This window comes from Osmia lignaria, unplaced genomic scaffold (genome assembly GCF_051020975.1).
Source record: "Osmia lignaria lignaria isolate PbOS001 unplaced genomic scaffold, iyOsmLign1 scaffold0002, whole genome shotgun sequence".
Classification (NCBI taxonomy): domain Eukaryota; kingdom Metazoa; phylum Arthropoda; class Insecta; order Hymenoptera; family Megachilidae; genus Osmia; species Osmia lignaria.
Genome location: NW_027478159.1, coordinates 26,874,539 through 26,946,627, shown reverse-complemented (window position 1 = coordinate 26,946,627; position 72,089 = coordinate 26,874,539).

Sequence of the window (72,089 nt, the reverse complement as noted above, 5' to 3'; positions counted from 1 at the left end):
GATAAATCTGCAAATATCTCGGAAACGACGCGAGCTATTGCAAAATGTTAAGAGACCTTTTTTGTAGAGAATTGAGTTTCCTACAATTTATGTTCTATGATATTTTTTGATCAGAAGCGTAGTTTTCGAGATATATCGAGATATTTAAAAGTTCCGAATCCGCACCAACATAATAGAGATACAGAAACATCGTGGCCCCTTTCTTTGGGATAACTCTGCACTATTGCGAGCTGCAAATGCCACTTCGAGCTTAGCTGTGCAGAAGAAGAACAACAAGAAGAAGAAATATCTCGAAATATGTCCGTCAGACCCCTTCCCTTGAGATGAATCTGCAAATATCTCGGAAACGATGCGAGCTATGGCAAAATGTTAAGAGACCTTTTTTGTAGAGAATTAAGTTTCCTACTTTTTATGTTCTATGATATTTTTTGATCAGATGCGTAGTTCTCGAGATATATCAAGATATTTAAAAGTTCCGAAGCCGCACCAACATAATAGAGATACAGAAACACCGTGGCCCCTTTCTTTGAGATAACTCTGCACTAGTGCGAGCCGCAAATGCCACTTCCAGCTTAGCTGTGCAGAAGAAGAACAACAAGAAGAAGAAATATCTCGAAATATGTCCGTCAGGCCCCTTCCCTTGAGATAAATATGCAAATATCTCGGAAACGAAGCGAGCTATGGCAAAATGTTAAGAGACCTTTTTTGTAGAGAATTAAGTTTCCTACTTTTTATGTTCTATGATATTTTTTGATGAGATGCGTAGTTCTCGAGATATATCAAGATATTTAAAAGTTCTGAAGCCGCACCAACATAATAGAGATACAGAAACACCGTGGCCCCTTTCTTTGAGATAACTCTGCACTATTGCGAGCTGCAAATGCCACTTCCAGCTTAGCTGTGCAGAGGAAGAACAACAAGAAGAAGAAATATCTCGAAATATGTCCGTCAGGCCCCTTACCTTGAGATAAATCTGCAAATATCTCGGAAACGAAGCGAGCTATGGCAAAATGTTAAGAGACCTTTTTTGTAGAGAATTAAGTTTCCTACTTTTTATCTTCTATGATATTTTCTGATCAGATGCGTAGTTCTCGAGATATATCAAGATATTTAAAAGTTCCGAAGCCGCACCAACATAATAGAGATACAGAAACACCGTGGCCCCTTTCTTTCAGATAACTATGCACTATTGCGAGCTGCAAATGCCACTTCCAGCTTAGCTGTGCAGTGGAAGAACAACAAGAAGAAGAAATATCTCGAAATATGTCCGTCAGGCCAGTTCCTTTGAGCTGAATCTGCAAATATCTCGGACACGAAGCGAGCTATGGCAAAATGTTAAGAGACGTTTTTTGTAGAGAATTATGTTTCCTACAATTTACGTTCTATGATATTTTTGGATCAGAAGCGTAGTTCTCGAGATATATCAAGATATTTAAAAGTTCCGAAGCCGCACCAACATAATAGGGATACAGAAACACCGTGGCCCCGTTCTTTGAGATAACTCTGCACTAGTGCGAGCCGCAAATGCCACTTCCAGCTTAGCTGTGCAGAAGAAGAACAACAAGAAGAAGAATTATCTCGAAATATGTCCGTCAGGCCCCTTCCCTTGAGATAAATATGCAAATATCTCGGAAACGAAGCGAGCTATGGCAAAATGTTAAGCGACCTTTTTTGTAGAGAATTAAGTTTCCTACTTTTTATCTTCTATGATATTTTCTGATCAGATGCGTAGTTCTCGAGATATATCAAGATATTTAAAAGTTCCGAAGCCGCACCAACATAATAGAGATACAGAAACACCGTGGCCCCTTTCTTTCAGATAACTATGCACTATTGCGAGCTGCAAATGCCACTTCCAGCTTAGCTGTGCAGTGGAAGAACAACAAGAAGAAGAAATATCTCGAAATATGTCCGTCAGGCCAGTTCCTTTGAGCTGAATCTGCAAATATCTCGGACACGAAGCGAGCTATGGCAAAATGTTAAGAGACGTTTTTTGTAGAGAATTATGTTTCCTACAATTTACGTTCTATGATATTTTTGGATCAGAAGCGTAGTTCTCGAGATATATCAAGATATTTAAAAGTTCCGAAGCCGCACCAACATAATAGAGATACAGAAACACTGTGGCCCCTTTCGTTGAGATATCTCTGCACTAGTGCGAGCCGCAAATGCCACTTCCAGCTTAGCTGTGCAGAAGAAGAACAACAAGAAGAAGAAATATCTCGAAATATGTCCGTCAGGCCCCTTCCCTTGAGATAAATCTGCAAATATCTCGGAAACGAAGCGAGCTATGGCAAAATGTTAAGAGACCTTTTTTGTAGAGAATTAAGTTTCCTACTTTTGATGTTCTATGATATTTTTTGATCAGATGCGTAGTTCTCGAGATATATCAAGATATTTAAAAGTTCCGAAGCCGCACCAACATAATAGAGATACAGAAACACCGTGGCCCATTTCTTTGAGATAACTCTGCACTATTGCGAGCTGCAAATGCCACTTCCAGCTTAGCTGTGCAGAGGAAGAACAACAAGAAGAAGAAATATCTCGAAATATGTCCGTCAGGCCCCTTCCCTTGAGATAAATCTGCAAATATCTCGGAAACGAAGCGAGCTATGGCAAAATGTTGAGAGACCTTTTTTGTAGAGAATTAGGTTTCCTACTTTTTATGTTCTATGATATTTTTTGATCAGATGCGTAGTTCTCGAGATATATCAAGATATTTAAAAGTTCCGAAGCCGCACCAACATAATAGAGATACAGAAACACCGTGGCCCCTTTCTTTGAGATAACTCTGCACTATTGCGAGCTGTAAATGCCACTTCCAGCTTAGCTGTGCAGAAGAAGAACAACAAGAAGAAGAAATATCTCGAAATATGTCCGTCAGGCCCCTTCCCTTGAGATATATCTGCAAATATCTCGGAAACGAAGCGTGCTATGGCAAAATGTTAAGAGACCTTTTTTGTAGAGAATTATGTTTCCTACAATTTATGTTCTATGATATTTTTTGATCAGAAGCGTAGTTTTCGAGATATATCGAGATATTTAAAAGTTCCGAAGCCGCACCAACATAATAGAGATACAGAAACACCGTGGCCCATTTCGGTGAGATAACTCTGCACTAGTGCGAGCTGCAAATGCCACTTCCAGCTTAGCTGTGCAGAAGAAGAACAACAAGAAGAAGAAATATCTCGAAATATGTCCGTCAGGCCCCTTCCCTTGAGATAAATCTGCAAATATCTCGGAAACGAAGCGAGCTATGGCAAAATGTTAAGAGACCTTTTTTGTAGAGAATTATGTTTCCTACAATTTATGTTCTATGATATTTTTTGATCAGAAGCGTAGTTTTCGAGATATATCGAGATATTTAAAAGTTCCGAAGCCGCACCAACATAATAGAGATACAGAAACACCGTGGCCCATTTCGGTGAGATAACTCTGCACTAGTGCGAGCTGCAAATGCCACTTCCAGCTTAGCTGTGCAGAAGAAGAACAACAAGAAGAAGAAATATCTCGAAATATGTCCGTCAGGCCCCTTCCCTTGAGATAAATCTGCAAATATCTCGGAAACGAAGCGAGCTATGGCAAAATGTTAAGAGACCTTTTTTGTAGAGAATTAAGTTTCCTACTTTTTATGTTCTATGATATTTTTTGATCAGATGCGTAGTTCGCGAGATATATCAAGATATTTAAAAGTTCCGAAGCCGCACCAACATAATAGAGATACAGAAACACCGTGGCCCCTTTCTTTGAGATAACTCTGCACTATTGCGAGCTGCAAATGCCACTTCCAGCTTAGCTGTGCAGACGAAGAACAACAAGAAGAAGAAATATCTCGAAATATGTCCGTCAGGCCAGTTCCTTTGAGCTGAATCTGCAAATATCTCGGAAACGAAGCGAGCTATGGCAAAATGTTAAGAGACGTTTTTTGTAGAGAATTATGTTTCCTACAATTTATGTTCTATGATATTTTTTGATCAGAAGCGTAGTTTTCGAGATATATCGAGATATTTAAAAGTTCCGAAGACGCACCAACATAATAGAGATACAGAAACACCGTGGCCCCTTTCTTTGAGATAGCTGTGCACCAGTGCGAGCCGCAAATGCCACTTCCAGCTTAGCTGTGCAGAAGAAGAACAACAAGAAGAAGAAATATCTCGAAATATGTCCGTCAGGCCCCTTCCCTTGAGATATATCTGCAAATATCTCGGAAACGAAGCGAGCTATGGCAAAATGTTAAGAGACCTTTTTTGTAGAGAATTAAGTTTCCTACTTTTCATGTTCTATGGTATTTTTTGATCAGATGCGTAGTTCTCGAGATATATCAAGATATTTAAAAGTTCCGAAGCCGCACCAACATGATAGAGATACAGAAACACAGTGGCCTCTTTCTTTGAGATAACTCTGCACTATTGCGAGCTGTAAATGCCACTTCCAGCTTAGCTGTGCAGAAGAAGAACAACAAGAAGAATAAATATCTCGAAATATGTCCGTCAGGCCCCTTCCCTTGAGATATATCTGCAAATATCTCGGAAACGAAGCGAGCTATGGCAAAATGTTAAGACACCTTTTTTGTAGAGAATTATGTTTCCTACAATTTAGGTTCTATGATATTTTTTGATCAGAAGCGTAGTTTTCGAGATATATCGAGATATTTAAAAGTTCCGAAGCCGCACCAACATAATAGAGATACAGAAACACCGTGGCCCCTTTCTTTGAGGTAACTCTGCACTATTGCGAGCTGCAAATGCCACTTCCAGCTTAGCTGTGCAGATGAAGAACAACAAGAAGAAGAAATATCTCGAAATATGTCCGTCAGGCCCCTTCACTTGAGATAAATCTGCAAATATCTCGGAAACGAAGCGAGCTATGGCAAAATGTTAAGAGACCTTTTTTGTAGAGAATTATGTTTCCTACAATTTATGTTCTATGATATTTTTTGATCAGAAGCGTAGTTTTCGAGATATATCGAGATATTTAAAAGTTCCGAAGCCGCACCAACATAATAGAGATACAGAAACACCGTGGCCCATTTCGGTGAGATAACTCTGCACTAGTGCGAGCTGCAAATGCCACTTCCAGCTTAGCTGTGCAGAAGAAGAACAACAAGAAGAAGAAATATCTCGAAATATGTCCGTCAGGCCCCTTCCCTTGAGATAAATCTGCAAATATCTCGGAAACGAAGCGAGCTATGGCAAAATGTTAAGAGACCTTTTTTGTAGAGAATTATGTTTCCTACAATTTATGTTCTATGATATTTTTTGATCAGAAGCGTAGTTTGCGAGATATATCGAGATATTTAAAAGTTCCGAAGCCGCACCAACATAATAGAGATACAGAAACACCGTGGCCCATTTCGGTGAGATAACTCTGCACTAGTGCGAGCTGCAAATGCCACTTCCAGCTTAGCTGTGCAGAAGAAGAACAACAAGAAGAAGAAATATCTCGAAATATGTCCGTCAGGCCCCTTCCCTTGAGATAAATCTGCAAATATCTCGGAAACGAAGCGAGCTATGGCAAAATGTTAAGAGACCTTTTTTGTAGAGAATTAAGTTTCCTACTTTTTATGTTCTATGATATTTTTTGATCAGATGCGTAGTTCTCGAGATATATCAAGATATTTAAAAGTTCCGAAGCCGCACCAACATAATAGAGATACAGAAACACCGTGGCCCCTTTCTTTGAGATAACTCTGCACTATTGCGAGCTGCAAATGCCACTTCCAGCTTAGCTGTGCAGACGAAGAACAACAAGAAGAAGAAATATCTCGAAATATGTCCGTCAGGCCAGTTCCTTTGAGCTGAATCTGCAAATATCTCGGAAACGAAGCGAGCTATGGCAAAATGTTAAGAGACGTTTTTTGTAGAGAATTATGTTTCCTACAATTTATGTTCTATGATATTTTTTGATCAGAAGCGTAGTTTTCGAGATATATCGAGATATTTAAAAGTTCCGAAGACGCACCAACATAATAGAGATACAGAAACACCGTGGCCCCTTTCTTTGAGATAGCTGTGCACCAGTGCGAGCCGCAAATGCCACTTCCAGCTTAGCTGTGCAGAAGAAGAACAACAAGAAGAAGAAATATCTCGAAATATGTCCGTCAGGCCCCTTCCCTTGAGATATATCTGCAAATATCTCGGAAACGAAGCGAGCTATGGCAAAATGTTAAGAGACCTTTTTTGTAGAGAATTAAGTTTCCTACTTTTCATGTTCTATGGTATTTTTTGATCAGATGCGTAGTTCTCGAGATATATCAAGATATTTAAAAGTTCCGAAGCCGCACCAACATGATAGAGATACAGAAACACAGTGGCCTCTTTCTTTGAGATAACTCTGCACTATTGCGAGCTGTAAATGCCACTTCCAGCTTAGCTGTGCAGAAGAAGAACAACAAGAAGAATAAATATCTCGAAATATGTCCGTCAGGCCCCTTCCCTTGAGATATATCTGCAAATATCTCGGAAACGAAGCGAGCTATGGCAAAATGTTAAGACACCTTTTTTGTAGAGAATTATGTTTCCTACAATTTAGGTTCTATGATATTTTTTGATCAGAAGCGTAGTTTTCGAGATATATCGAGATATTTAAAAGTTCCGAAGCCGCACCAACATAATAGAGATACAGAAACACCGTGGCCCCTTTCTTTGAGATAACTCTGCACTATTGCGAGCTGCAAATGCCACTTCCAGCTTAGCTGTGCAGATGAAGAACAACAAGAAGAAGAAATATCTCGAAATATGTCCGTCAGGCCCCTTCACTTGAGATAAATCTGCAAATATCTCGGAAACGAAGCGAGCTATGGCAAAATGTTAAGAGACCTTTTTTGTAGAGAATTATGTTTCCTACAATTTATGTTCTATGATATTTTTTGATCAGAAGCGTAGTTTTCGAGATATATCGAGATATTTAAAAGTTCCGAAGCCGCACCAACATAATAGAGATACAGAAACACCGTGGCCCATTTCGGTGAGATAACTCTGCACTAGTGCGAGCTGCAAATGCCACTTCCAGCTTAGCTGTGCAGAAGAAGAACAACAAGAAGAAGAAATATCTCGAAATATGTCCGTCAGGCCCCTTCCCTTGAGATAAATCTGCAAATATCTCGGAAACGAAGCGAGCTATGGCAAAATGTTAAGAGACCTTTTTTGTAGAGAATTATGTTTCCTACAATTTATGTTCTATGATATTTTTTGATCAGAAGCGTAGTTTTCGAGATATATCGAGATATTTAAAAGTTCCGAAGCCGCACCAACATAATAGAGATACAGAAACACCGTGGCCCATTTCGGTGAGATAACTCTGCACTAGTGCGAGCTGCAAATGCCACTTCCAGCTTAGCTGTGCAGAAGAAGAACAACAAGAAGAAGAAATATCTCGAAATATGTCCGTCAGGCCCCTTCCCTTGAGATAAATCTGCAAATATCTCGGAAACGAAGCGAGCTATGGCAAAATGTTAAGAGACCTTTTTTGTAGAGAATTAAGTTTCCTACTTTTTATGTTCTATGATATTTTTTGATCAGATGCGTAGTTCTCGAGATATATCAAGATATTTAAAAGTTCCGAAGCCGCACCAACATAATAGAGATACAGAAACACCGTGGCCCCTTTCTTTGAGATAACTCTGCACTATTGCGAGCTGCAAATGCCACTTCCAGCTTAGCTGTGCAGACGAAGAACAACAAGAAGAAGAAATATCTCGAAATATGTCCGTCAGGCCAGTTCCTTTGAGCTGAATCTGCAAATATCTCGGAAACGAAGCGAGCTATGGCAAAATGTTAAGAGACGTTTTTTGTAGAGAATTATGTTTCCTACAATTTATGTTCTATGATATTTTTTGATCAGAAGCGTAGTTTTCGAGATATATCGAGATATTTAAAAGTTCCGAAGACGCACCAACATAATAGAGATACAGAAACACCGTGGCCCCTTTCTTTGAGATAGCTGTGCACCAGTGCGAGCCGCAAATGCCACTTCCAGCTTAGCTGTGCAGAAGAAGAACAACAAGAAGAAGAAATATCTCGAAATATGTCCGTCAGGCCCCTTCCCTTGAGATATATCTGCAAATATCTCGGAAACGAAGCGAGCTATGGCAAAATGTTAAGAGACCTTTTTTGTAGAGAATTAAGTTTCCTACTTTTCATGTTCTATGGTATTTTTTGATCAGATGCGTAGTTCTCGAGATATATCAAGATATTTAAAAGTTCCGAAGCCGCACCAACATGATAGAGATATAGAAACACAGTGGCCTCTTTCTTTGAGATAACTCTGCACTATTGCGAGCTGTAAATGCCACTTCCAGCTTAGCTGTGCAGAAGAAGAACAACAAGAAGAATAAATATCTCGAAATATGTCCGTCAGGCCCCTTCCCTTGAGATATATCTGCAAATATCTCGGAAACGAAGCGAGCTATGGCAAAATGTTAAGACACCTTTTTTGTAGAGAATTATGTTTCCTACAATTTAGGTTCTATGATATTTTTTGATCAGAAGCGTAGTTTTCGAGATATATCGAGATATTTAAAAGTTCCGAAGCCGCACCAACATAATAGAGATACAGAAACACCGTGGCCCCTTTCTTTGAGATAACTCTGCACTAGTGCGAGCCGCAAATGCCACTTCCAGCTTAGCTGTGCAGAAGAAGAACAACAAGAAGAAGAAATATCTCGAAATATGTCCGTCAGGCCCCTTCCCTTGAGATAAATCTGCAAATATCTCGGAAACGAAGCGAGCTATGGCAAAATGTTAAGAGACCTTTTTTGTAGAGAATTAAGTTTGCTACTTTTTATGTTCTATGATATTTTTTGATCAGAAGCGTAGTTTTCGAGATATATCGAGATATTTAAAAGTTCCGAAGCCGCACCAACATAATAGAGATACAGAAACACCGTGGCCCCTTTCTTTGAGATAACTCTGCACTAGTGCGAGCCGCAAATGCCACTTCCAGCTTAGCTGTGCAGAAGAAGAACAACAAGAAGAAGAAATATCTCGAAATATGTCCGTCAGGCCCCTTCCCTTGAGATGAATCTGCAAATATCTCGGAAACGAAGCGAGCTATGGCAAAATGTTGAGAGACCTTTTTTGTAGAGAATTAAGTTTCCTACTTTTTATCTTCTATGATATTTTTTGATCAGATGCGTAGTTCTCGAGATATATCAAGATATTTAAAAGTTCCGAAGCCGCACCAACATAATAGAGATACAGAAACACCGTGGCCCCTTTCTTTGGGATAACTCTGCACTATTGCGAGCTGCAAATGCCACTTCCAGCTTAGCTGTGCAGAACAAGAACAACAAGAAGAAGAAATATCTCGAAATATGTCCGTCAGGCCTCTTCCCTTGAGATAAATCTGCAAATATCTCGGAAACGAAGCGAGCTATGGCAAAATGTTGAGAGACCTTTTTTGTAGAGAATTAAGTTTCCTACTTTTTATGTTCGATGATATTTTTTGATCAGATGCGTAGTTCTCGAGATATATCAAGATATTTAAAAGTTCCGAAGCTGCACCAACATAATAGAGGTACAGAAACACCGTGGCCCCTTTCTTTGAGATAACTCTGCACTATTGCGAGCTGCAAATGCCACTTCCAGCTTAGCTGTGCAGAAGAAGAACAACAAGAAGAAGAAATATCTCGAAATATGTCCGTCAGGCCGCTTCCCTTGAGATATATCTGCAAATATCTCGGAAACGAAGCGAGCTATGGCAAAATGTTAAGAGACCTTTTTTGTAGAGAATTATGCTTCCTACAATTTATGTTCTATGATATTTTTTGATCAGAAGCGTAGTTTTCGAGATATATCGAGATATTTAAAAGTTCCGAAGCCGCACCAACATAATAGAGATACAGAAACACCGTGGCCCCTTTCGTTGAGATAACTCTGCACTAGTGCGAGCCGCAAATGCCACTTCCAGCTTAGCTGTGCAGAGGAAGAACAACAAGAAGAAGAAATATCTCGAAATATGTCCGTCAGGCCAGTTCCTTTGAGCTGAATCTGCAAATATCTCGGAAACGAAGCGATCTATGGCAAAATGTTAAGAGACGTTTTTTGTAGAGAATTATGTTTCCTACAATTTATGTTCTATGATATTTTTTGATCAGAAGCGTAGTTTTCGAGATATATCGAGATATTTAAAAGTTCCGAAGCCGCACCAACATAATAGGGATACAGAAACACCGTGGCCCCTTTCTTTGAGATAACTCTGCACTAGTGCGAGCCGCAAATGCCACTTCCAGCTTAGCTGTGCAGAAGAAGAACAACAAGAAGAAGAAATATCTCGAAATATGTCCGTCAGGCCCCTTCCCTTGAGATAAATCTGCAAATATCTCGGAAACGAAGCGAGCTATGGCAAAATGTTAAGAGACCTTTTTTGTAGAGAATTAAGTTTCCTACTTTTTATGTTCTATGATATTTTTTGATCAGATGCGTAGTTCTCGAGATATATCAAGATATTTAAAAGTTCCGAACCCGCACCAACATAATAGAGATACAGAAACACCGTGGCCCCTTTCTTTGAGATAACTCTGCACTATTGCGAGCTGGAAATGCCACTTCCAGTTTAGCTGTGCAGAAGAAGAACAACAAGAAGAAGAAATATCTCGAAATATGTCCGTTAGGCCCCTTCCCTTGAGATAAATCTGCAAATATCTCGGAAACGAAGCGAGCTATGGCAAAATGTTAAGAGACCTTTTTGTAGAGAATTAAGTTTCCTACTTTTTATGTTCGATGATATTTTTTGATCAGATGCGTAGTTCTCGAGATATATCAAGATATTTAAAAGTTCCGAAGCTGCACCAACATAATAGAGGTACAGAAACACCGTGGCCTCTTTCTTTGAGATAACTCTGCACTATTGCGAGCTGCAAATGCCGCTTCGAGCTTAGCTTTGCAGAAGAAGAACAACAAGAAGAAGAAATATCTCGAAATATGTCCGTCAGACCCCTTCCCTTGAGATGAATCTGCAAATATCTCGGAAACGAAGCGAGCTATGGCAAAATGTTAAGAGACCTTTTTTGTAGAGAATTAAGTTTCCTACTTTTTATCTTCTATGATATTTTTTGATCAGATGCGTAGTTCTCGAGATATATCAAGATATTTAAAAGTTCCGAAGCCGCACCAACATAATAGAGATACAGAAACACCGTGGCCCCTTTCTTTGGGATAACTCTGCACTATTGCGAGCTGCAAATGCCACTTCCAGCTTAGCTGTGCAGAACAAGAACAACAAGAAGAAGAAATATCTCGAAATATGTCCGTCAGGCCTCTTCCCTTGAGATAAATCTGCAAATATCTCGGAAACGAAGCGAGCTATGGCAAAATGTTGAGAGACCTTTTTTGTAGAGAATTAAGTTTCCTACTTTTTATGTTCGATGATATTTTTTGATCAGATGCGTAGTTCTCGAGATATATCAAGATATTTAAAAGTTCCGAAGCTGCACCAACATAATAGAGGTACAGAAACACCGTGGCCCCTTTCTTTGAGATAACTCTGCACTATTGCGAGCTGCAAATGCCACTTCCAGCTTAGCTGTGCAGAAGAAGAACAACAAGAAGAAGAAATATCTCGAAATATGTCCGTCAGGCCGCTTCCCTTGAGATATATCTGCAAATATCTCGGAAACGAAGCGAGCTATGGCAAAATGTTAAGAGACCTTTTTTGTAGAGAATTATGCTTCCTACAATTTATGTTCTATGATATTTTTTGATCAGAAGCGTAGTTTTCGAGATATATCGAGATATTTAAAAGTTCCGAAGCCGCACCAACATAATAGAGATACAGAAACACCGTGGCCCCTTTCGTTGAGATAACTCTGCACTAGTGCGAGCCGCAAATGCCACTTCCAGCTTAGCTGTGCAGAGGAAGAACAACAAGAAGAAGAAATATCTCGAAATATGTCCGTCAGGCCAGTTCCTTTGAGCTGAATCTGCAAATATCTCGGAAACGAAGCGATCTATGGCAAAATGTTAAGAGACGTTTTTTGTAGAGAATTATGTTTCCTACAATTTATGTTCTATGATATTTTTTGATCAGAAGCGTAGTTTTCGAGATATATCGAGATATTTAAAAGTTCCGAAGCCGCACCAACATAATAGGGATACAGAAACACCGTGGCCCCTTTCTTTGAGATAACTCTGCACTAGTGCGAGCCGCAAATGCCACTTCCAGCTTAGCTGTGCAGAAGAAGAACAACAAGAAGAAGAAATATCTCGAAATATGTCCGTCAGGCCCCTTCCCTTGAGATAAATCTGCAAATATCTCGGAAACGAAGCGAGCTATGGCAAAATGTTAAGAGACCTTTTTTGTAGAGAATTAAGTTTCCTACTTTTTATGTTCTATGATATTTTTTGATCAGATGCGTAGTTCTCGAGATATATCAAGATATTTAAAAGTTCCGAACCCGCACCAACATAATAGAGATACAGAAACACCGTGGCCCCTTTCTTTGAGATAACTCTGCACTATTGCGAGCTGCAAATGCCACTTCCAGCTTAGCTGTGCAGAGGAAGAACAACAAGAAGAAGAAATATCTCGAAATATGTCCGTCAGGCCAGTTCCTTTGAGCTGAATCTGCAAATATCTCGGAAACGAAGCGAGCTATGGCAAAATGTTAAGAGACGTTTTTTATAGAGAATTATGTTTCCTACAATTTATGTTCTATGATATTTTTTGATCAGAAGCGTAGTTTTCGAGATATATCGAGATATTTAAAAGTTCCGAAGCCGCACCAACATAATAGAGATACAGAAACACCGTGGCCCCTTTCGTTGAGATAACTCTGCACTATTGCGAGCTGCAAATGCCACTTCCAGCTTAGCTGTGCAGAGGAAGAACAACAAGAAGAAGAAATATCTCGAAATATGTCCGTCAGGCCAGTTCCTTTGAGCTGAATCTGCAAATATCTCGGAAACGAAGCGATCTATGGCAAAATGTTAAGAGACGTTTTTTGTAGAGAATTATGTTTCCTACAATTTATGTTCTATGATATTTTTTGATCAGAAGCGTAGTTTTCGAGATATATCGAGATATTTAAAAGTTCCGAAGCCGCACCAACATAATAGGGATACAGAAACACCGTGGCCCCTTTCTTTGAGATAACTCTGCACTAGTGCGAGCTGTAAATGCCACTTCGAGCTTAGCTGTGCAAAAGAAGAATAACAAGAAGAAGAAATATCTCGAAATATGTCCGTCAGGCCCCTTCCCTTGAGATATATCTGCAAATATCTCGGAAACGAAGCGAGCTATGGCAAAATGTTAAGAGACCTTTTTTGTAGAGAATTATGTTTCCTACAATTTAGGTTCTATGATATTTTTTGATCAGAAGCGTAGTTTTCGAGATGTATCGAGATATTTAAAAGTTCCGAAGCCGCACCAACATAATAGAGATACAGAAACACAGTGGCCCCTTTCTTTGAGATAACTCTGCACTAGTGCGAGCCGCAAATGCCACTTCCAGCTTAGCTGTGCAGAAGAAGAACAACAAGAAGAAGAAATATCTCGAAATATGTCCGTCAGGCCCCTTCCCTTGAGATATATCTGCAAATATCTCGGAAACGAAGCGAGCTATTGCAAAATGTTAAGAGACGTTTTTTATAGAGAATTATGTTTCCTACAATTTATGTTCTATGATATTTTTTGATCAGAAGCGTAGTTTTCGAGATATATCGAGATATTTAAAAGTTCCGAAGCCGCACCAACATAATAGGGATACAGAAACACCGTGGCCCCTTTCTTTGAGATAACTCTGCACTATTGCGAGCTGTAAATGCCACTTCCAGCTTAGCTGTGCAGAAGAAGAACAACAAGAAGAAGAAATATCTCGAAATATGTCCGTCAGGCCACTTCCCTTGAGATAAATCTGCAAATATCTCGGAAACGAAGCGAGCTATGGCAAAATGTTAAGAGACCTTTTTTGTAGAGAATTAAGTTTCCTACTTTTTATGTTCGATGATATTTTTTGATCAGATGCGTAGTTCTCGAGATATATCAAGATATTTAAAAGTTCCGAAGCCGCACCAACATAATAGGGATACAGAAACACCGTGGCCCCTTTCTTTGAGATAACTCTGCACTATTGCGAGCTGCAAATGCCACTTCCAGCTTAGCTGTGCAGAAGAAGAACAACAAGAAGAAGAAATATCTCGAAATATGTCCGTCAGACCCCTTCTCTTGAGATGAATCTGCAAATATCTCGGAAACGAAGCGAGCTATGGCAAAATGTTAAGAGACCTTTTTTGTAGAGAATAATGTTTCCTACAATTTACGCTCTATGATATTTTTTGATCAGAAGCGTAGTTTTCGAGATATATCGAGATATTTAAAAGTTCCGAAGCCGCACCAACATAATAGAGATACAGAAACACCGTGGCCCCTTTCTTTGAGATAACTCTGCACTAGTGCGAGCCGCAAATGCCACTTCCAGCTTAGCTGTGCAGAAGAAGAACAACAAGAAGAAGAAATATCTCGAAATATGTCCGTCAGGCCCCTTCCCTTGAGATAAACCTGCAAATATCTCGGAAACGAAGCGAGCTATGGCAAAATGTTAAGAGACCTTTTTTGTAGAGAATTAAGTTTCCTACTTTTTATGTTCTATGATATTTTTTGATCAGATGCGTAGTTCTCGAGATATATCAAGATATTTAAAAGTTCCGAACCCGCACCAACATAATAGAGATACAGAAACACCGTGGCCCCTTTCTTTGAGATAACTCTGCACTATTGCGAGCTGCAAATGCCACTTCCAGCTTAGCTGTGCAGAGGAAGAACAACAAGAAGAAGAAATATCTCGAAATATGTCCGTCAGGCCAGTTCCTTTGAGCTGAATCTGCAAATATCTCGGAAACGAAGCGAGTTATGGCAAAATGTTAAGAGACGTTTTTTATAGAGAATTATGTTTCCTACAATTTATGTTCTATGATATTTTTTGATCAGAAGCGTGGTTTTCGAGATATATCGAGATATTTAAAAGTTCCGAAGCCGCACCAACATAATAGGGATACAGAAACACCGTGGCCCCTTTCTTTGAGATAACTCTGCACTATTGCGAGCTGTAAATGCCACTTCGAGCTTAGCTGTGCAGAAGAAGAATAACAAGAAGAAGAAATATCTCGAAATATGTCCGTCAGGCCCCTTCCCTTGAGATATATCTGCAAATATCTCGGAAACGAAGCGAGCTATGGCAAAATGTTAAGAGACCTTTTTTGTAGAGAATTATGTTTCCTACAATTTAGGTTCTATGATATTTTTTGATCAGAAGCGTAGTTTTCGAGATGTATCGAGATATTTAAAAGTTCCGAAGCCGCACCAACATAATAGAGATACAGAAACACAGTGGCCCCTTTCTTTGAGATAACTCTGCACTAGTGCGAGCCGCAAATGCCACTTCCAGCTTAGCTGTGCAGAAGAAGAACAAGAAGAAGAAGAAATATCTCGAAATATGTCCGTCAGGCCCCTTCCCTTGAGATATATCTGCAAATATCTCGGAAACGAAGCGAGCTATGGCAAAATGTTAAGAGACCTTTTTTGTAGAGAATTATGTTTCCTACAATTTATGTTCTATGATATTTTTTGATCAGAAGCGTAGTTTTCGAGATATATCGAGATATTTAAAAGTTCCGAAGCCGCACCAACATAATAGAGATACAGAAACACCGTGGCCCCTTTCTTTGAGATAACTCTGCACTAGTGCGAGCCGCAAATGCCACTTCCAGCTTAGCTGTGCAGAAGAAGAACAACAAGAAGAAGAAATATCTCGAAATATGTCCGTCAGGCCCCTTCCCTTGAGATAAATCTGCAAATATCTCGGAAACGAAGCGAGCTATGGCAAAATGTTAAGAGACCTTTTTTGTAGAGAATTAAGTTTCCTACTTTTTATGTTCTATGATATTTTTTGATCAGATGCGTAGTTCTCGAGATATATCAAGATATTTAAAAGTTCCGAACCCGCACCAACATAATAGAGATACAGAAACACCGTGGCCCCTTTCTTTGAGATAACTCTGCACTATTGCGAGCTGCAAATGCCACTTCCAGCTTAGCTGTGCAGAGGAAGAACAACAAGAAGAAGAAATATCTCGAAATATGTCGGTCAGGCCAGTTCCTTTGAGCTGAATCTGCAAATATCTCGGAAACGAAGCGAGCTATGGCAAAATGTTAAGAGACGTTTTTTATAGAGAATTATGTTTCGTACAATTTATGTTCTATGATATTTTTTGATCAGAAGCGTGGTTTTCGAGATATATCGAGATATTTAAAAGTTCCGAAGCCGCACCAACATAATAGGGATACAGAAACACCGTGGCCCCTTTCTTTGAGATAACTCTGCACTATTGCGAGCTGTAAATGCCACTTCGAGCTTAGCTGTGCAGAAGAAGTATAACAAAAAGAAGAAATATCTCGAAATATGTCCGTCAGGCCCCTTCCCTTGAGATATATCTGCAAATATCTCGGAAACGAAGCGAGCTATGGCAAAATGTTAAGAGACCTTTTTTGTAGAGAATTATGTTTCCTACAATTTAGGTTCTATGATATTTTTTGATCAGAAGCGTAGTTTTCGAGATGTATCGAGATATTTAAAAGTTCCGAAGCCGCACCAACATAATAGAGATACAGAAACACAGTGGCCCCTTTCTTTGAGATAACTCTGCACTATTGCGAGCTGTAAATGCCACTTCCAGCTTAGCTGTGCAGAAGAAGAACAACAAGAAGAAGAAGTATCTCGAAATATGTCCGTCAGGCCACTTCCCTTGAGATAAATCTGCAAATATCTCGGAAACGAAGCGAGCTATGGCAAAATGTTAAGAGACCTTTTTTGTAGAGAATTAAGTTTCCTACTTTTTATGTTCGATGATATTTTTTGATCAGATGCGTAGTTCTCGAGATATATCAAGATATTTAAAAGTTCCGAAGCTGCACCAACATAATACAGGTACAGAAACACCGTGGCCTCTTTCTTTGAGATAACTCTGCACTATTGCGAGCTGCAAATGCCGCTTCGAGCTTAGCTGTGCAGAAGAAGAACAACAAGAAGAAGAAATATCTCGAAATATGTCCGTCAGACCCCTTCCCTTGAGATGAATCTGCAAATATCTCGAAAACGAAGCGAGCTATGGCAAAATGTTAAGAGACCTTTTTTGTAGAGAATAATGTTTCCTACAATTTACGCTCTATGATATTTTTTGATCAGAAGCGTAGTTTTCGAGATATATCGAGATATTTAAAAGTTCCGAAGCCGCACCAACATAATAGAGATACAGAAACACCGTGGCCCCTTTCTTTGAGATAACTCTACACTAGTGCGAGCCGCAAATGCCACTTCCAGCTTAGCTGTGCAGAAGGAGAACAACAAGAAGAAGAAATATCTCGAAATATGTCCGTCAGGCCCCTTCCCTTGAGATAAATCTGCAAATATCTCGGAAACGAAGCGAGCTATGGCAAAATGTTAAGAGACCTTTTTTGTAGAGAATTAAGTTTCCTACTTTTTATGTTCTATGATATTTTTTGATCAGAGGCGTAGTTCTCGAGATATATCAAGATATTTAAAAGTTCCGAACCCGCACCAACATAATAGAGATACAGAAACACCGTGGCCCCTTTCTTTGAGATAACTCTGCACTATTGCGAGCTGCAAATGCCACTTCCAGCTTAGCTGTGCAGAGGAAGAACAACAAGAAGAAGAAATATCTCGAAATATGTCCGTCAGGCCAGTTCCTTTGAGCTGAATCTGCAAATATCTCGGAAACGAAGCGAGCTATGGCAAAATGTTAAGAGACGTTTTTTATAGAGAATCATGTTTCCTACAATTTATGTTCTATGATATTTTTTGATGAGAAGCATAGTTTTCGAGATATATCGAGATATTTAAAAGTTCCGAAGCCGCACCAACATAATAGGGATACAGAGACACCGTGGCCCCTTTCTTTGAGATAACTCTGCACTAGTGCGAGCCGCAAATGCCACTTCCAGCTTAGCTGTGCAGAAGAAGAACAACAAGAAGAAGAAATATCTCGAAATATGTCCGTCAGGCCCCTTCCCTTGAGATAAATCTGCAAATATCTCGGAAACGAAGCGAGCTATGGCAAAATGTTAAGAGACCTTTTTTGTAGAGAATTAAGTTTCCTACTTTTTATGTTCTATGATATTTTTTGATCAGATGCGTAGTTCTCGAGATATATCAAGATATTTAAAAGTTCCGAACCCGCACCAACATAATAGAGATACAGAAACACCGTGGCCCCTTTCTTTGAGATAACTCTGCACTATTGCGAGCTGCAAATGCCACTTCCAGCTTAGCTGTGCAGAGGAAGAACAACAAGAAGAAGAAATATCTCGAAATATGTCCGTCAGGCCAGTTCCTTTGAGCTGAATCTGCAAATATCTCGGAAACGAAGCGAGCTATGGCAAAATGTTAAGAGACGTTTTTTATAGAGAATTATGTTTCCTACAATTTATGTTCTATGATATTTTTTGATCAGAAGCGTGGTTTTCGAGATATATCGAGATATTTAAAAGTTCCGAAGCCGCACCAACATAATAGGGATACAGAAACACCGTGGCCCCTTTCTTTGAGATAACTCTGCACTATTGCGAGCTGTAAATGCCACTTCGAGCTTAGCTGTGCAGAAGAAGAATAACAAGAAGAAGAAATATCTCGAAATATGTCCGTCAGGCCCCTTCCCTTGAGATATATCTGCAAATATCTCGGAAACGAAGCGAGCTATGGCAAAATGTTAAGAGACCTTTTTTGTAGAGAATTATGTTTCCTACAATTTAGGTTCTATGATATTTTTTGATCAGAAGCGTAGTTTTCGAGATGTATCGAGATATTTAAAAGTTCCGAAGCCGCACCAACATAATAGAGATACAGAAACACAGTGGCCCCTTTCTTTGAGATAACTCTGCACTAGTGCGAGCCGCAAATGCCACTTCCAGCTTAGCTGTGCAGAAGAAGAACAACAAGAAGAAGAAATATCTCGAAATATGTCCGTCAGGCCCCTTCCCTTGAGATATATCTGCAAATATCTCGGAAACGAAGCGAGCTATTGCAAAATGTTAAGAGACGTTTTTTATAGAGAATTATGTTTCCTACAATTTATGTTCTATGATATTTTTTGATCAGAAGCGTAGTTTTCGAGATATATCGAGATATTTAAAAGTTCCGAAGCCGCACCAACATAATAGGGATACAGAAACACCGTGGCCCCTTTCTTTGAGATAACTCTGCACTATTGCGAGCTGTAAATGCCACTTCCAGCTTAGCTGTGCAGAAGAAGAACAACAAGAAGAAGAAATATCTCGAAATATGTCCGTCAGGCCACTTCCCTTGAGATAAATCTGCAAATATCTCGGAAACGAAGCGAGCTATGGCAAAATGTTAAGAGACCTTTTTTGTAGAGAATTAAGTTTCCTACTTTTTATGTTCGATGATATTTTTTGATCAGATGCGTAGTTCTCGAGATATATCAAGATATTTAAAAGTTCCGAAGCTGCACCAACATAATAGAGGTACAGAAACACCGTGGCCTCTTTCTTTGAGATAACTCTGCACTATTGCGAGCTGCAAATGCCGCTTCGAGCTTAGCTGTGCAGAAGAAGAACAACAAGAAGAAGAAATATCTCGAAATATGTCCGTCAGACCCCTTCCCTTGAGATGAATCTGCAAATATCTCGGAAACGAAGCGAGCTATGGCAAAATGTTAAGAGACCTTTTTTGTAGAGAATAATGTTTCCTACAATTTACGCTCTATGATATTTTTTGATCAGAAGCGTAGTTTTCGAGATATATCGAGATATTTAAAAGTTCCGAAGCTGCACCAACATAATAGAGATACAGAAACACCGTGGCCCCTTTCTTTGAGATAACTCTGCACTAGTGCGAGCCGCAAATGCCACTTCCAGCTTAGCTGTGCAGAAGAAGAACAACAAGAAGAAGAAATATCTCGAAATATGTCCGTCAGGCCCCTTCCCTTGAGATATATCTGCAAATATCTCGGAAACGAAGCGAGCTATGGCAAAATGTTAAGAGACCTTTTTTGTAGAGAATTATGTTTCCTACAATTTATGTTCTATGATATTTTTTGATCAGAAGCGTAGTTTTCGAGATATATCGAGATATTTAAAAGTTCCGAAGCCGCACCAACATAATAGAGATACAGAAACACCGTGGCCCCTTTCTTTGAGATAACTCTGCACTAGTGCGAGCCGCAAATGCCACTTCCAGCTTAGCTGTGCAGAAGAAGAACAACAAGAAGAAGAAATATCTCGAAATATGTCCGTCAGGCCCCTTCCCTTGAGATAAACCTGCAAATATCTCGGAAACGAAGCGAGCTATGGCAAAATGTTAAGAGACCTTTTTTGTAGAGAATTAAGTTTCCTACTTTTTATGTTCTATGATATTTTTTGATCAGATGCGTAGTTCTCGAGATATATCAAGATATTTAAAAGTTCCGAACCCGCACCAACATAATAGAGATACAGAAACACCGTGGCCCCTTTCTTTGAGATAACTCTGCACTATTGCGAGCTGCAAATGCCACTTCCAGCTTAGCTGTGCAGAGGAAGAACAACAAGAAGAAGAAATATCTCGAAATATGTCCGTCAGGCCAGTTCCTTTGAGCTGAATCTGCAAATATCTCGGAAACGAAGCGAGTTATGGCAAAATGTTAAGAGACGTTTTTTATAGAGAATTATGTTTCCTACAATTTATGTTCTATGATATTTTTTGATCAGAAGCGTGGTTTTCGAGATATATCGAGATATTTAAAAGTTCCGAAGCCGCACCAACATAATAGGGATACAGAAACACCGTGGCCCCTTTCTTTGAGATAACTCTGCACTATTGCGAGCTGTAAATGCCACTTCGAGCTTAGCTGTGCAGAAGAAGAATAACAAGAAGAAGAAATATCTCGAAATATGTCCGTCAGGCCCCTTCCCTTGAGATATATCTGCAAATATCTCGGAAACGAAGCGAGCTATGGCAAAATGTTAACAGACCTTTTTTGTAGAGAATTAAGTTTCCTACTTTTTACGTTCTATGATATTTTTTGATCAGATGCGTAGTTCTCGAGATATATCAAGATATTTAAAAGTTCCGAAGCCGCACCAACATAATAGAGATACAGAAACACCGTGGCCCCTTTCTTTGAGATAACTCTGCACTATTGCGAGCTGCAAATGCCACTTCCAGCTTAGCTGTGCAGAGGAAGAACAACAAGAAGAAGAAATATCTCGAAATATGTCCGTCAGGCCAGTTCCTTTGAGCTGAATCTGCAAATATCTCGGAAACGAAGCGAGCTATGGCAAAATGTTAAGAGACCTTTTTTGTAGAGAATTAAGTTTCCTACTTTTTATGTTCTATGATATTTTTTGATCAGATGCGTAGTTCTCGAGATATATCAAGATATTTAAAAGTTCCGAAGCCGCACCAACATAATAGAGATACAGAAACACCGTGGCCCCTTTCTTTGAGATAACTCTGCACTATTGCGAGCTGTAAATGCCACTTCCAGCTTAGCTGTGCAGAAGAAGAATAACAAGAAGAAGAAATATCTCGAAATATGTCCGTCAGGCCCCTTCCCTTGAGATATATCTGCAAATATCTCGGAAACGAAGCGAGCTATGGCAAAATGTTAAGAGACCTTTTTTGTAGAGAATTATGTTTCCTACAATTTAGGTTCTATGATATTTTTTGATCAGAAGCGTAGTTTTCGAGATGTATCGAGATATTTAAAAGTTCCGAAGCCGCACCAACATAATAGAGATACAGAAACACAGTGGCCCCTTTCTTTGAGATAACTCTGCACTAGTGCGAGCCGCAAATGCCACTTCCAGCTTAGCTGTGCAGAACAAGAACAACAAGAAGAAGAAATATCTCGAAATATGTCCGTCAGGCCACTTCCCTTGAGATAAATCTGCAAATATCTCGGAAACGAAGCGAGCTATGGCAAAATGTTAAGAGACCTTTTTTGTAGAGAATTAAGTTTCCTACTTTTTATGTTCGATGATATTCTTTGGTCAGATGCGTAGTTCTCGAGATATATCAAGATATTTAAAAGTTCCGAAGCTGCACCAACATAATAGAGGTACAGAAACACCGTGGCCTCTTTCTTTGAGATAACTCTGCACTATTGCGAGCTGCAAATGCCGCTTCGAGCTTAGCTGTGCAGAAGAAGAACAACAAGAAGAAGAAATATCTCGAAATATGTCCGTCAGACCCCTTCCCTTGAGATGAATCTGCAAATATCTCGGAAACGAAGCGAGCTATGGCAAAATGTTAAGAGACCTTTTTTGTAGAGAATAATGTTTCCTACAATTTACGCTCTATGATATTTTTTGATCAGAAGCGTAGTTTTCGAGATATATCGAGATATTTAAAAGTTCCGAAGCCGCACCAACATAATAGAGATACAGAAACACCGTGGCCCCTTTCTTTGAGATAACTCTGCACTAGTGCGAGCCGCAAATGCCACTTCCAGCTTAGCTGTGCAGAAGAAGAACAACAAGAAGAAGAAATATCTCGAAATATGTCCGTCAGGCCCCTTCCCTTGAGATATATCTGCAAATATCTCGGAAACGAAGCGAGCTATGGCAAAATGTTAAGAGACCTTTTTTGTAGAGAATTATGTTTCCTACAATTTATGTTCTATGATATTTTTTGATCAGAAGCGTAGTTTTCGAGATATATCGAGATATTTAAAAGTTCCGAAGCCGCACCAACATAATAGAGATACAGAAACACCGTGGCCCCTTTCTTTGAGATAACTCTGCACTATTGCGAGCTGCAAATGCCACTTCCAGCTTAGCTGTGCAGAGGAAGAACAAGAAGAAGAAATATCTCGAAATATGTCCGTCAGGCCAGTTCCTTTGAGCTGAATCTGCAAATATCTCGGAAACGAAGCGAGCTATGGCAAAATGTTAAGAGACCTTTTTTGTAGAGAATTATGCTTCCTACAATTTATGTTCTATGATATTTTTTGATCAGAAGCGTAGTTTTCGAGATATATCGAGATATTTAAAAGTTCCGAAGCCGCACCAACATAATAGAGATACAGAAACACCGTGGCCCCTTTCGTTGAGATAACTCTGCACTAGTGCGAGCCGCAAATGCCACTTCCAGCTTAGCTGTGCAGAGGAAGAACAACAAGAAGAAGAAATATCTCGAAATATGTCCGTCAGGCCAGTTCCTTTGAGCTGAATCTGCAAATATCTCGGAAACGAAGCGATCTATGGCAAAATGTTTAGAGACGTTTTTTGTAGAGAATTATGTTTCCTACAATTTATGTTCTATGATATTTTTTGATCAGAAGCGTAGTTTTCGAGATATATCGAGATATTTAAAAGTTCCGAAGCCGCACCAACATAATAGGGATACAGAAACACCGTGGCCCCTTTCTTTGAGATAACTCTGCACTAGTGCGAGCCGCAAATGCCACTTCCAGCTTAGCTGTGCAGAAGAAGAACAACAAGAAGAAGAAATATCTCGAAATATGTCCGTCAGGCCCCTTCTCTTGAGATAAATCTGCAAATATTTCGGAAACGAAGCGAGCTATGGCAAAATGTTAAGAGACCTTTTTTGTAGAGAATTATGTTTCCTACAATTTATGTTCTATGATATTTTTTGATCAGATGCGTAGTTCTCGAGATATATCAAGATATTTAAAAGTTCCGAAGCCACACCAACATAATAGAGATACAGAAACACCGTGGCCCCTTTCTTTGAGATAACTCTGCACTATTGCGAGCTGTAAATGCCACTTCCAGCTTAGCTGTGCAGAAGAAGAACAACAAGAAGAAGAAATATCTCGAAATATGTCCGTCAGGCCGCTTCCCTTGAGATAAATCTGCAAATATCTCGGAAACGAAGCGAGCTATGGCAAAATGTTAAGAGACCTTTTTTGTAGAGAATTAAGTTTCCTACTTTTTATGTTCTATGATATTTTTTGATCAGAAGCGTAGTTTTCGAGATATATCGAGATATTTAAAAGTTCCGAAGCCGCACCAACATAATAGATACACAAACACCGTGGCCCCTTTCTTTGAGATAACTCTGCACTAGTGCGAGCTGCAAATGCCACTTCCAGCTTAGCTGTGCAGAAGAAGAACAACAAGAAGAAGAAATATCTCGAAATATGTCCGTCAGGCCCCTTCCCTTGAGATAAATCTGCAAATATCTCGGAAAGGAAGCGAGCTATGGCAAAATGTTAAGAGACCTTTTTTGTACAGAATTAAGTTTCCTACTTTTTATGTTCTATGATATTTTTTGATCAGATGCGTAGTTCTCGAGATATATCAAGATATTTAAAAGTTCCGAAGCCGCACCAACATAATAGAGATACAGAAACACCGTGGCCCCTTTCTTTGAGATAACTCTGCACTATTGCGAGCTGCAAATGCCACTTCCACCTTAGCTGTGCAGAGGAAGAACAACAAGAAGAAGAAGTATCTCGAAATATGTCCGTCAGGCCCGTTCCTTTGAGCTGAATCTGCAAATATCTCGGAAACGAAGCGAGCTATGGCAAAATGTTAAGATACGTTTTTTGTAGAGAATTATGTTTCCTACAATTTATGTTCTATGATATTTTTTGATCAGAAGCGTAGTTTTCGAGATATATCGAGATATTTAAAAGTACCGAAGCCGCACCAACATAATAGAGCTACAGAACCACCGTGGCCCCTTTCTTTGAGATAACTCTGCACTAGTGCGAGCCGCAAATGCCACTTCCAGCTTAGCTGTGCAGAAGAAGAACAACAAGAAGAAGAAATATCTCGAAATATGTCCGTCAGGCCCCTTCCCTTGAGATAAATCTGCAAATATCTCGGAAACGAAGCGAGCTATGGCAAAATGTTAACAGACCTTTTTTGTAGAGAATTAAGTTTCCTACTTTTTACGTTCTATGATATTTTTTGATCAGATGCGTAGTTCTCGAGATATATCAAGATATTTAAAAGTTCCGAAGCCGCACCAACATAATAGAGATACAGAAACACCGTGGCCCCTTTCTTTGAGATAACTCTGCACTATCGCGAGCTGCAAATGCCACTTCCAGCTTAGCTGTGCAGAGGAAGAACAACAAGAAGAAGAAATATCTCGAAATATGTCCGTCAGGCCAGTTCCTTTGAGCTGAATCTGCAAATATCTCGGAAACGAAGCGAGCTATGGCAAAATGTTAAGAGACGTTTTTTGTAGAGAATTACGTTTCCTACAATTTATGTTCTATGATATTTTTTGATCAGAAGCGTAGTTCTCGAGATATATCGAGATATTTAAAAGTTCAGAAGCCGCACCAACATAATAGGGATACAGAAACACCGTGGCCCCTTTCTTTGAGATAACTCTGCACTAGTGCGAGCCGCAAATGCCACTTCCAGCTTAGCTGTGCAGAGGAAGAACAACAAGAAGAAGAAATATCTCGAAATATGTCCGTCAGGCCAGTTCCTTTGAGCTGAATCTGCAAATATCTCGGAAACGAAGCGAGCTATGGCAAAATGTTAAGAGACCTTTTTTGTAGAGAATTAAGTTTCCTACTTTTTATGTTCTATGATATTTTTTGATCAGATGCGTAGTTCTCGAGATATATCAAGATATTTAAAAGTTCCGAAGCCGCACCAACATAATAGAGATACAGAAACACCGTGGCCCCTTTCTTTGAGATAACTCTGCACTATTGCGAGCTGTAAATGCCACTTCCAGCTTAGCTGTGCAGAAGAAGAATAACAAGAAGAAGAAATATCTCGAAATATGTCCGTCAGGCCCCTTCCCTTGAGATATATCTGCAAATATCTCGGAAACGAAGCGAGCTATGGCAAAATGTTAAGAGACCTTTTTTGTAGAGAATTATGTTTCCTACAATTTAGGTTCTATGATATTTTTTGATCAGAAGCGTAGTTTTCGAGATGTATCGAGATATTTAAAAGTTCCGAAGCCGCACCAACATAATAGAGATACAGAAACACCGTGGCCCCTTTCTTTGAGATAACTCTGCACTAGTGCGAGCCGCAAATGCCACTTCCAGCTTAGCTGTGCAGAAGAAGAACAACAAGAAGAAGAAATATCTCGAAATATGTCCGTCAGGCCCCTTCCCTTGTGATAAACCTGCAAATATCTCGGAAACGAAGCGAGCTATCGCAAAATGTTAAGAGACCTTTTTTGTAGAGAATTAAGTTTCCTACTTTTTATGTTCTATGATATTTTTTGATCAGATGCGTAGTTCTCGAGATATATCAAGATATTTAAAAGTTCCGAAGCCGCACCAACATAATAGAGATACAGAAACACCGTGGCCCCTTTCTTTGAGATAACTCTGCACTATTGCGAGCTGTAAATGCCACTTCCAGCTTAGCTGTGCAGAAGAAGAATAACAAGAAGAAGAAATATCTCGAAATATGTCCGTCAAGCCCCTTCCCTTGAGATATATCTGCAAATATCTCGGAAACGAAGCGAGCTATGGCAAAATGTTAAGAGACCTTTTTTGTAGAGAATTATGTTTCCTACAATTTAGGTTCTATAATATTTTTTGATCAGAAGCGTAGTTTTCGAGATGTATCGAGATATTTAAAAGTTCCGAAGCCGCACCAACATAATAGAGATACAGAAACACCGTGGCCCCTTTCTTTGAGATAACTCTGCACTAGTGCGAGCCGCAAATGCCACTTCCAGCTTAGCTGCGCAGAAGAAGAACAACAAGAAGAAGAAATATCTCGAAATATGTCCGTCAGGCCCCTTCCCTTGAGATATATCTGCAAATATCTCGGAAACGAAGCGAGCTATGGCAAAATGTTAAGAGACCTTTTTTGTAGAGAATTATGTTTCCTACAATTCATGTTCTATGATATTTTTTGATCAGAAGCGTAGTTTTCGAGATATATCGAGATATTTAAAAGTTCCGAAGCCGCACCAACATAATAGAGATACAGAAACACCGTGGCCCCTTTCTTTGAGATAACTCTGCACTAGTGCGAGCCGCAAATGCCACTTCCAGCTTAGCTGTGCAGAAGAAGAACAACAAGAAGAAGAAATATCCCGAAATATGTCCGTCAGGCCCCTTCCCTTGAGATAAATCTGCAAATATCTCGGAAACGAAGCGAGCTATGGCAAAATGTTAAGAGACCTTTTTTGTAGAGAATTAAGTTTCCTACTTTTTATGTTCTATGATATTTTTTGATCAGATAAGTAGTTCTCGAGATATATCAAGATATTTAAAAGTTCCGAACCCGCACCAACATAATAGAGATACAGAAACACCGTGGCCCCTTTCTTTGAGATAACTCTGCACTATTGCGAGCTGCAAATGCCACTTCCAGCTTAGCTGTGCAGAGGAAGAACAACAAGAAGAAGAAATATCTCGAAATATGTCCGTCAGGCCAGTTCCTTTGAGCTGAATCTGCAAATATCTCGGAAACGAAGCGAGCTATGGCAAAATGTTAAGAGACGTTTTTTATAGAGAATTATGTTTCCTACAATTTATGTTCTATGATATTTTTTGATGAGAAGCATAGTTTTCGAGATATATCGAGATATTTAAAAGTTCCGAAGCCGCACCAACATAATAGGGATACAGAAACACCGTGGCCCCTTTCTTTGAGATAACTCTGCACTAGTGCGAGCCGCAAATGCCACTTCCAGCTTAGCTGTGCAGAAGAAGAACAACAAGAAGAAGAAATATCTCGAAATATGTCCGTCAGGTCAGTTCCTTTGAGCTGAATCTGCAAATATCTCGGAAACGAAGCGAGCTATGGCAAAATGTTGAGAGACGTTTTTTGTAGAGAATTACGTTTCCTACAATTTATGTTCTATGATATTATTTGATCAGAAGCGTAGTTCTCGAGATATATCGAGATATTTAAAAGTTCCGAAGCCGCACCAACATAATAGGGATACAGAAACACCGTGGCCCCTTTCTTTGAGATAACTCTGCACTAGTGCGAGCCGCAAATGCCACTTCCAGCTTAGCTGTGCAGAAGAAGAACAACAAGAAGAAGAAATATCTCGAAATATGTCCGTCAGGCCCCTTCCCTTCAGATAAATCTGCAAATATCTCGGAAACGAAGCGAGCTATGGCAAAATGTTAAGAGACCTTTTTTGTAGAGAATTAAGTTTCCTACTTTTTATGTTCTATGATATTTTTTGATCAGATGCGTAGTTCTCGAGATATATCAAGATATTTAAAAGTTCCGAAGCCGCACCAACATAATAGAGATACAGAAACACAGTGGCCCCTTTCTTTGAGATAACTCTGCACTATTGCGAGCTGTAAATGCCACTTCCAGCTTAGCTGTGCAGAAGAAGAATAACAAGAAGAAGAAATATCTCGAAATATGTCCGTCAGGCCCCTTCCCTTGAGATATATCTGCAAATATCTCGGAAACGAAGCGAGCTATGGCAAAATGTTAAGAGACCTTTTTTGTAGAGAATTATGTTTCCTACAATTTAGGTTCTATGATATTTTTTGATCAGAAGCGTAGTTTTCGAGATGTATCGAGATATTTAAAAGTTCCGAAGCCGCACCAACATAATAGAGATACAGAAACACCGTGGCCCCTTTCTTTGAGATAACTCTGCACTAGTGCGAGCCGCAAATGCCACTTCCAGCTTAGCTGTGCAGAAGAAGAACAACAAGAAGAAGAAATATCTCGAAATATGTCCGTCAGGCCCCTTCCCTTGAGATAAATCTGCAAATATCTCGGAAACGAAGCGAGCTATGGCAAAATGTTAAGAGACCTTTTTTGTAGGGAATTAAGTTTCCTACTTTTTATGTTCTATGATATTTTTTGATCAGATGCGTAGTTCTCGAGATATATCAAGATATTTAAAAGTTCCGAAGCCGCACCAACATAATAGAGATACAGAAACACCGTGGCCCCTTTCTTTGAGATAACTCTGCACTATCGCGAGCTGCAAATGCCACTTCCAGCTTAGCTGTGCAGAGGAAGAACAACAAGAAGAAGAAATATCTCGAAATATGTCCGTCAGGCCAGTTCCTTTGAGCTGAATCTGCAAATATCTCGGAAACGAAGCGAGCTATGGCAAAATGTTAAGAGACATTTTTTGTAGAGAATTACGTTTCCTACAATTTATGTTCTATGATATTTTTTGATCAGAAGCGTAGTTCTCGAGATATATCGAGATATTTAAAAGTTCCGAAGCCGCACCAACATAATAGGGATACAGAAACACCGTGGCCCCTTTCTTTGAGATAACTCTGCACTAGTGCGAGCCGCAAATGCCACTTCCAGCTTAGCTGTGCAGAAGAAGAACAACAAGAAGAAGAAATATCTCGAAATATGTCCGTCAGGCCCCTTCCCTTGAGATAAATCTGCAAATATCTCGGAAACGAAGCGAGCTATGGCAAAATGTTAAGAGACCTTTTTTGTAGAGAATTAAGTTTCCTACTTTTTATGTTCTTTGATATTTTTTGATCAGATGCGTAGTTCTCGAGATATATCAAGATATTTAAAAGTTCCGAAGCCGCACCAACATAATAGAGATACAGAAACACCGTGGCCCCTTTCTTTGAGATAACTCTGCACTATTGCGAGCTGTAAATGCCACTTCCAGATTAGCTGTGCAGAAGAAGAATAACAAGAAGAAGAAATATCTCGAAATATGTCCGTCAGGCCCCTTCCCTTGAGATATATCTGCAAATATCTCGGAAACGAAGCGAGCTATGGCAAAATGTTAAGAGACCTTTTTTGTAGAGAATTATGTTTCCTACAATTTAGGTTCTATGATATTTTTTGATCAGAAGCGTAGTTTTCGAGATGTATCGAGATATTTAAAAGTTCCGAAGCCGCACCAACATAATAGAGATACAGAAACACCGTGGCCCCTTTTTTTGAGATAACTCTGCACTAGTGCGAGCCGCAAATGCCACTTCCAGCTTAGCTGTGCAGAAGAAGAACAACAAGAAGAAGAAATATCTCGAAATATGTCCGTCAGGCCCCTTCCCTTGAGATAAATCTGCAAATATCTCGGAAACGAAGAGAGCTATGGCAAAATGTTAAGAGACCTTTTTTGTAGAGAATTAAGTTTCTGACAATTTATGTTCTATGATATTTTTTGATGAGAAGCGTAGTTTTCGAGATATATCGAGATATTTAAAAGTTCCGAAGCCGCACCAACATAATAGGGATACAGAAACACCGTGGCCCCTTTCTTTGAGATAACTCTGCACTAGTGCGAGCCGCAAATGCCACTTCCAGCTTAGCTGTGCAGAAGAAGAACAACAAGAAGAAGAAATATCTCGAAGTATGTCCGTCAGGCCCCTTCCCTTGAGATATATCTGCAAATATCTCGGAAACGAAGCGAGCTATGGCAAAATGTTAAGAGACCTTTTTTGTAGAGAATTATGTTTCCTACAATTTATGTTCTATGATATTTTTTGATCAGAAGCGTAGTTTTCGAGATATATCGAGATATTTAAAAGTTCCGAAGCCGCACCAACATAATAGGGATACAGAAACACCGTGGCCCCTTTCTTTGAGATAACTCTGCACTAGTGCGAGCCGCAAATGCCACTTCCAGCTTAGCTGCGCAGAAGAAGAACAACAAGAAGAAGAAATATCTCGAAATATGTCCGTCAGGCTCCTTCCCTTGAGATATATCTGCAAATACCTCGGAAACGAAGCGAGCTATGGCAAAATGTTAAGAGACCTTTTTTGTAGAGAATTATGTTTCCTACAATTCATGTTCTATGATATTTTTTGATCAGAAGCGTAGTTTTCGAGATATATCGAGATATTTAAAAGTTCCGAAGCAGCACCAACATAATAGAGATACAGAAACACCGTGGCCCCTTTCTTTGAGATAACTCTGCACTAGTGCGAGCCGCAAATGCCACTTCCAGCTTAGCTGTGCAGAAGAAGTACAACAAGAAGAAGAAATATCTCGAAATATGTCCGTCAGGCCCCTTCCCTTGAGATAAATCTGCAAATATCTCGGAAACGAAGCGAGCTATGGCAAAATGTTAAGAGACCTTTTTTGTAGAGAATTAAGTTTCCTACTTTTTATGTTCTATGATATTTTTTGATCAGATAAGTAGTTCTCGAGATATATCAAGATATTTAAAAGTTCCGAACCCGCACCAACATAATAGAGATACAGAAACACCGTGGCCCCTTTCTTTGAGATAACTCTGCACTATTGCGAGCTGCAAATGCCACTTCCAGCTTAGCTGTGCAGAGGAAGAACAACAAGAAGAAGAAATATCTCGAAATATGTCCGTCAGGCCAGTTCCTTTGAGCTGAATCTGCAAATATCTCGGAAACGAAGCGAGCTATGGCAAAATGTTAAGAGACGTTTTTTATAGAGAATTATGTTTCCTACAATTTATGTTCTATGATATTTTTTGATGAGAAGCATAGTTTTCGAGATATATCGAGATATTTAAAAGTTCCGAAGCCGCACCAACATAATAGGGATACAGAAACACCGTGGCCCCTTTCTTTGAGATAACTCTGCACTAGTGCGAGCCGCAAATGCCACTTCCAGCTTAGCTGTGCAGAAGAAGAACAACAAGAAGAAGAAATATCTCGAAATATGTCCGTCAGGTCAGTTCCTTTGAGCTGAATCTGCAAATATCTCGGAAACGAAGCGAGCTATGGCAAAATGTTGAGAGACGTTTTTTGTAGAGAATTACGTTTCCTACAATTTATGTTGTATGATATTATTTGATCAGAAGCGTAGTTCTCGAGATATATCGAGATATTTAAAAGTTCCGAAGCCGCACCAACATAATAGGGATACAGAAACACCGTGGCCCCTTTCTTTGAGATAACTCTGCACTAGTGCGAGCCGCAAATGCCACTTCCAGCTTAGCTGTGCAGAAGAAGAACAACAAGAAGAAGAAATATCTCGAAATATGTCCGTCAGGCCCCTTCCCTTGAGATAAATCTGCAAATATCTCGGAAACGAAGCGAGCTATGGCAAAATGTTAAGAGACCTTTTTTGTAGAGAATTAAGTTTCCTACTTTTTATGTTCTATGATATTTTTTGATCAGATGCGTAGTTCTCGAGATATATCAAGATATTTAAAAGTTCCGAAGCCGCACCAACATAATAGAGATACAGAAACACCGTGGCCCCTTTCTTTGAGATAACTCTGCACTATTGCGAGCTGTAAATGCCACTTCCAGCATAGCTGTGCAGAAGAAGAATAACAAGAAGAAGAAATATCTCGAAATATGTCCGTCAGGCCCCTTCCCTTGAGATATATCTGCAAATATCTCGGAAACGAAGCGAGCTATGGCAAAATGTTAAGAGACCTTTTTTGTAGAGAATTATGTTTCCTACAATTTAGGTTCTATGATATTTTTTGATCAGAAGCGTAGTTTTCGAGATGTATCGAGATATTTAAAAGTTCCGAAGCCGCACCAACATAATAGAGATACAGAAACACCGTGGCCCCTTTCTTTGAGATAACTCTGCACTAGTGCGAGCCGCAAATGCCACTTCCAGCTTAGCTGTGCAGAAGAAGAACAACAAGAAGAAGAAATATCTCGAAATATGTCCGTCAGGCCCCTTCCCTTGAGATAAATCTGCAAATATCTCGGAAACGAAGCGAGCTATGGCAAAATGTTAAGAGACCTTTTTTGTAGAGAATTAAGTTTCCTACTTTTTATGTTCTATGATATTTTTTGATCAGATGCGTAGTTCTCGAGATATATCAAGATATTTAAAAGTTCCGAAGCCGCACCAACATAATAGAGATACAGAAACACCGTGGCCCCTTTCTTTGAGATAACTCTGCACTATCGCGAGCTGCAAATGCCACTTCCAGCTTAGCTGTGCAGAGGAAGAACAACAAGAAGAAGAAATATCTCGAAATATGTCCGTCAGGCCAGTTCCTTTGAGCTGAATCTGCAAATATCTCGGAAACGAAGCGAGCTATGGCAAAATGTTAAGAGACATTTTTTGTAGAGAATTACGTTTCCTACAATTTATGTTCTATGATATTTTTTGATCAGAAGCGTAGTTCTCGAGATATATCGAGATATTTAAAAGTTCCGAAGCCGCACCAACATAATAGGGATACAGAAACACCGTGGCCCCTTTCTTTGAGATAACTCTGCACTAGTGCGAGCCGCAAATGCCACTTCCAGCTTAGCTGTGCAGAAGAAGAACAACAAGAAGAAGAAATATCTCGAAATATGTCCGTCAGGCCCCTTCCCTTGAGATAAATCTGCAAATATCTCGGAAACGAAGCGAGCTATGGCAAAATGTTAAGAGACCTTTTTTGTAGAGAATTAAGTTTCCTACTTTTTATGTTCTATGATATTTTTTGATCAGATGCGTAGTTCTCGAGATATATCAAGATATTTAAAAGTTCCGAAGCCGCACCAACATAATAGAGATACAGAAACACCGTGGCCCCTTTCTTTGAGATAACTCTGCACTATCGCGAGCTGCAAATGCCACTTCCAGCTTAGCTGTGCAGAGGAAGAACAACAAGAAGAAGAAATATCTCGAAATATGTCCGTCAGGCCAGTTCCTTTGAGCTGAATCTGCAAATATCTCGGAAACGAAGCGAGCTATGGCAAAATGTTAAGAGACATTTTTTGTAGAGAATTACGTTTCCTACAATTTATGTTCTATGATATTTTTTGATCAGAAGCGTAGTTCTCGAGATATATCGAGATATTTAAAAGTTCCGAAGCCGCACCAACATAATAGGGATACAGAAACACCGTGGCCCCTTTCTTTGAGATAACTCTGCACTAGTGCGAGCCGCAAATGCCACTTCCAGCTTAGCTGTGCAGAAGAAGAACAACAAGAAGAAGAAATATCTCGAAATATGTCCGTCAGGCCCCTTCCCTTGAGATAAATCTGCAAATATCTCGGAAACGAAGCGAGCTATGGCAAAATGTTAAGAGACCTTTTTTGTAGAGAATTAAGTTTCCTACTTTTTATGTTCTTTGATATTTTTTGATCAGATGCGTAGTTCTCGAGATATATCAAGATATTTAAAAGTTCCGAAGCCGCACCAACATAATAGAGATACAGAAACACCGTGGCCCCTTTCTTTGAGATAACTCTGCACTATTGCGAGCTGTAAATGCCACTTCCAGCTTAGCTGTGCAGAAGAAGAATAACAAGAAGAAGAAATATCTCGAAATATGTCCGTCAGGCCCCTTCCCTTGAGATATATCTGCAAATATCTCGGAAACGAAGCGAGCTATGGCAAAATGTTAAGAGACCTTTTTTGTAGAGAATTATGTTTCCTACAATTTAGGTTCTATGATATTTTTTGATCAGAAGCGTAGTTTTCGAGATGTATCGAGATATTTAAAAGTTCCGAAGCCGCACCAACATAATAGAGATACAGAAACACCGTGGCGCCTTTCTTTGAGATAACTCTGCACTAGTGCGAGCCGCAAATGCCACTTCCAGCTTAGCTGTGCAGAAGAAGAACAACAAGAAGAAGAAATATCTCGAAATATGTCCGTCAGGCCCCTTCCCTTGAGATAAATCTGCAAATATCTCGGAAACGAAGAGAGCTATGGCAAAATGTTAAGAGACCTTTTTTGTAGAGAATTAAGTTTCTGACAATTTATGTTCTATGATATTTTTTGATGAGAAGCGTAGTTTTCGAGATATATCGAGATATTTAAAAGTTCCGAAGCCGCACCAACATAATAGGGATACAGAAACACCGTGGCCCCTTTCTTTGAGATAACTCTGCACTAGTGCGAGCCGCAAATGCCACTTCCAGCTTAGCTGTGCAGAAGAAGAACAACAAGAAGAAGAAATATCTCGAAGTATGTCCGTCAGGCCCCTTCCCTTGAGATATATCTGCAAATATCTCGGAAACGAAGCGAGCTATGGCAAAATGTTAAGAGACCTTTTTTGTAGAGAATTAAGTTTCCTACTTTTTATGTTCTATGATATTTTTTGATCAGATGCGTAGTTCTCGAGATATATCAAGATATTTAAAAGTTCCGAAGCCGCACCAACATAATAGAGATACAGAAACACCGTGGCCCCTTTCTTTGAGATAACTCTGCACTATCGCGAGCTGCAAATGCCACTTCCAGCTTAGCTGTGCAGAGGAAGAACAACAAGAAGAAGAAATATCTCGAAATATGTCCGTCAGGCCAGTTCCTTTGAGCTGAATCTGCAAATATCTCGGAAACGAAGCGAGCTATGGCAAAATGTTAAGAGACATTTTTTGTAGAGAATTACGTTTCCTACAATTTATGTTCTATGATATTTTTTGATCAGAAGCGTAGTTCTCGAGATATATCGAGATATTTAAAAGTTCCGAAGCCGCACCAACATAATAGGGATACAGAAACACCGTGGCCCCTTTCTTTGAGATAACTCTGCACTAGTGCGAGCCGCAAATGCCACTTCCAGCTTAGCTGTGCAGAAGAAGAACAACAAGAAGAAGAAATATCTCGAAATATGTCCGTCAGGCCCCTTCCCTTGAGATAAATCTGCAAATATCTCGGAAACGAAGCGAGCTATGGCAAAATGTTAAGAGACCTTTTTTGTAGAGAATTAAGTTTCCTACTTTTTATGTTCTTTGATATTTTTTGATCAGATGCGTAGTTCTCGAGATATATCAAGATATTTAAAAGTTCCGAAGCCGCACCAACATAATAGAGATACAGAAACACCGTGGCCCCTTTCTTTGAGATAACTCTGCACTATTGCGAGCTGTAAATGCCACTTCCAGCTTAGCTGTGCAGAAGAAGAATAACAAGAAGAAGAAATATCTCGAAATATGTCCGTCAGGCCCCTTCCCTTGAGATATATCTGCAAATATCTCGGAAACGAAGCGAGCTATGGCAAAATGTTAAGAGACCTTTTTTGTAGAGAATTATGTTTCCTACAATTTAGGTTCTATGATATTTTTTGATCAGAAGCGTAGTTTTCGAGATGTATCGAGATATTTAAAAGTTCCGAAGCCGCACCAACATAATAGAGATACAGAAACACCGTGGCGCCTTTCTTTGAGATAACTCTGCACTAGTGCGAGCCGCAAATGCCACTTCCAGCTTAGCTGTGCAGAAGAAGAACAACAAGAAGAAGAAATATCTCGAAATATGTCCGTCAGGCCCCTTCCCTTGAGATAAATCTGCAAATATCTCGGAAACGAAGAGAGCTATGGCAAAATGTTAAGAGACCTTTTTTGTAGAGAATTAAGTTTCTGACAATTTATGTTCTATGATATTTTTTGATGAGAAGCGTAGTTTTCGAGATATATCGAGATATTTAAAAGTTCCGAAGCCGCACCAACATAATAGGGATACAGAAACACCGTGGCCCCTTTCTTTGAGATAACTCTGCACTAGTGCGAGCCGCAAATGCCACTTCCAGCTTAGCTGTGCAGAAGAAGAACAACAAGAAGAAGAAATATCTCGAAGTATGTCCGTCAGGCCCCTTCCCTTGAGATATATCTGCAAATATCTCGGAAACGAAGCGAGCTATGGCAAAATGTTAAGAGACCTTTTTTGTAGAGAATTATGTTTCCTACAATTTATGTTCTATGATATTTTTTGATCAGAAGCGTAGTTTTCGAGATATATCGAGATATTTAAAAGTTCCGAAGCCGCACCAACATAATAGGGATACAGAAACACCGTGGCCCCTTTCTTTGAGATAACTCTGCACTAGTGCGAGCCGCAAATGCCACTTCCAGCTTAGCTGTGCAGAAGAAGAACAACAAGAAGAAGAAATATCTCGAAATATGTCCGTCAGGCCCCTTCCCTTGAGATATATCTGCAAATATCTCGGAAACGAAGCGAGCTATGGCAAAATGTTAAGAGACGTTTTTTATAGAGAATTATGTTTCCTACAATTTATGTTCTATGATATTTTTTGATCAGAAGCGTAGTTTTCGAGATATATCGAGATATTTAAAAGTTCCGAAGCCGCACCAACATAATAGGGATACAGAAACACCGTGGCCCCTTTCTTTGAGATAACTCTGCACTAGTGCGAGCCGCAAATGCCACTTCCAGCTTAGCTGTGCAGAAGAAGAACAACAAGAAGAAGAAATATCTCGAAATATGTCCGTCAGGCCCCTTCCCTTGAGATAAATCTGCAAATATCTCGGAAACGAAGAGAGCTATGGCAAAATGTTAAGAGACCTTTTTTGTAGAGAATTAAGTTTCCTACAATTTATGTTCTATGATATTTTTTGATGAGAAGCGTAGTTTTCGAGATATATCGAGATATTTAAAAGTTCCGAAGCCGCACCAACATAATAGGGATACAGAAACACCGTGGCCCCTTTCTTTGAGATAACTCTGCACTAGTGCGAGCCGCAAATGCCACTTCCAGCTTAGCTGTGCAGAAGAAGAACAACAAGAAGAAGAAATATCTCGAAATATGTCCGTCAGGCCCCTTCCCTTGAGATATATCTGCAAATATCTCGGAAACGAAGCGAGCTATGGCAAAATGTTAAGAGACCTTTTTTGTAGAGAATTAGGTTTCCTACAATTTACGTTCTATGATATTTTTTGATCAGAAGCGTAGTTCTCGAGATATATCGAGATATTTAAAAGTTCCGAAGCCGCACCAACATAATAGAGATACAGAAACACCGTGGCCCCTTTCTTTGAGATAACTCTGCACTAGTGCGAGCCGCAAATGCCACTTCCGGCTTAGCTGTGCAGAAGAAGAACAACAAGAAGAAGAAATATCTCGAAATATGTCCGTCAGGCCCCTTCCCTTGAGATAAATCTGCAAATATCTCGGAAACGAAGCGAGCTATGGCAAAATGTTAAGAGACCTTTTTTGTAGAGAATTAAGTTTCCTACTTTTTATGTTCTATGATATTTTTTGATCAGATGCGTAGTTCTCGAGATATATCAAGATATTTAAAAGTTCCGAAGCCGCACCAACATAATAGAGATACAGAAACACCGTGGCCCCTTTCTTTGAGATAACTCTGCACTATTGCGAGCTGCAAATGCCACTTCCAGCTTAGCTGTGCAGAGGAAGAACAACAAGAAGAAGAAATATCTCGAAATATGTCCGTCAGGCCAGTTCCTTTGAGCTGAATCTGCAAATATCTCGGAAACGAAGCGAGCTATGGCAAAATGTTAAGAGACGTTTTTTGTAGAGAATTACGTTTCCTACAATTTATGTTCTATGATATTTTTTGATCAGAAGCGTAGTTCTCGAGATATATCGAGATATTTAAAAGTTCCGAAGCCGCACCAACATAATAGGGATACAGAAACACCGTGGCCCCTTTCTTTGAGATAACTCTGCACTAGTGCGAGCCGCAAATGCCACTTCCAGCTTAGCTGTGCAGAAGAAGAACAACATGAAGAAGAAATATCTCGAAATATGTCCGTCAGGCCCCTTCCCTTGAGATAAATCTGCAAATATCTCGGAAACGAAGAGAGCTATGGCAAAATGTTAAGAGACCTTTTTTGTAGAGAATTAAGTTTCCTACAATTTATGTTCTATGATATTTTTTGATGAGAAGCGTAGTTTTCGAGATATATCGAGATATTTAAAAGTTCCGAAGCCGCACCAACATAATAGGGATACAGAAACACCGTGGCCCCTTTCTTTGAGATAACTCTGCACTAGTGCGAGCCGCAAATGCCACTTCCAGCTTAGCTGTGCAGAAGAAGAACAACAAGAAGAAGAAATATCTCGAAATATGTCCGTCAGGCCCCTTCCCTTGAGATATATCTGCAAATATCTCGGAAACGAAGCGAGCTATGGCAAAATGTTAAGAGACCTTTTTTGTAGAGAATTATGTTTCCTACAATTTACGTTCTATGATATTTTTTGATCAGAAGCGTAGTTCTCGAGATATATCAAGATATTTAAAAGTTCCGAAGCCGCACCAACATAATAGAGATACAGAAACACCGTGGCCCCTTTCTTTGAGATAACTCTGCACTATTGCGAGCTGCAAATGCCACTTCCAGCTTAGCTGTGCAGAGGAAGAACATCAAGAAGAAGAAATATCTCGAAATATGTCCGTCAGGCCAGTTCCTTTGAGCTGAATCTGCAAATATCTCGGAAACGAAGCGAGCTATGGCAAAATGTTAAGAGACGTTTTTTGTAGAGAATTACGTTTCCTACAATTTATGTTCTATGATATTTTTTGATCAGAAGCGTAGTTCTCGAGATATATCGAGATATTTAAAAGTTCCGAAGCCGCACCAACATAATAGGGATACAGAAACACCGTGGCCCCTTTCTTTGAGATAACTCTGCACTATTGCGAGCTGCAAATGCCACTTCCAGCTTAGCTGTGCAGAGGAAGAACAACAAGAAGAAGAAATATCTCGAAATATGTCCGTCAGGCCAGTTCCTTTGAGCTGAATCTGCAAATATCTCGGAAACGAAGCGAGCTATGGCAAAATGTTAAGAGACGTTTTTTGTAGAGAAGTACGTTTCCTACAATTTATGTTCTATGATATTTTTTGATCAGAAGCGTAGTTCTCGAGATATATCGAGATATTTAAAAGTTCCGAAGCCGCACCAACATAATAGGGATACAGAAACACCGTGGCCCCTTTCTTTGAGATAACTCTGCACTAGTGCGAGCCGCAAATGCCACTTCCAGCTTAGCTGTGCAGAAGAAGAACAACATGAAGAAGAAATATCTCGAAATATGTCCGTCAGGCCCCTTCCCTTGAGATAAATCTGCAAATATCTCGGAAACGAAGAGAGCTATGGCAAAATGTTAAGAGACCTTTTTTGTAGAGAATTAAGTTTCCTACAATTTATGTTCTATGATATTTTTTGATGAGAAGCGTAGTTTTCGAGATATATCGAGATATTTAAAAGTTCCGAAGCCGCACCAACATAATAGGGATACAGAAACACCGTGGCCCCTTTCTTTGAGATAACTCTGCACTAGTGCGAGCCGCAAATGCCACTTCCAGCTTAGCTGTGCAGAAGAAGAACAACAAGAAGAAGAAATATCTCGAAATATGTCCGTCAGGCCCCTTCCCTTGAGATATATCTGCAAATATCTCGGAAACGAAGCGAGCTATGGCAAAATGTTAAGAGACCTTTTTTGTAGAGAATTATGTTTCCTACAATTTACGTTCTATGATATTTTTTGATCAGAAGCGTAGTTCTCGAGATATATCAAGATATTTAAAAGTTCCGAAGCCGCACCAACATAATAGAGATACAGAAACACCGTGGCCCCTTTCTTTGAGATAACTCTGCACTATTGCGAGCTGCAAATGCCACTTCCAGCTTAGCTGTGCAGAGGAAGAACATCAAGAAGAAGAAATATCTCGAAATATGTCCGTCAGGCCAGTTCCTTTGAGCTGAATCTGCAAATATCTCGGAAACGAAGCGAGCTATGGCAAAATGTTAAGAGACGTTTTTTGTAGAGAATTACGTTTCCTACAATTTATGTTCTATGATATTTTTTGATCAGAAGCGTAGTACTCGAGATATATCGAGATATTTAAAAGTTCCGAAGCCGCACCAACATAATAGGGATACAGAAACACCGTGGCCCCTTTCTTTGAGATAACTCTGCACTAGTGCGAGCCGCAAATGCCACTTCCAGCTTAGCTGTGCAGAAGAAGAACAACAAGAAGAAGAAATATCTCGAAATATGTCCGTCAGGCCCCTTCCCTTGAGATATATCTGCAAATATCTCGGAAACGAAGCGAGCTATGGCAAAATGTTAAGAGACCTTTTTTGTAGAGAATTATGTTTCCTACAATTTACGTTCTATGATATTTTTTGATCAGAAGCGTAGTTCTCGAGATATATCGAGATATTTAAAAGTTCCGAAGCCGCACCAACATAATAGAGATACAGAAACACCGTGGCCCCTTTCTTTGAGATAACTCTGCACTAGTGCGAGCCGCAAATGCCACTTCCGGCTTAGCTGTGCAGAAGAAGAACAACAAGAAGAAGAAATATCTCGAAATATGTCCGTCAGGCCCCTTCCCTTGAGATAAATCTGCAAATATCTCGGAAACGAAGCGAGCTATGGCAAAATGTTAAGAGACCTTTTTTGTAGAGAATTAAGTTTCCTACTTTTTATGTTCTATGATATTTTTTGATCAGATGCGTAGTTCTCGAGATATATCAAGATATTTAAAAGTTCCGAAGCCGCACCAACATAATAGAGATACAGAAACACCGTGGCCCCTTTCTTTGAGATAACTCTGCACTATTGCGAGCTGCAAATGCCACTTCCAGCTTAGCTGTGCAGAGGAAGAACAACAAGAAGAAGAAATATCTCGAAATATGTCCGTCAGGCCAGTTCCTTTGAGCTGAATCTGCAAATATCTCGGAAACGAAGCGAGCTATGGCAAAATGTTAAGAGACGTTTTTTGTAGAGAATTACGTTTCCTACAATTTATGTTCTATGATATTTTTTGATCAGAAGCGTAGTTCTCGAGATATATCGAGATATTTAAAAGTTCCGAAGCCGCACCAACATAATAGGGATACAGAAACACCGTGGCCCCTTTCTTTGAGATAACTCTGCACTAGTGCGAGCCGCAAATGCCACTTCCAGCTTAGCTGTGCAGAAGAAGAACAACAAGAAGAAGAAATATCTCGAAATATGTCCGTCAGGCCCCTTCCCTTGAGATAAATCTGCAAATATCTCGGAAACGAAGAGAGCTATGGCAAAATGTTAAGAGACCTTTTTTGTAGAGAATTAAGTTTCCTACAATTTATGTTCTATGATATTTTTTGATGAGAAGCGTAGTTTTCGAGATATATCGAGATATTTAAAAGTTCCGAAGCCGCACCAACATAATAGGGATACAGAAACACCGTGGCCCCTTTCTTTGAGATAACTCTGCACTAGTGCGAGCCGCAAATGCCACTTCCAGCTTAGCTGTGCAGAAGAAGAACAACAAGAAGAAGAAATATCTCGAAATATGTCCGTCAGGCCCCTTCCCTTGAGATATATCTGCAAATATCTCGGAAACGAAGCGAGCTATGGCAAAATGTTAAGAGACCTTTTTTGTAGAGAATTATGTTTCCTACAATTTACGTTCTATGATATTTTTTGATCAGAAGCGTAGTTCTCGAGATATATCGAGATATTTAAAAGTTCCGAAGCCGCACCAACATAATAGAGATACAGAAACACCGTGGCCCCTTTCTTTGAGATAACTCTGCACTAGTGCGAGCCGCAAATGCCACTTCCGGCTTAGCTGTGCAGAAGAAGAACAACAAGAAGAAGAAATATCTCGAAATACGTCCGTCAGGCCCCTTCCCTTGAGATAAATCTGCAAATATCTCGGAAACGAAGCGAGCTATGGCAAAATGTTAAGAGACCTTTTTTGTAGAGAATTAAGTTTCCTACTTTTTATGTTCTATGATATTTTTTGATCAGATGCGTAGTTCTCGAGATATATCAAGATATTTAAAAGTTCCGAAGCCGCACCAACATAATAGAGATACAGAAACACCGTGGCCCCTTTCTTTGAGATAACTCTGCACTATTGCGAGCTGCAAATGCCACTTCCAGCTTAGCTGTGCAGAGGAAGAACATCAAGAAGAAGAAATATCTCGAAATATGTCCGTCAGGCCAGTTCCTTTGAGCTGAATCTGCAAATATCTCGGAAACGAAGCGAGCTATGGCAAAATGTTAAGAGACGTTTTTTGTAGAGAATTACGTTTCCTACAATTTATGTTCTATGATATTTTTTGATCAGAAGCGTAGTTCTCGAGATATATCGAGATATTTAAAAGTTCCGAAGCCGCACCAACATAATAGGGATACAGAAACACCGTGGCCCCTTTCTTTGAGATAACTCTGCACTAGTGCGAGCCGCAAATGCCACTTCCAGCTTAGCTGTGCAGAAGAAGAACAACAAGAAGAAGAAATATCTCGAAATATGTCCGTCAGGCCCCTTCCCTTGAGATATATCTGCAAATATCTCGGAAACGAAGCGAGCTATGGCAAAATGTTAAGAGACCTTTTTTGTAGAGAATTATGTTTCCTACAATTTACGTTCTATGATATTTTTTGATCAGAAGCGTAGTTCTCGAGATATATCGAGATACTTAAAAGTTCCGAAGCCGCACCAACATAATAGAGATACAGAAACACCGTGGCCCCTTTCTTTGAGATAACTCTGCACTATTGCGAGCTGCAAATGCCACTTCCAGCTTAGCTGTGCAGAAGAAGAACAACAAGAAGAAGAAATATCTCGAAATATGTCCGTCAGGCCCCTTCCCTTGAGATAAATCTGCAAATATCTCGGAAACGAAGAGAGCTATGGCAAAATGTTAAGAGACCTTTTTTGTAGAGAATTAAGTTTCCTACTTTTTATGTTCTATGATATTTTTTGATCAGAGGCGTAGTTCTCGAGATATATCAAGATATTTAAAAGTTCCGAACCCGCACCAACATAATAGAGATATAGAAACACCGTGGCCCCTTTCTTTGAGATAACTCTGCACTATTGCGAGCTGCAAATGCCACTTCCAGCTTAGCTGTGCAGAGGAAGAACAACAAGAAGAAGAAATATCTCGAAATATGTCCGTCAGGCCAGTTCCTTTGAGCTGAATCTGCAAATATCTCGGAAACGAAGCGAGCTATGGCAAAATGTTAAGAGACGTTTTTTATAGAGAATTATGTTTCCTACAATTTATGTTCTATGATATTTTTTGATCAGAAGCGTAGTTCTCGAGATATATCGAGATATTTAAAAGTTCCGAAGCCGCACCAACATAATAGGGATACAGAAACACCGTGGCCCCTTTCTTTGAGATAACTCTGCACTAGTGCGAGCCGCAAATGCCACTTCCAGCTTAGCTGTGCAGAAGAAGAACAACAAGAAGAAGAAATATCTCGAAATATGTCCGTCAGGCCCCTTCCCTTGAGATATATCTGCAAATATCTCGGAAACGAAGCGGGTTATGGCAAAATGTTAAGAGACCTTTTTCGTAGAGAATTATGTTTCCTACAATTTATGTTCTATGATATTTTTTGATCAGAAGCGTAGTTTTCGAGATATATCGAGATATTTAAAAGTTCCGAAGCCGCACCAACATAATAGGGATACAGAAACACCGTGGCCCCTTTCTTTGAGATAACTCTGCACTAGTGCGAGCCGCAAATGCCACTTCCAGCTTAGCTGTGCAGAAGAAGAACAACAAGAAGAAGAAATATCTCGAAATATGTCCGTCAGGCCCCTTCCCTTGAGATATATCTGCAAATATCTCGGAAACGAAGCGAGCTATGGCAAAATGTTAAGAGACCTTTTTTGTAGAGAATTATGTTTCCTACAATTTACGTTCTATGATATTTTTTGATCAGAAGCGTAGTTCTCGAGATATATCGAGATATTTAAAAGTTCCGAAGCCGCACCAACATAATAGAGATACAGAAACACCGTGGCCCCTTTCTTTGAGATAACTCTGCACTAGTGCGAGCCGCAAATGCCACTTCCAGCTTAGCTGTGCAGAAGAAGAACAACAAGAAGAAGAAATATCTCGAAATATGTCCGTCAGGCCCCTTCCCTTGAGATAAATCTGCAAATATCTCGGAAACGAAGCGAGCTATGGCAAAATGTTAAGAGACCTTTTTTGTAGAGAATTAAGTTTCCTACTTTTTATGTTCTATGATATTTTTTGATCAGATGCGTAGTTCTCGAGATATATCAAGATATTTAAAAGTTCCGAAGCCGCACCAACATAATAGAGATACAGAAACACCGTGGCCCCTTTCTTTGAGATAACTCTGCACTATTGCGAGCTGCAAATGCCACTTCCAGCTTAGCTGTGCAGAGGAAGAACAACAAGAAGAAGAAATATCTCGAAATATGTCCGTCAGGCCAGTTCCTTTGAGCTGAATCTGCAAATATCTCGGAAACGAAGCGAGCTATGGCAAAATGTTAAGAGACGTTTTTTGTAGAGAATTACGTTTCCTACAATTTATGTTCTATGATATTTTTTGATCAGAAGCGTAGTTCTCGAGATATATCGAGATATTTAAAAGTTCCGAAGCCGCACCAACATAATAGGGATACAGAAACACCGTGGCCCCTTTCTTTGAGATAACTCTGCACTAGTGCGAGCCGCAAATGCCACTTCCAGCTTAGCTGTGCAGAAGAAGAACAACAAGAAGAAGAAATATCTCGAAATATGTCCGTCAGGCCCCTTCCCTTGAGATATATCTGCAAATATCTCGGAAACGAAGCGGGCTATGGCAAAATGTTAAGAGACCTTTTTTGTAGAGAATTATGTTTCCTACAATTTATGTTCTATGATATTTTTTGATCAGAAGCGTAGTTTTCGAGATATATCGAGATATTTAAAAGTTCCGAAGCCGCACCAACATAATAGAGATACAGAAACACCGTGGCCCCTTTCTTTGAGATAACTCTGCACTATTGCGAGCTGCAAATGCCACTTCCAGCTTAGCTGTGCAGAAGAAGAACAACAAGAAGAAGAAATATCTCCAAATATGTCCGTCAGGCCCCTTCCCTTGAGATAAATCTGCAAATATCTCGGAAACGAAGAGAGCTATGGCAAAATGTTAAGAGACGTTTTTTGTAGAGAATTACGTTTCCTACAATTTATGTTCTATGATATTTTTTGATCAGAAGCGTAGTTCTCGAGATATATCGAGATATTTAAAAGTTCCGAAGCCGCACCAACATAATAGGGATACAGAAACACCGTGGCCCCTTTCTTTGAGATAACTCTGCACTAGTGCGAGCCGCAAATTCCACTTCCAGCTTAGCTGTGCAGAAGAAGAACAACAAGAAGAAGAAATATCTCGAAATATGTCCGTCAGGCCCCTTCCCTTGAGATAAATCTGCAAATATCTCGGAAACGAAGCGAGCTATGGCAAAATGTTAAGAGACCTTTTTTGTAGAGAATTAAGTTTCCTACTTTTTATGTTCTATGATATTTTTTGATCAGATGCGTAGTTCTCGAGATATATCAAGATATTTAAAAGTTCCGAAGCCGCACCAACATAATAGAGATACAGAAACACCGTGGCCCCTTTCTTTGAGATAACTCTGCACTATTGCGAGCTGTAAATGCCACTTCCAGCTTAGCTGTGCAGAAGAAGAATAACAAGAAGAAGAAATATCTCGAAATATGTCCGTCAGGCCCCTTCCCTTGAGATATATCTGCAAATATCTCGGAAACGAAGCGAGCTATGGCAAAATGTTAAGAGACCTTTTTTGTAGAGAATTATGTTTCCTACAATTTAGGTTCTATGATATTTTTTGATCAGAAGCGTAGTTTTCGACATGTATCGAGATATTTAAAAGTTCCGAAGCCGCACCAACATAATAGAGATACAGAAACACCGTGGCCCCTTTCTTTGAGATAACTCTGCACTAGTGCGAGCCGCAAATGCCACTTCCAGCTTAGCTGTGCAGAAGAAGAACAACAAGAAGAAGAAATATCTCGAAATATGTCCGTCAGGCCCCTTCCCTTGAGATATATCTGCAAATATCTCGGAAACGAAGCGAGCTATGGCAAAATGTTAAGAGACCTTTTTTGTAGAGAATTATGTTTCCTACAATTTATGTTCTATGATATTTTTTGATCAGAAGCGTAGTTTTCGAGATATATCGAGATATTTAAAAGTTCCGAAGCCGCACCAACATAATAGAGATACAGAAACACCGTGGCCCCTTTCTTTGAGATAACTCTGCACTAGTGCGAGCCGCAAATGCCACTTCCAGCTTAGCTGTGCAGAAGAAGAACAACAAGAAGAAGAAATATCTCGAAATATGTCCGTCAGGCCCCTTCCCTTGAGATATATCTGCAAATATCTCGGAAACGAAGCGAGCTATGGCAAAATGTTAAGAGACCTTTTTTGTAGAGAATTATGTTTCCTACAATTTAGGTTCTATGATATTTTTTGATCAGAAGCGTAGTTTTCGACATGTATCGAGATATTTAAAAGTTCCGAAGCCGCACCAACATAATAGAGATACAGAAACACCGTGGCCCCTTTCTTTGAGATAACTCTGCACTAGTGCGAGCCGCAAATGCCACTTCCAGCTTAGCTGTGCAGAAGAAGAACAACAAGAAGAAGAAATATCTCGAAATATGTCCGTCAGGCCCCTTCCCTTGAGATAAATCTGCAAATATCTCGGAAACGAAGCGAGCTATGGCAAAATGTTAAGAGACCTTTTTTGTAGAGAATTAAGTTTCCTACTTTTTATGTTCTATGATATTTTTTGATCAGATGCGTAGTTCTCGAGATATATCAAGATATTTAAAAGTTCCGAAGCCGCACCAACATAATAGAGATACAGAAACACCGTGGCCCCTTTCTTTGAGATAACTCTGCACTATTGCGAGCTGTAAATGCCACTTCCAGCTTAGCTGTGCAGAAGAAGAATAACAAGAAGAAGAAATATCTCGAAATATGTCCGTCAGGCCCCTTCCCTTGAGATATATCTGCAAATATCTCGGAAACGAAGCGAGCTATGGCAAAATGTTAAGAGACCTTTTTTGTAGAGAATTATGTTTCCTACAATTTAGGTTCTATGATATTTTTTGATCAGAAGCGTAGTTTTCGACATGTATCGAGATATTTAAAAGTTCCGAAGCCGCACCAACATAATAGAGATACAGAAACACCGTGGCCCCTTTCTTTGAGATAACTCTGCACTAGTGCGAGCCGCAAATGCCACTTCCAGCTTAGCTGTGCAGAAGAAGAACAACAAGAAGAAGAAATATCTCGAAATATGTCCGTCAGGCCCCTTCCCTTGAGATATATCTGCAAATATCTCGGAAACGAAGCGAGCTATGGCAAAATGTTAAGAGACCTTTTTTGTAGAGAATTATGTTTCCTACAATTTATGTTCTATGATATTTTTTGATCAGAAGCGTAGTTTTCGAGATATATCGAGATATTTAAAAGTTCCGAAGCCGCACCAACATAATAGAGATACAGAAACACCGTGGCCCCTTTCTTTGAGATAACTCTGCACTAGTGCGAGCCGCAAATGCCACTTCCAGCTTAGCTGTGCAGAAGAAGAACAACAAGAAGAAGAAATATCTCGAAATATGTCCGTCAGGCCCCTTCCCTTGAGATATATCTGCAAATATCTCGGAAACGAAGCGAGCTATGGCAAAATGTTAAGAGACCTTTTTTGTAGAGAATTATGTTTCCTACAATTTAGGTTCTATGATATTTTTTGATCAGAAGCGTAGTTTTCGACATGTATCGAGATATTTAAAAGTTCCGAAGCCGCACCAACATAATAGAGATACAGAAACACCGTGGCCCCTTTCTTTGAGATAACTCTGCACTAGTGCGAGCCGCAAATGCCACTTCCAGCTTAGCTGTGCAGAAGAAGAACAACAAGAAGAAGAAATATCTCGAAATATGTCCGTCAGGCCCCTTCCCTTGAGATATATCTGCAAATATCTCGGAAACGAAGCGAGCTATGGCAAAATGTTAAGAGACCTTTTTTGTAGAGAATTATGTTTCCTACAATTTATGTTCTATGATATTTTTTGATCAGAAGCGTAGTTTTCGAGATATATCGAGATATTTAAAAGTTCCGAAGCCGCACCAACATAATAGAGATACAGAAACACCGTGGCCCCTTTCTTTGAGATAACTCTGCACTAGTGCGAGCCGCAAATGCCACTTCCAGCTTAGCTGTGCAGAAGAAGAACAACAAGAAGAAGAAATATCTCGAAATATGTCCGTCAGGCCCCTTCCCTTGAGATAAATCTGCAAATATCTCGGAAACGAAGCGAGCTATGGCAAAATGTTAGGAGACCTTTTTTGTAGAGAATTAAGTTTCCTACTTTTTATGTTCTATGATATTTTTTGATCAGATGCGTAGTTCTCGAGATATATCAAGATATTTAAAAGTTCCGAAGCCGCACCAACATAATAGAGATACAGAAACACCGTGGCCCCTTTCTTTGAGATAACTCTGCACTATTGCGAGCTGTAAATGCCACTTCCAGCTTAGCTGTGCAGAAGAAGAATAAAAGAAGAAGAAATATCTCGAAATATGTCCGTCAGGCCCCTTCCCTTGAGATATATCTGCAAATATCTCGGAAACGAAGCGAGCTATGGCAAAATGTTAAGAGACCTTTTTTGTAGAGAATTATGTTTCCTACAATTTAGGTTCTATGATATTTTTTGATCAGAAGCGTAGTTTTCGAGATGTATCGAGATATTTAAAAGTTCCGAAGCCGCACCAACATAATAGAGATACAGAAACACCGTGGCCCCTTTCTTTGAGATAACTCTGCACTAGTGCGAGCCGCAAATGCCACTTCCAGCTTAGCTGTGCAGAAGAAGAACAACAAGAAGAAGAAATATCTCGAAATATGTCCGTCAGGCCCCTTCCCTTGAGATAAATCTGCAAATATCTCGGAAACGAAGCGAGCTATGGCAAAATGTTAAGAGACCTTTTTTGTAGAGAATTAAGTTTCCTACTTTTTATGTTCTACGATATTTTTTGATCAGATGCGTAGTTCTCGAGATATATCAAGATATTTAAAAGTTCCGAAGCCGCACCAACATAATAGAGATACAGAAACACCGTGGCCCCTTTCTTTGAGATAACTCTGCACTATCGCGAGCTGCAAATGCCACTTCCAGCTTAGCTGTGCAGAGGAAGAACAACAAGAAGAAGAAATATCTCGAAATATGTCCGTCAGGCCAGTTCCTTTGAGCTGAATCTGCAAATATCTCGGAAACGAAGCGAGCTATGGCAAAATGTTAAGAGACGTTTTTTGTAGAGAATTACGTTTCCTACAATTTATGTTCTATGATATTTTTTGATCAGAAGCGTAGTTCTCGAGATATATCGAGATATTTAAAAGTTCCGAAGCCGCACCAACATAATAGGGATACAGAAACACCGTGGCCCCTTTCTTTGAGATAACTCTGCACTATTGCGAGCTGTAAATGCCACTTCCAGCTTAGCTGTGCAGAAGAAGAATAACAAGAAGAAGAAATATCTCGAAATATGTCCGTCAGGCCCCTTCCCTTGAGATATATCTGCAAATATCTCGGAAACGAAGCGAGCTATGGCAAAATGTTAAGAGACCTTTTTTGTAGAGAATTATGTTTCCTACAATTTATGTTCTATGATATTTTTTGATCAGAAGCGTAGTTTTCGAGATATATCGAGATATTTAAAAGTTCCGAAGCCGCACCAACATAATAGAGATACAGAAACACCGTGGCCCCTTTCTTTGAGATAACTCTGCACTAGTGCGAGCCGCAAATGCCACTTCCAGCTTAGCTGTGCAGAAGAAGAACAACAAGAAGAAGAAATATCTCGAAATATGTCCGTCAGGCCCCTTCCCTTGAGATAAATCTGCAAATATCTCGGAAACGAAGCGAGCTATGGCAAAATGTTAAGAGACCTTTTTTGTAGAGAATTAAGTTTCCTACTTTTTATGTTCTATGATATTTTTTGATCAGATGCGTAGTTCTCGAGATATATCAAGATATTTAAAAGTTCCGAACCCGCACCAACATAATAGAGATACAGAAACACCGTGGCCCCTTTCTTTGAGATAACTCTGCACTATTGCGAGCTGCAAATGCCACTTCCAGCTTAGCTGTGCAGAGGAAGAACAACAAGAAGAAGAAATATCTCGAAATATGTCCGTCAGGCCAGTTCCTTTGAGCTGAATCTGCAAATATCTCGGAAACCAAGCGAGCTATGGCAAAATGTTAAGAGACGTTTTTTATAGAGAATTATGTTTCCTACAATTTATGTTCTATGATATTTTTTGATCAGAAGCGTAGTTTTCGAGATATATCGAGATATTTAAAAGTTCCGAAGCCGCACCAACATAATAGGGATACAGAAACACCGTGGCCCCTTTCTTTGAGATAACTCTGCACTAGTGCGAGCCGCAAATGCCACTTCCAGCTTAGCTGTGCAGAAGAAGAACAACAAGAAGAAGAAATATCTCGAAATATGTCCGTCAGGCCCCTTCCCTTGAGATATATCTGCAAATATCTCGGAAACGAAGCGAGCTATGGCAAAATGTTAAGAGACCTTTTTTGTAGAGAATTATGTTTCCTAAAATTTATGTTCTATGATATTTTTTGATCAGAAGCGTAGTTCTCGAGATATATCGAGATATTTAAAAGTTCCGAAGCCGCACCAACATAATAGAGATACAGAAACACCGTGGCCCCTTTCTTTGAGATAACTCTGCACTAGTGCGAGCCGCAAATGCCACTTCCAGCTTAGCTGTGCAGAAGAAGAACAACAAGAAGAAGAAATATCTCGAAATATGTCCGTCAGGCCCCTTCCCTTGAGATATATCTGCAAATATCTCGGAAACGAAGCGAGCTATGGCAAAATGTTAAGAGACCTTTTTTGTAGAGAATTATGTTTCCTAAAATTTATGTTCTATGATATTTTTTGATCAGAAGCGTCGTTCTCGAGATATATCGAGATATTTAAAAGTTCCGAAGCCGCACCAACATAATAGAGATACAGAAACACCGTGGCCCCTTTCTTTGAGATAACTCTGCACTAGTGCGAGCCGCAAATGCCACTTCCAGCTTAGCTGTGCAGAAGAAGAACAACAAGAAGAAGAAATATCTCGAAATATGTCCGTCAGGCCCCTTCCCTTGAGATAAATCTGCAAATATCTCGGAAACGAAGCGAGCTATGGCAAAATGTTAAGAGACCTTTTTTGTAGATAATTAAGTTTCCTACTTTTTATGTTCTATGATATTTTTTGATCAGATGCGTAGTTCTCGAGATATATCAAGATATTTAAAAGTTCCGAAGCCGCACCAACATAATAGAGATACAGAAACACCGTGGCCCCTTTCTTTGAGATAACTCTGCACTATGGCGAGCTGCAAATGCCACTTCCAGCTTAGCTGTGCAGAAGAAGAACAACAAGAAGAAGAAATATCTCGAAATATGTCCGTCAGGCCCCTTCCCTTGAGATAAATCTGCAAATATCTCGGAAACGAAGAGAGCTATGGCAAAATGTTAAGAGACCTTTTTTGTAGAGAATTAAGTTTCCTACAATTTATGTTCTATGATATTTTTTGATCAGATGCGTAGTTCTCGAGATATATCAAGATATTTAAAAGTTCCGAACCCGCACCAACATAATAGAGATACAGAAACACCGTGGCCCCTTTCTTTGAGATAACTCTGCACTATTGCGAGCTGCAAATGCCACTTCCAGCTTAGCTGTGCAGAGGAAGAACAACAAGAAGAAGAAATATCTCGAAATATGTCCGTCAGGCCCCTTCCCTTGAGATATATCTGCAAATATCTCGGAAACGAGGCGAGCTATGGCAAAATGTTAAGAGACCTTTTTTGTAGAGAATTATGTTTCCTACAATTTATGTTCTATGATATTTTTTGATCAGAAGCGTAGTTTTCGAGATATATCGAGATATTTAAAAGTTCCGAAGCCGCACCAACATAATAGAGATACAGAAACACCGTGGCCCCTTTCTTTGAGATAACTCTGCACTAGTGCGAGCAGCAAATGCCACTTCCAGCTTAGGTGTGCAGAAGAAGAACAACAAGAAGAAGAAATATCTCGAAATATGTCCGTCAGGCCCCTTCCCTTGAGATAAATCTGCAAATATCTCGGAAACGAAGCGAGCTATGGCAAAATGTTAAGAGACCTTTTTTGTAGAGAATTAAGTTTCCTACTTTTTATGCTCTATGATATTTTTTGATCAGATGCGTAGTTCTCGAAATATATCAAGATATTTAAAAGTTCCGAAGCCGCACCAACATAATAGAGATACAGAAACACCGTGGCCCCTTTCTTTGAGATAACTCTGCACTATTGCGAGCTGCAAATGCCACTTCCAGCTTAGCTGTGCAGAAGAAGAACAACAAGAAGAAGAAATATCTCGAAATATGTCCGTCAGGCCCCTTCCCTTGAGATAAATCTGCAAATATCTCGGAAACGAAGCGAGCTATGGCAAAATGTTAAGAGACCTTTTTTGTAGAGAATTAAGTTTCCTACTTTTTATGTTCTATGATATTTTTTGATCAGATGCGTAGTTCTCGAGATATATCAAGATATTTAAAAGTTCCGAAGCCGCACCAACATAATAGAGATACAGAAACACCGTGGCCCCTTTCTTTGAGATAACTGTGCACTAGTGCGAGCCGCAAATGCCACTTCCAGCTTAGCTGTGCAGAAGAAGAACAACAAGAAGAAGAAATATCTCGAAATATGTCCGTCAGGCCCCTTCCCTTGAGATATATCTGCAAATATCTCGGAAAGGAAGTGAGCTATGGCAAAATGTTAAGAGACCGTTTTTGTAGAGAATTAAGTTTCCTACTTTTTATGTTCTATGATATTTTTTGATCAGACGCGCAGTTCTCGAGATATATCAAGATATTTAAAAGTTCCGAAGCCGCACCAACATAATAGAGATACAGAAACACCGTGGCCCCTTTCTTTGAGATAACTCTGCACTATTGCGAGCTGCAAATGCCACTCCCAGCTTAGCTGTGCAGAAGAAGAACAACAAGAAGAAGAAATATCTCGAAATATGTCCGTCAGGCCCCTTCCCTTGAGATATATCTGCAAATATCTCGGAAACCAAGCGAGCTATGGCAAAATGTTAAGAGACCTTTTTTGTAGAGAATTAAGTTTCCTACTTTTTATGTTCTATGATATTTTTTGATCGGATGCGTAGTTCTCGAGATATATCAAGATATTTAAAAGTTCCGAAGCCGCACCAACATAATAGACATACAGAAACACCGTGGCCCCTTTCTTTGAGATAACTCTGCACTATTGCGCGCTGCAAATGCCACTTCCAGCTTAGCTGTGCAGAAGAAGAACAACAAGAAGAAGAAATATCTCGAAATATGTCCGTCAGACCCCTTCCCTTGAGATAAATCTGCAAATATCTCGGAAACGAAGCGAGCTATGGCAAAATGTTGAGAGACCTTTTTTGTAGAGAATTAAGTTTCCTACTTTTTATGTTCTATGATATTTTTTGACCGGATGCGTAGTTCTCGAGATATATCAAGATATTTAAAAGTTCCGAAGCCGCACCAACATAATAGAGATACAGAGACACCGTGGCCCCTTTCTTTGAGATAACTCTGCACTATTGCGAGCTGCAAATGCCACTCCCAGCTTAGCTGTGCAGAAGAAGAACAACTAGAAGAAGAAATATCTCGAAATATGTCCGTCAGGCCCCTTCCCTTGAGATATATCTGCAAATATCTCGGAAACGAAGCGAGCTATGGCAAAATGTTAAGAGACCTTTTTTGGAGAGAATTAAGTTTCCTACTTTTTATGTGCTATGATATTTTTTGATCGGATGCGTAGTTCTCGAGATATATCAAGATATTTAAAAGTTCCGAAGCCGCACCAACATAATAGAGATACAGAAACACCGTGGCCCCTTTCTTTGAGATAACTCTGCACTACTGCGAGCTGCAAATGCCACTTCCAGCTTAGCTGTGCAGAAGAAGAACAACAAGAAGAAGAAATATCTCGAAATATGTCCGTCAGACCCCTTCCCTTGAGATAAATCTGCAAATATCTCGGAAACGAAGCGAGCTATGGCAAAATGTTAAGAGACCTTTTTTGTAGAGAATTAAGTTTCCTACTTTTTATGTTCTATGATATTTTTTGATCAGATGCGCAGTTCTCGAGATATATCCAGATATTTAAAAGTTCCGAAGCGGCACCAACATAATAGAGATACAGAAACACCGTGGCCCCTTTCTTTGAGGTAACTCTGCACTATTGCGAGCTGCAAATGCCACTTCCAGCTTAGCTGTGCAGAAGAAGAACAACAAGAAGAAGAAATATCTCGAAATATGTCCGTCAGGCCCCTTCCCTTGAGATATATCTGCAAATATCTCGGAAACGAAGCGAGCTATGGCAAAATGTTAAGAGACCTTTTTTGTAGATAATTAAGTTTCCTACTTTTTATGTTCTATGATATTTTTTGATCAGATGCGTAGTTCTCGAGATATATCAAGATATTTAAAAGTTCCGAAGCCGCACCAACATAATAGAGATACAGAAACACCGTGGCCCCTTTCTTTGAGATAACTCTGCACTATGGCGAGCTGCAAATGCCACTTCCAGCTTAGCTGTGCAGAAGAAGAACAACAAGAAGAAGAAATATCTCGAAATATGTCCGTCAGGCCCCTTCCCTTGAGATAAATCTGCAAATATCTCGGAAACGAAGAGAGCTATGGCAAAATGGTAAGAGACCTTTTTTGTAGAGAATTAAGTTTCCTACAATTTATGTTCTATGATATTTTTTGATCAGAAGCGTAGTTTTCGAGATATATCGAGATATTTAAAAGTTCCGAAGCCGCACCAACATAATAGAGATACAGAAACACCGTGGCCCCTTTCTTTGAGATAACTCTGCACTATTGCGAGCTGCAAATGCCACTTCCAGCTTAGCTGTGCAGAAGAAGAACAACAAGAAGAAGAAATATCTCGAAATATGTCCGTCAGGCCCCTTCCCTTGAGATATATCTGCAAATATCTCGGAAACGAAGCGAGCTATGGCAAAATGTTAAGAGACCTTTTTTGTAGAGAATTATGTTTCCTACAATTTAGGTTCTATGATATTTTTTGATCAGAAGCGTAGTTTTCGAGATGTATCGAGATATTTAAAAGTTCCGAAGCCGCACCAACATAATAGAGATACAGAAACACCGTGGCCCCTTTCTTTGAGATAACTCTGCACTATTGCGAGCTGCAAATGCCACTTCCAGCTTAGCTGTGCAGAGGAAGAACAACAAGAAGAAGAAATATCTCGAAATATGTCCGTCAGGCCCCTTCCCTTGAGATATATCTGCAAATATCTCGGAAACGAGGCGAGCTATGGCAAAATGTTAAGAGACCTTTTTTGTAGAGAATTATGTTTCCTACAATTTATGTTCTATGATATTTTTTGATCAGAAGCGTAGTTTTCGAGATATATCGAGATATTTAAAAGTTCCGAAGCCGCACCAACATAATAGAGATACAGAAACACCGTGGCCCCTTTCTTTGAGATAACTCTGCACTAGTGCGAGCCGCAAATGCCACTTCCAGCTTAGGTGTGCAGAAGAAGAACAACAAGAAGAAGAAATATCTCGAAATATGTCCGTCAGGCCCCTTCCCTTGAGATAAATCTGCAAATATCTCGGAAACGAAGCGAGCTATGGCAAAATGTTAAGAGACCTTTTTTGTAGAGAATTAAGTTTCCCACTTTTTATGTTCTATGATATTTTTTGATCAGATGCGTAGTTCTCGAAATATATCAAGATATTTAAAAGTTCCGAAGCCGCACCAACATAATAGAGATACAGAAACACCGTGGCCCCTTTCTTTGAGATAACTCTGCACTATTGCGAGCTGCAAATGCCACTTCCAGCTTAGCTGTGCAGAAGAAGAACAACAAGAAGAAGAAATATCTCGAAATATGTCCGTCAGGCCCCTTCCCTTGAGATAAATCTGCAAATATCTCGGAAACGAAGCGAGCTATGGCAAAATGTTAAGAGACCTTTTTTGTAGAGAATTAAGTTTCCTACTTTTTATGTTCTATGATATTTTTTGATCAGATGCGTAGTTCTCGAGATATATCAAGATATTTAAAAGTTCCGAAGCCGCACCAACATAATAGAGATACAGAAACACCGTGGCCCCTTTCTTTGAGATAACTGTGCACTAGTGCGAGCCGCAAATGCCACTTCCAGCTTAGCTGTGCAGAAGAAGGACAACAAGAAGAAGAAATATCTCGAAATATGTCCGTCAGGCCCCTTCCCTTGAGATATATCTGCAAATATCTCGGAAACGAAGTGAGCTATGGCAAAATGTTAAGAGACCGTTTTTGTAGAGAATTAAGTTTCCTACTTTTTATGTTCTATGATATTTTTTGATCAGACGCGCAGTTCTCGAGATATATCAAGATATTTAAAAGTTCCGAAGCCGCACCAACATAATAGAGATACAGAAACACCGTGGCCCCTTTCTTTGAGATAACTCTGCACTATTGCGAGCTGCAAATGCCACTCCCAGCTTAGCTGTGCAGAAGAAGAACAACAAGAAGAAGAAATATCTCGAAATATGTCCGTCAGGCCCCTTCCCTTGAGATATATCTGCAAATATCTCGGAAACCAAGCGAGCTATGGCAAAATGTTAAGAGACCTTTTTTGTAGAGAATTAAGTTTCCTACTTTTTATGTTCTATGATATTTTTTGATCGGATGCGTAGTTCTCGAGATATATCAAGATATTTAAAAGTTCCGAAGCCGCACCAACATAATAGACATACAGAAACACCGTGGCCCCTTGCTTTGAGATAACTCTGCACTATTGCGCGCTGCAAATGCCACTTCCAGCTTAGCTGTGCAGAAGAAGAACAACAAGAAGAAGAAATATCTCGAAATATGTCCGTCAGGCCCCTTCCCTTGAGATATATCTGCAAATATCTCGGAAACGAAGCGAGCTATGGCAAAATGTTAAGAGACCTTTTTTGGAGAGAATTAAGTTTCCTACTTTTTATGTGCTATGATATTTTTTGATCGGATGCGTAGTTCTCGAGATATATCAAGATATTTAAAAGTTCCGAAGCCGCACCAACATAATAGAGATACAGAAACACCGTGGCCCCTTTCTTTGAGGTAACTCTGCACTATTGCGAGCTGCAAATGCCACTTCCAGCTTAGCTGTGCAGAAGAAGAACAACAAGAAGAAGAAATATCTCGAAATATGTCCGTCAGGCCCCTTCCCTTGAGATATATCTGCAAATATCTCGGAAACGAAGCGAGCTATGGCAAAATGTTAAGAGACCTTTTTTGTAGATAATTAAGTTTCCTACTTTTTATGTTCTATGATATTTTTTGATCAGATGCGTAGTTCTCGAGATATATCAAGATATTTAAAAGTTCCGAAGCCGCACCAACATAATAGAGATACAGAAACACCGTGGCCCCTTTCTTTGAGATAACTCTGCACTATGGCGAGCTGCAAATGCCACTTCCAGCTTAGCTGTGCAGAAGAAGAACAACAAGAAGAAGAAATATCTCGAAATATGTCCGTCAGGCCCCTTCCCTTGAGATAAATCTGCAAATATCTCGGAAACGAAGAGAGCTATGGCAAAATGGTAAGAGACCTTTTTTGTAGAGAATTAAGTTTCCTACAATTTATGTTCTATGATATTTTTTGATCAGAAGCGTAGTTTTCGAGATATATCGAGATATTTAAAAGTTCCGAAGCCGCACCAACATAATAGAGATACAGAAACACCGTGGCCCCTTTCTTTGAGATAACTCTGCACTATTGCGAGCTGCAAATGCCACTTCCAGCTTAGCTGTGCTGAAGAAGAACAACAAGAAGAAGAAATATCTCGAAATATGTCCGTCAGGCCCCTTCCCTTGAGATATATCTGCAAATATCTCGGAAACGAAGCGAGCTATGGCAAAATGTTAAGAGACCTTTTTTGTAGAGAATTATGTTTCCTACAATTTAGGTTCTATGATATTTTTTGATCAGAAGCGTAGTTTTCGAGATGTATCGAGATATTTAAAAGTTCCGAAGCCGCACCAACATAATAGAGATACAGAAACACCGTGGCCCCTTTCTTTGAGATAACTCTGCACTAGTACGAGCCGCAAATGCCACTTCCAGCTTAGCTGTGCAGAAGAAGAACAACAAGAAGAAGAAATATCTCGAAATATGTCCGTCAGGCCCCTTCCCTTGAGATATATCTGCAAATATCTCGGAAACGAAGCGAGCTATGGCAAAATGTTAAGAGACCTTTTTTGTAGAGAATTCTGTTTCCTACAATTTATGTTCTATGATATTTTTTGATCAGAAGCGTAGTTTTCGAGATATATCGAGATATTTAAAAGTTCCGAAGCCGCACCAACATAATAGACATACAGAAACACCGTGGCCCCTTTCTTTGAGATAACTCTGCACTAGTGCGAGCCGCAAATGCCACTTCCAGTTTAGCTGTGCTGAAGAAGAACAACAAGAAGAAGAAATATCTCGAAATATGTCCGTCAGGCCCCTTCCCTTGAGATAAATCTGCAAATATCTCGGAAACGAAGCGAGTTATGGCAAAATGCTAAGATACCTTTTTTGTAGAGAATTAAGTTTCCTACTTTTTATGTTCTATGATATTTTTTGATCAGATGCGTAGTTCTCGAGATATATCAAGATATTTAAAAGTTCCGAACCCGCACCAACATAATAGAGATACAGAAACACCGTGGCCCCTTTCTTTGAGATAACTCTGCACTATTGCGAGCTGCAAATGCCACTTCCAGCTTAGCTGTGCAGAGGAAGAACAACAAGAAGAAGAAATATCTCGAAATATGTCCGTCAGGCCCCTTCCCTTGAGATATATCTGCAAATATCTCGGAAACGAGGCGAGCTATGGCAAAATGTTAAGAGACCTTTTTTGTAGAGAATTATGTTTCCTACAATTTATGTTCTATGATATTTTTTGATCAGAAGCGTAGTTTTCGAGATATATCGAGATATTTAAAAGTTCCGAAGCCGCACCAACATAATAGAGATACAGAAACACCGTGGCCCCTTTCTTTGAGATAACTCTGCACTAGTGCGAGCCGCAAATGCCACTTCCAGCTTAGGTGTGCAGAAGAAGAACAACAAGAAGAAGAAATATCTCGAAATATGTCCGTCAGGCCCCTTCCCTTGAGATAAATCTGCAAATATCTCGGAAACGAAGCGAGCTATGGCAAAATGTTAAGAGACCTTTTTTGTAGAGAATTAAGTTTCCCACTTTTTATGTTCTATGATATTTTTTGATCAGATGCGTAGTTCTCGAAATATATCAAGATATTTAAAAGTTCCGAAGCCGCACCAACATAATAGAGATACAGAAACACCGTGGCCCCTTTCTTTGAGATAACTCTGCACTATTGCGAGCTGCAAATGCCACTTCCAGCTTAGCTGTGCAGAAGAAGAACAACAAGAAGAAGAAATATCTCGAAATATGTCCGTCAGGCCCCTTCCCTTGAGATAAATCTGCAAATATCTCGGAAACGAAGCGAGCTATGGCAAAATGTTAAGAGACCTTTTTTGTAGAGAATTAAGTTTCCTACTTTTTATGTTCTATGATATTTTTTGATCAGATGCGTAGTTCTCGAGATATATCAAGATATTTAAAAGTTCCGAAGCCGCACCAACATAATAGAGATACAGAAACACCGTGGCCCCTTTCTTTGAGATAACTGTGCACTAGTGCGAGCCGCAAATGCCACTTCCAGCTTAGCTGTGCAGAAGAAGAACAACAAGAAGAAGAAATATCTCGAAATATGTCCGTCAGGCCCCTTCCCTTGAGATATATCTGCAAATATCTCGGAAACGAAGTGAGCTATGGCAAAATGTTAAGAGACCGTTTTTGTAGAGAATTAAGTTTCCTACTTTTTATGTTCTATGATATTTTTTGATCAGACGCGCAGTTCTCGAGATATATCAAGATATTTAAAAGTTCCGAAGCCGCACCAACATAATAGAGATACAGAAACACCGTGGCCCCTTTCTTTGAGATAACTCTGCACTATTGCGAGCTGCAAATGCCACTCCCAGCTTAGCTGTGCAGAAGAAGAACAACAAGAAGAAGAAATATCTCGAAATATGTCCGTCAGGCCCCTTCCCTTGAGATATATCTGCAAATATCTCGGAAACCAAGCGAGCTATGGCAAAATGTTAAGAGACCTTTTTTGTAGAGAATTAAGTTTCCTACTTTTTATGTTCTATGATATTTTTTGATCGGATGCGTAGTTCTCGAGATATATCAAGATATTTAAAAGTTCCGAAGCCGCACCAACATAATAGACATACAGAAACACCGTGGCCCCTTTCTTTGAGATAACTCTGCACTATTGCGCGCTGCAAATGCCACTTCCAGCTTAGCTGTGCAGAAGAAGAACAACAAGAAGAAGAAATATCTCGAAATATGTCCGTCAGGCCCCTTCCCTTGAGATATATCTGCAAATATCTCGGAAACGAAGCGAGCTATGGCAAAATGTTAAGAGACCTTTTTTGGAGAGAATTAAGTTTCCTACTTTTTATGTGCTATGATATTTTTTGATCGGATGCGTAGTTCTCGAGATATATCAAGATATTTAAAAGTTCCGAAGCCGCACCAACATAATAGAGATACAGAAACACCGTGGCCCCTTTCTTTGAGGTAACTCTGCACTATTGCGAGCTGCAAATGCCACTTCCAGCTTAGCTGTGCAGAAGAAGAACAACAAGAAGAAGAAATATCTCGAAATATGTCCGTCAGGCCCCTTCCCTTGAGATATATCTGCAAATATCTCGGAAACGAAGCGAGCTATGGCAAAATGTTAAGAGACCTTTTTTGTAGATAATTAAGTTTCCTACTTTTTATGTTCTATGATATTTTTTGATCAGATGCGTAGTTCTCGAGATATATCAAGATATTTAAAAGTTCCGAAGCCGCACCAACATAATAGAGATACAGAAACACCGTGGCCCCTTTCTTTGAGATAACTCTGCACTATGGCGAGCTGCAAATGCCACTTCCAGCTTAGCTGTGCAGAAGAAGAACAACAAGAAGAAGAAATATCTCGAAATATGTCCGTCAGGCCCCTTCCCTTGAGATAAATCTGCAAATATCTCGGAAACGAAGAGAGCTATGGCAAAATGGTAAGAGACCTTTTTTGTAGAGAATTAAGTTTCCTACAATTTATGTTCTATGATATTTTTTGATCAGAAGCGTAGTTTTCGAGATATATCGAGATATTTAAAAGTTCCGAAGCCGCACCAACATAATAGAGATACAGAAACACCGTGGCCCCTTTCTTTGAGATAACTCTGCACTATTGCGAGCTGCAAATGCCACTTCCAGCTTAGCTGTGCTGAAGAAGAACAACAAGAAGAAGAAATATCTCGAAATATGTCCGTCAGGCCCCTTCCCTTGAGATATATCTGCAAATATCTCGGAAACGAAGCGAGCTATGGCAAAATGTTAAGAGACCTTTTTTGTAGAGAATTATGTTTCCTACAATTTAGGTTCTATGATATTTTTTGATCAGAAGCGTAGTTTTCGAGATGTATCGAGATATTTAAAAGTTCCGAAGCCGCACCAACATAATAGAGATACAGAAACACCGTGGCCCCTTTCTTTGAGATAACTCTGCACTAGTACGAGCCGCAAATGCCACTTCCAGCTTAGCTGTGCAGAAGAAGAACAACAAGAAGAAGAAATATCTCGAAATATGTCCGTCAGGCCCCTTCCCTTGAGATATATCTGCAAATATCTCGGAAACGAAGCGAGCTATGGCAAAATGTTAAGAGACCTTTTTTGTAGAGAATTCTGTTTCCTACAATTTATGTTCTATGATATTTTTTGATCAGAAGCGTAGTTTTCGAGATATATCGAGATATTTAAAAGTTCCGAAGCCGCACCAACATAATAGACATACAGAAACACCGTGGCCCCTTTCTTTGAGATAACTCTGCACTAGTGCGAGCCGCAAATGCCACTTCCAGTTTAGCTGTGCTGAAGAAGAACAACAAGAAGAAGAAATATCTCGAAATATGTCCGTCAGGCCCCTTCCCTTGAGATAAATCTGCAAATATCTCGGAAACGAAGCGAGTTATGGCAAAATGCTAAGATACCTTTTTTGTAGAGAATTAAGTTTCCTACTTTTTATGTTCTATGATATTTTTTGATCAGATGCGTAGTTCTCGAGATATATCAAGATATTTAAAAGTTCCGAACCCGCACCAACATAATAGAGATACAGAAACACCGTGGCCCCTTTCTTTGAGATAACTCTGCACTATTGCGAGCTGCAAATGCCACTTCCAGCTTAGCTGTGCAGAGGAAGAACAACAAGAAGAAGAAATATCTCGAAATATGTCCGTCAGGCCCCTTCCCTTGAGATATATCTGCAAATATCTCGGAAACGAGGCGAGCTATGGCAAAATGTTAAGAGACCTTTTTTGTAGAGAATTATGTTTCCTACAATTTATGTTCTATGATATTTTTTGATCAGAAGCGTAGTTTTCGAGATATATCGAGATATTTAAAAGTTCCGAAGCCGCACCAACATAATAGAGATACAGAAACACCGTGGCCCCTTTCTTTGAGATAACTCTGCACTAGTGCGAGCCGCAAATGCCACTTCCAGCTTAGGTGTGCAGAAGAAGAACAACAAGAAGAAGAAATATCTCGAAATATGTCCGTCAGGCCCCTTCCCTTGAGATAAATCTGCAAATATCTCGGAAACGAAGCGAGCTATGGCAAAATGTTAAGAGACCTTTTTTGTAGAGAATTAAGTTTCCCACTTTTTATGTTCTATGATATTTTTTGATCAGATGCGTAGTTCTCGAAATATATCAAGATATTTAAAAGTTCCGAAGCCGCACCAACATAATAGAGATACAGAAACACCGTGGCCCCTTTCTTTGAGATAACTCTGCACTATTGCGAGCTGCAAATGCCACTTCCAGCTTAGCTGTGCAGAAGAAGAACAACAAGAAGAAGAAATATCTCGAAATATGTCCGTCAGGCCCCTTCCCTTGAGATAAATCTGCAAATATCTCGGAAACGAAGCGAGCTATGGCAAAATGTTAAGAGACCTTTTTTGTAGAGAATTAAGTTTCCTACTTTTTATGTTCTATGATATTTTTTGATCAGATGCGTAGTTCTCGAGATATATCAAGATATTTAAAAGTTCCGAAGCCGCACCAACATAATAGAGATACAGAAACACCGTGGCCCCTTTCTTTGAGATAACTGTGCACTAGTGCGAGCCGCAAATGCCACTTCCAGCTTAGCTGTGCAGAAGAAGAACAACAAGAAGAAGAAATATCTCGAAATATGTCCGTCAGGCCCCTTCCCTTGAGATATATCTGCAAATATCTCGGAAACGAAGTGAGCTATGGCAAAATGTTAAGAGACCGTTTTTGTAGAGAATTAAGTTTCCTACTTTTTATGTTCTATGATATTTTTTGATCAGACGCGCAGTTCTCGAGATATATCAAGATATTTAAAAGTTCCGAAGCCGCACCAACATAATAGAGATACAGAAACACCGTGGCCCCTTTCTTTGAGATAACTCTGCACTATTGCGAGCTGCAAATGCCACTCCCAGCTTAGCTGTGCAGAAGAAGAACAACAAGAAGAAGAAATATCTCGAAATATGTCCGTCAGGCCCCTTCCCTTGAGATATATCTGCAAATATCTCGGAAACCAAGCGAGCTATGGCAAAATGTTAAGAGACCTTCTTTGTAGAGAATTAAGTTTCCTACTTTTTATGTTCTATGATATTTTTTGATCGGATGCGTAGTTCTCGAGATATATCAAGATATTTAAAAGTTCCGAAGCCGCACCAACATAATAGAGATACAGAAACACCGTGGCCCCTTTCTTTGAGATAACTCTGCACTATTGCGCGCTGCAAATGCCACTTCCAGCTTAGCTGTGCAGAAGAAGAACAACAAGAAGAAGAAATATCTCGAAATATGTCCGTCAGACCCCTTCCCTTGAGATAAATCTGCAAATATCTCGGAAACGAAGCGAGCTATGGCAAAATGTTGAGAGACCTTTTTTGTATAGAATTAAGTTTCCTACTTTTTATGTTCTATGATATTTTTTGACCGGATGCGTAGTTCTCGAGATATATCAAGATATTTAAAAGTTCCGAAGCCGCACCAACATAATAGAGATACAGAAACACCGTGGCCCCTTTCTTTGAGATAACTCTGCACTAGTGCGAGCCGCAAATGCCACTTCCAGCTTAGCTGTGCAGAAGAAGAACAACAAGAAGAAGAAATATCACGAAATATGTCCGTCAGGCCCCTTCCCTTGAGATAAATATGCAAATATCTCGGAAACGAAGCGAGCTATGGCAAAATGTTAAGTGACCTTTTTTGTAGAGAATTAAGTTTCCTACTTTTTATGTTCTATGATATTTGTTGATCAGATGCGTTGTTCTCGAGATATATCAAGATATTTAAAAGTTCCGAAGCCGCACCAACATAATAGAGATACAGAAACACCGTGGCCCCTTTCTTTGAGATAACTCTGCACTATTGCGAGCTGCAAATGCCACTCCCAGCTTAGCTGTGCAGAAGAAGAACAACTAGAAGAAGAAATATCTCGAAATATGTCCGTCAGGCCCCTTCCCTTGAGATATATATGCAAATATCTCGGAAACGAAGCGAGCTATGGCAAAATGTTAAGAGACCTTTTTTGGAGAGAATTAAGTTTCCTACTTTTTATGTGCTATGATATTTTTTGATCGGATGCGTAGTTCTCGAGATATATCAAGATATTTAAAAGTTCCGAAGCCGCACCAACATAATAGAGATACAGAAACACCGTGGCCCCTTTCTTTGAGATAACTCTGCACTACTGCGAGCTGCAAATGCCACTTCCAGCTTAGCTGTGCAGAAGAAGAACAACAAGAAGAAGAAATATCTCGAAATATGTCCGTCAGACCCCTTCCCTTGAGATAAATCTGCAAATATCTCGGAAACGAAGCGAGCTATGGCAAAATGTTAAGAGACCTTTTTTGTAGAGAATTAAGTTTCCTACTTTTTATGTTCTATGATATTTTTTGATCAGATGCGCAGTTCTCGAGATATATCCAGATATTTAAAAGTTCCGAAGCGGCACCAACATAATAGAGATACAGAAACACCGTGGCCCCTTTCTTTGAGGTAACTCTGCACTATTGCGAGCTGCAAATGCCACTTCCAGCTTAGCTGTGCAGAAGAAGAACAACAAGAAGAAGAAATATCTCGAAATATGTCCGTCAGGCCCCTTCCCTTGAGATATATCTGCAAATATCTCGGAAACGAAGCGAGCTATGGCAAAATGTTAAGAGACCTTTTTTGTAGATAATTAAGTTTCCTACTTTTTATGTTCTATGATATTTTTTGATCAGATGCGTAGTTCTCGAGATATATCAAGATATTTAAAAGTTCCGAAGCCGCACCAACATAATAGAGATACAGAAACACCGTGGCCCCTTTCTTTGAGATAACTCTGCACTATGGCGAGCTGCAAATGCCACTTCCAGCTTAGCTGTGCAGAAGAAGAACAACAAGAAGAAGAAATATCTCGAAATATGTCCGTCAGGCCCCTTCCCTTGAGATAAATCTGCAAATATCTCGGAAACGAAGAGAGCTATGGCAAAATGTTAAGAGACCTTTTTTGTAGAGAATTAAGTTTCCTACAATTTATGTTCTATGATATTTTTTGATCAGAAGCGTAGTTTTCGAGATATATCGAGATATTTAAAAGTTCCGAAGCCGCACCAACATAATAGAGATACAGAAACACCGTGGCCCCTTTCTTTGAGATAACTCTGCACTATTGCGAGCTGCAAATGCCACTTCCAGCTTAGCTGTGCAGAAGAAGAACAACAAGAAGAAGAAATATCTCGAAATATGTCCGTCAGGCCCCTTCCCTTGAGATATATCTGCAAATATCTCGGAAACGAAGCGAGCTATGGCAAAATGTTAAGAGACCTTTTTTGTAGATAATTAAGTTTGCTACTTTTTATGTTCTATGATATTTTTTGATCAGATGCGTAGTTCTCGAGATATATCAAGATATTTAAAAGTTCCGAAGCCGCACCAACATAATAGAGATACAGAAACACCGTGGCCCCTTTCTTTGAGATAACTCTGCACTATGGCGAGCTGCAAATGCCACTTCCAGCTTAGCTGTGCAGAAGAAGAACAACAAGAAGAAGAAATATCTCGAAATATGTCCGTCAGGCCCCTTCCCTTGAGATAAATCTGCAAATATCTCGGAAACGAAGCGAGCTATGGCAAAATGTTAAGAGACCTTTTTTGTAGAGAATTAAGTTTCCTACTTTTTATGTTCTATGATATTTTTTGATCAGATGCGCAGTTCTCGAGATATATCCAGATATTTAAAAGTTCCGAAGCGGCACCAACATAATAGAGATACAGAAACACCGTGGCCCCTTTCTTTGAGGTAACTCTGCACTATTGCGAGCTGCAAATGCCACTTCCAGCTTAGCTGTGCAGAAGAAGAACAACAAGAAGAAGAAATATCTCGAAATATGTCCGTCAGGCCCCTTCCCTTGAGATATATCTGCAAATATCTCGGAAACGAAGCGAGCTATGGCAAAATGTTAAGAGACCTTTTTTGTAGATAATTAAGTTTCCTACTTTTTATGTTCTATGATATTTTTTGATCAGATGCGTAGTTCTCGAGATATATCAAGATATTTAAAAGTTCCGAAGCCGCACCAACATAATAGAGATACAGAAACACCGTGGCCCCTTTCTTTGAGATAACTCTGCACTATGGCGAGCTGCAAATGCCACTTCCAGCTTAGCTGTGCAGAAGAAGAACAACAAGAAGAAGAAATATCTCGAAATATGTCCGTCAGGCCCCTTCCCTTGAGATAAATCTGCAAATATCTCGGAAACGAAGAGAGCTATGGCAAAATGGTAAGAGACCTTTTTTGTAGAGAATTAAGTTTCCTACAATTTATGTTCTATGATATTTTTTGATCAGAAGCGTAGTTTTCGAGATATATCGAGATATTTAAAAGTTCCGAAGCCGCACCAACATAATAGAGATACAGAAACACCGTGGCCCCTTTCTTTGAGATAACTCTGCACTATTGCGAGCTGCAAATGCCACTTCCAGCTTAGCTGTGCTGAAGAAGAACAACAAGAAGAAGAAATATCTCGAAATATGTCCGTCAGGCCCCTTCCCTTGAGATATATCTGCAAATATCTCGGAAACGAAGCGAGCTATGGCAAAATGTTAAGAGACCTTTTTTGTAGAGAATTATGTTTCCTACAATTTAGGTTCTATGATATTTTTTGATCAGAAGCGTAGTTTTCGAGATGTATCGAGATATTTAAAAGTTCCGAAGCCGCACCAACATAATAGAGATACAGAAACACCGTGGCCCCTTTCTTTGAGATAACTCTGCACTAGTACGAGCCGCAAATGCCACTTCCAGCTTAGCTGTGCAGAAGAAGAACAACAAGAAGAAGAAATATCTCGAAATATGTCCGTCAGGCCCCTTCCCTTGAGATATATCTGCAAATATCTCGGAAACGAAGCGAGCTATGGCAAAATGTTAAGAGACCTTTTTTGTAGAGAATTCTGTTTCCTACAATTTATGTTCTATGATATTTTTTGATCAGAAGCGTAGTTTTCGAGATATATCGAGATATTTAAAAGTTCCGAAGCCGCACCAACATAATAGACATACAGAAACACCGTGGCCCCTTTCTTTGAGATAACTCTGCACTAGTGCGAGCCGCAAATGCCACTTCCAGTTTAGCTGTGCTGAAGAAGAACAACAAGAAGAAGAAATATCTCGAAATATGTCCGTCAGGCCCCTTCCCTTGAGATAAATCTGCAAATATCTCGGAAACGAAGCGAGTTATGGCAAAATGCTAAGACACCTTTTTTGTAGAGAATTAAGTTTCCTACTTTTTATGTTCTATGATATTTTTTGATCAGATGCGTAGTTCTCGAGATATATCAAGATATTTAAAAGTTCCGAACCCGCACCAACATAATAGAGATACAGAAACACCGTGGCCCCTTTCTTTGAGATAACTCTGCACTATTGCGAGCTGCAAATGCCACTTCCAGCTTAGCTGTGCAGAGGAAGAACAACAAGAAGAAGAAATATCTCGAAATATGTCCGTCAGGCCCCTTCCCTTGAGATATATCTGCAAATATCTCGGAAACGAGGCGAGCTATGGCAAAATGTTAAGAGACCTTTTTTGTAGAGAATTATGTTTCCTACAATTTATGTTCTATGATATTTTTTGATCAGAAGCGTAGTTTTCGAGATATATCGAGATATTTAAAAGTTCCGAAGCCGCACCAACATAATAGAGATACAGAAACACCGTGGCCCCTTTCTTTGAGATAACTCTGCACTAGTGCGAGCCGCAAATGCCACTTCCAGCTTAGGTGTGCAGAAGAAGAACAACAAGAAGAAGAAATATCTCGAAATATGTCCGTCAGGCCCCTTCCCTTGAGATAAATCTGCAAATATCTCGGAAACGAAGCGAGCTATGGCAAAATGTTAAGAGACCTTTTTTGTAGAGAATTAAGTTTCCCACTTTTTATGTTCTATGATATTTTTTGATCAGATGCGTAGTTCTCGAAATATATCAAGATATTTAAAAGTTCCGAAGCCGCACCAACATAATAGAGATACAGAAACACCGTGGCCCCTTTCTTTGAGATAACTCTGCACTATTGCGAGCTGCAAATGCCACTTCCAGCTTAGCTGTGCAGAAGAAGAACAACAAGAAGAAGAAATATCTCGAAATATGTCCGTCAGGCCCCTTCCCTTGAGATAAATCTGCAAATATCTCGGAAACGAAGCGAGCTATGGCAAAATGTTAAGAGACCTTTTTTGTAGAGAATTAAGTTTCCTACTTTTTATGTTCTATGATATTTTTTGATCAGATGCGTAGTTCTCGAGATATATCAAGATATTTAAAAGTTCCGAAGCCGCACCAACATAATAGAGATACAGAAACACCGTGGCCCCTTTCTTTGAGATAACTGTGCACTAGTGCGAGCCGCAAATGCCACTTCCAGCTTAGCTGTGCAGAAGAAGAACAACAAGAAGAAGAAATATCTCGAAATATGTCCGTCAGGCCCCTTCCCTTGAGATATATCTGCAAATATCTCGGAAACGAAGTGAGCTATGGCAAAATGTTAAGAGACCGTTTTTGTAGAGAATTAAGTTTCCTACTTTTTATGTTCTATGATATTTTTTGATCAGACGCGCAGTTCTCGAGATATATCAAGATATTTAAAAGTTCCGAAGCCGCACCAACATAATAGAGATACAGAAACACCGTGGCCCCTTTCTTTGAGATAACTCTGCACTATTGCGCGCTGCAAATGCCACTTCCAGCTTAGCTGTGCAGAAGAAGAACAACAAGAAGAAGAAATATCTCGAAATATGTCCGTCAGACCCCTTCCCTTGAGATAAATCTGCAAATATCTCGGAAACGAAGCGAGCTATGGCAAAATGTTGAGAGACCTTTTTTGTATAGAATTAAGTTTCCTACTTTTTATGTTCTATGATATTTTTTGACCGGATGCGTAGTTCTCGAGATATATCAAGATATTTAAAAGTTCCGAAGCCGCACCAACATAATAGAGATACAGAAACACCGTGGCCCCTTTCTTTGAGATAACTCTGCACTAGTGCGAGCCGCAAATGCCACTTCCAGCTTAGCTGTGCAGAAGAAGAACAACAAGAAGAAGAAATATCACGAAATATGTCCGTCAGGCCCCTTCCCTTGAGATAAATATGCAAATATCTCGGAAACGAAGCGAGCTATGGCAAAATGTTAAGTGACCTTTTTTGTAGAGAATTAAGTTTCCTACTTTTTATGTTCTATGATATTTGTTGATCAGATGCGTTGTTCTCGAGATATATCAAGATATTTAAAAGTTCCGAAGCCGCACCAACATAATAGAGATACAGAAACACCGTGGCCCCTTTCTTTGAGATAACTCTGCACTATTGCGAGCTGCAAATGCCACTCCCAGCTTAGCTGTGCAGAAGAAGAACAACTAGAAGAAGAAATATCTCGAAATATGTCCGTCAGGCCCCTTCCCTTGAGATATATATGCAAATATCTCGGAAACGAAGCGAGCTATGGCAAAATGTTAAGAGACCTTTTTTGGAGAGAATTAAGTTTCCTACTTTTTATGTGCTATGATATTTTTTGATCGGATGCGTAGTTCTCGAGATATATCAAGATATTTAAAAGTTCCGAAGCCGCACCAACATAATAGAGATACAGAAACACCGTGGCCCCTTTCTTTGAGATAACTCTGCACTACTGCGAGCTGCAAATGCCACTTCCAGCTTAGCTGTGCAGAAGAAGAACAACAAGAAGAAGAAATATCTCGAAATATGTCCGTCAGACCCCTTCCCTTGAGATAAATCTGCAAATATCTCGGAAACGAAGCGAGCTATGGCAAAATGTTAAGAGACCTTTTTTGTAGAGAATTAAGTTTCCTACTTTTTATGTTCTATGATATTTTTTGATCAGATGCGCAGTTCTCGAGATATATCCAGATATTTAAAAGTTCCGAAGCGGCACCAACATAATAGAGATACAGAAACACCGTGGCCCCTTTGTTTGAGGTAACTCTGCACTATTGCGAGCTGCAAATGCCACTTCCAGCTTAGCTGTGCAGAAGAAGAACAACAAGAAGAAGAAATATCTCGAAATATGTCCGTCAGGCCCCTTCCCTTGAGATATATCTGCAAATATCTCGGAAACGAAGCGAGCTATGGCAAAATGTTAAGAGACCTTTTTTGTAGATAATTAAGTTTCCTACTTTTTATGTTCTATGATATTTTTTGATCAGATGCGTAGTTCTCGAGATATATCAAGATATTTAAAAGTTCCGAAGCCGCACCAACATAATAGAGATACAGAAACACCGTGGCCCCTTTCTTTGAGATAACTCTGCACTATGGCGAGCTGCAAATGCCACTTCCAGCTTAGCTGTGCAGAAGAAGAACAACAAGAAGAAGAAATATCTCGAAATATGTCCGTCAGGCCCCTTCCCTTGAGATAAATCTGCAAATATCTCGGAAACGAAGAGAGCTATGGCAAAATGTTAAGAGACCTTTTTTGTAGAGAATTAAGTTTCCTACAATTTATGTTCTATGATATTTTTTGATCAGAAGCGTAGTTTTCGAGATATATCGAGATATTTAAAAGTTCCGAAGCCGCACCAACATAATAGAGATACAGAAACACCGTGGCCCCTTTCTTTGAGATAACTCTGCACTATTGCGAGCTGCAAATGCCACTTCCAGCTTAGCTGTGCAGAAGAAGAACAACAAGAAGAAGAAATATCTCGAAATATGTCCGTCAGGCCCCTTCCCTTGAGATATATCTGCAAATATCTCGGAAACGAAGCGAGCTATGGCAAAATGTTAAGAGACCTTTTTTGTAGATAATTAAGTTTCCTACTTTTTATGTTCTATGATATTTTTTGATCAGATGCGTAGTTCTCGAGATATATCAAGATATTTAAAAGTTCCGAAGCCGCACCAACATAATAGAGATACAGAAACACCGTGGCCCCTTTCTTTGAGATAACTCTGCACTATGGCGAGCTGCAAATGCCACTTCCAGCTTAGCTGTGCAGAAGAAGAACAACAAGAAGAAGAAATATC